Source organism: Thunnus albacares, chromosome 8 (assembly GCF_914725855.1).
Source record: "Thunnus albacares chromosome 8, fThuAlb1.1, whole genome shotgun sequence".
Classification (NCBI taxonomy): domain Eukaryota; kingdom Metazoa; phylum Chordata; class Actinopteri; order Scombriformes; family Scombridae; genus Thunnus; species Thunnus albacares.
Window position 1 is genome coordinate 50,254 of NC_058113.1, and position 69,747 is coordinate 120,000.

Sequence of the window (69,747 nt, forward strand, 5' to 3'; positions counted from 1 at the left end):
CAATCCAGTTACTGAAAAAAACCAAAAAATATCAGTGGTTACAGAGAGACCTGTCCGTTAAGGTAATGAACCTACACAGCATTATTGTTGGCTATGAACAAAAACAATTGTAATTAAAGCTGCAAGCAGCAATGAATGGGTCCTCGCACCTCACGCGTCGGAGGGAGCAGAAGCTGTGGTATCACTATTGAAGGTGTGTTGACACGGCTCTGAATTGTCAGGATTAACGGACACTGTGTGAATGGGCAAAATATTTCTGGTGTGCAATAAATTGTGCTAAATATGACTTATTAGAAAATGTGTATACTTTTGATGAACTGTGTGTCATTTAGGCCTCATATCCTCTTGCATGTCCGCAATACTACATAAGTGAAATATTAATGCAGCAATACTTTAACCAGAGGGCAACTGACATGGATATACATTTTCATGAATATTGGACATTGCACATAGGAGATAACTTTCACTTCCTGTGTCCACTATGTGGCACTAGAGAACATCCACTAAATATACGTCATTTTGCTGTATATCATGTGTAGACCACTCCATGTAAAATTCATGTAAATCGGATGATGTTTGTCACATAAGGCTGATTCTCTGTTGTCAGTAGGTGGCTCAATATTGACATGTAGGTGTGTTTACGCCTGGACTGTTATGAAACATGAGAAATTTGGGGCAAATCGGACAATGTAAAGCCAAGTTACAACATAATTATTTAATTATTTAATTTAATTCCCCGAACATGTTTTAGGCAAAATTGTCTGGCACACCACGCCAATGGCGTTCCATGAAAACTAAAAAACTTCACAATTTGGTGTTGCAAAGGTCTTTAGATGTAACCTACCAAATTTGAAATCGCTCTGGTTAAATCTGTAGGAAGAGTTCATTAAAATACAACGCCTGTCAGTAGCTTAATTTCGCGAAATAAATGCAAAGTAGATTCAAAATGGCTGACTTCCTGTTGGATTTAGAGTATGGCTCCAGGAGGCTTTTTTTAAAGTCTGGATGGTACATCTGACTACAGAATTTCATATATCCATGTCAAATTTAAAGGTGGGGGCTATGACTTTGAATTTTTCTAGGGAGCACTCATGAGCCATTTTTCCAAACCCAAACCCAAGACTCACATCAGATATCAAGTTACACCACTTCTGATGCATGTGCAAAGTTTCATGAGTTTTCGAGCACCCCTAGCACCTCAAAAATGCTAAAAGTAATTAGGGGGCTATATAGAGCCAACAAGCCATACCCAAACCTAGTTGCGATACTAATGGAAATACTCACTAGTTCAAACACAAGTGGAAAGTTTTGTAACTTTTAGTGTATCCTAGAGGCCTCAAATGTGTGTTCGTAAAATAAAAATTGACACATGAAATTCAAAATGGCTGACTTATTGTCCAGTGAGAAAAATTCAAAAAATATGTTTTATGTTGAGAATGATGAATGCAATGTACCCACTGAATTTTGTGAACATCCAAGCAACTTTATTACAACATATTCATGCATTTGGGGGTGCTATGGAGCCTGCTGGCCACACTTGAGCCCAGTCACTGCAGAACTTTGCAATTTTTGCCAGTTCTGACATGTGTGCCAATTTTTGTGAGTTTTCAAGCATCCTAAGCACCTAAAAAATGCAACATTGTACTAGAATAATAATAATAATTAATCAGCGGTGAATGGGCCCTCGCACCTTGTGCGTGCCAGAGGGAGCCGCAGCCATGGTATTGCTACTGGAAGTCTGTTGACATGGCTCTCAAGTGTCAGGATTATCAGACACTGTGTGCACGGGTAAAATATTATTTCCTGTGTGCAGTGCCTAGTGCTGGACATAACATATTGGAAATTGTGTATATATTTGATGAACTATGTGTCATTTAGGCTGCACTTCCTGTTGACAATAGACAATACTACATAAGTGAAAATTAATGTAGCAATACATTTACCAGAAAGCAACTGGCATAGATATACATTTTTATGAATATTAGACATTGCATGTAGGAGATACAGACAGGTGACAAATTTAAAAAACAGTCTATGGAACTTTACTGGAGGGATGAACACCATTTTTCCAAAAGATATTCCCTCATTTGATGGTGGTGGTGGAGAGTGTTGTCTAATGTGTAGGGCCAAAATCTCCCACAGGTTTTCAAGGTGACTGCAAAGGACAAAGCATGTGATTCACATCATTTTCATACTTATCAAAGCGTTCAGTGACCCCTGGTGCCTTATGGATAGGGGCATTGTCATCCTGGAAGAGACTACTCCTGCCAGGATAGAAATGTTTCATCATTGGATAAAGGTGATCACTCAGAACAACTTTGTATTGATTTGCAGCGACCCATCCCTCTAAGGGGATAAGTGGACCAACCCCATGCCAGCAAAATACCTCCCACAGTATAAGAGAGCTACCGGATCCCCTCACTGTAGGGGTCAAGCATTCAGACCTGTACCGTTTTCTCCTTTAATTTGTCACCCGTCTGTATGTCCACAGTTGGCAAGCTTCACCACCCACATTCATGCTGGAAACCTCATCGCTGATTGCTTTAAGCATTTCTCCCCCTACAACTCACTGGTCAGAGTAGTGGCCCTCCTGATCCTCATGGCCCGCTCTTACAAGACCACCAACCAGCCCAGTTGTTGCATTGATGTAGCAGGATCTGCACTCCAGATGAACTGAGTCAAGCAATGTAGGTCATCGTCAAGTCAGTTCATGTAGAAGCTTTCCCAGACAAAATCACTGCACTCGCCAACGGGACAACCATTTCTAAAAGCAGCTTTCTTTCCAAGCTCGATCTCATCCTGGATGAAAATGTCATGAAAATCGGAGGTCAACTCAAGAATGCATAGCTGGATAGTGGCAAGAAGAATCCCATCATCTTACCTAGACACCGTCATGTCTCCACACTGCTGGTTGGTCATCACCACAAACAGGTGAAACACCAAGGCCTTCACTTCACTGAGAGGGCCCTCAGAGAAGCAGGTGTATAGCTTATTGGTGGTAAGAGGCTCACCAGTTCCGTTCCACATACCTGTGTCACTTGCCAAAAGCTACGTGGCAAAATGGAGGGACAAAAGATGACTGACCTGCCTACTGAGCAACTAAGCATGGATCCTCCCTTCACACACATGGAATTAGATGTGTTTGGCCCATGGACGGTTACTGCCAGACATACAAGAGGAAGTCAAGCCTTCAGTAAGCGCTGGGCAGTCCTATTCACTTTTGTGAGCCAGAGAGCTGTGGACATAGAAATAATTAAATCAATGGATGTCTCAACCTGTATAAACATGCTAAAATGTTTTTTCGCCATCTGGAGACCCGCAAAACATCTCAGTTTGGATTGCCAAACAAACTTTATTGGAGCCTCGAAGGAGATGAAAAAAGTGAAACCAGACCCAAGTGTCCAGAAGTATCTGAGCAAACAATACTGCACTTGGGACCCTCCCTATTCCTTCATTCATATGAAGGGGTTCCTGGGAAAGGATGATCATGGTGGCTCGGGGGATCCTTGACTGTGTGCAGCTACAGGAGAAAACTCACCTTCCCATGAGGTACTGTGCATGCTTATGGCAGAGGTCTTGGCCATTATAAATGCCAGACCTCTTATCCCAGTCTCAACAGATCCTGACTCACCATTCATCCTCTCTCCTGTGATGCTGCTCATCCAGATGGTTGGTGTACTCCCTCCATCAGGTAACTTCATGGATGCAGACCTACTCCAGAGCCAGTGGAGACAAGTGCAGACCCTCACCGACAGGTTTTGGACACACTGGAGACGAGAGTACCTCCCAACCCTACAGAATCAGTTAAAGTGGAATGTGGTTTGCCATGACTTGAAAGTAGTTGACATTGTACTGAAGGACGATCAAGTAGCACGCAACATGTGGCCTATGGCATCGGTCACCTCAGTTTTCCCTAGTGCTGATGGAAAGGTGCACAAAGTGGAGCTCAAGACTACTAATCATGGTATTCCAAAGACATTCCTGAAATCCGTCTCAAGGGTTATGCTCCTGTTGCCAGGGGAGGAGGCCAAGGTGTGAAGAAATATTTGTAGTGAGGCAGTTAGTATTGGCCTCAAACGGGCCAGGCAGGGAGTATTCCGCCCTTCAGGCCCTTCTGGGGCTCTCTACAGCATTTTGTTTAACTGTACAGCCTTTTAGGACAACCTCCTTTGTAAACAGGAAGTAGGAAGAGAAAGCACATGTACAAGAGAAAGGATCAAAGGGGTGTTGCCATCCGTTAAAACAATTCCACTTAAAATACACCTGTGTTTCCTTGCTCTAAGCTCCTTCAGGAGCGTCCTTTCTCCTCACTCCTTGTCTCCTCCAGTCACATTTACGGGATTGGAAGATCCTCCATGATGGCAGAGGGAGATTGGTTTCGAGGTCAGGGAGGAGAGAGGAAGCGAGGAAGCATAGAATTAGTATATTGAAACGCACCCTTGGATTTCAGCCCAACCAAAGCAGGGGAAGTTCATCTGCTGCCATCCTGTTGTTGTGCCATAGAAAGCATTGCCTATAAGTTGGAATGTATCAATAAGTAGTTCAACAACATGTATTAATTAAACTTTTGTGAAAGTTGTACATAAAAGTAACTTTTGAAGTATTGTTTCTAGGTTAATGTTTGACTCAGACATGTTGGTTTTTTCAGTGATTAGCTATTGATATTAAGCATTTAGCCGTCATCCTCGCTAGAGCTGTGTTTATGTAGCTATTTTATTAGTATTCATTTGGTTTCGAGACTTTTATTGATTATCATTACATAAGATTTAGTACAAAGCTGACCGTGCTTGTTCACTTACTTACCTCTGCTCTGTACCGCAAACATTCCAGTAATTATGCTGTATTCTGTCCTTTCAATTTCACTCCCTTTTCACATCTTCATGCACCTGAGTCTGTAGTATATAAGTATTTGGAGCTTGAAGGCTACATCCTGACTCTCATGTCTTTTCTGAATGGAGTTTGGCTAGCTGTCTACTTTTGGTTGCTATATCTTAAGGACAGTATAATGATGACAATTATTATGTACCTCTTAAGTGTGTGAAATCTCTTTTTACTGCTCTCTAAAGAATAAGAGCGTTTATTATGTAGTGAATGGTGAATGAGTTAAATAAATCAGTTTATTTCAAACACAGCATCAATGTAAACATCAAACACCAGCCTCAATGAAGAGCTAAAACAAGTTGATACAGGATATACAGTGTATTATGTCACTGTCAGACAGTGGGAAAAGGTTATTTTACCAGGACCACATAGGACCACACCACTTCAACAGTTTGGACAAAAATGAATGCAGTCTTGATGTTCAAACTGAGACATTTACACAACTCAAGCAAGGTTGAAAAGTTTGTTAACATGATTATATTGTTAAGAAATTAATGGATACCAATGTATGCCTGGAAAAATACATAAAAAAATCTAAAACAAAATAGGTTTGCAAAATACTTAACTGTGAGTTAATGTGATTTGTAGTAAATAGGACATTTAATAACCTTAAAGCATTTGAAGGGAAACAAAAGGGGGAAGCATTTTTTTTCTTTGCTCAGCATATGGTGCAATGCGTCATTTTAAGTTGGGTAAATGCAGATGGCAAATAAGTTTACAAAGTGATCATTCATTGAAAATTCAAATTGTTCACGTTTAGACACTTTTTACAGTTACCTTAGATGCCACTGCACAAACATGTCTCTTGATTAAAAAATGTGAGAATACATGTGTTAAATCACCACATCTTTGAGCTGAAAGAATTTGAGTCATGAGTACATAATGACAGAGATATAACAAAACAGTTGTAGGCCGTATTCTTAACTTTTAAATGATTAACACCAACTTTTATAACACTTCACTTAACACAATGAGTTAACACGTAAATTTGTTTCTCAGTTGGAGAACTCTTCTACTGATAAAATCAGCCAGATCCAGAGCTGTGGAGACAATAGATGAAAAACTGGAGATTCTGTCTACATGAAATGTCAGTATCTGTAAGAAGCACAAATATATTGCACATTTTCAAGACAGCTAAATGACTAGTGTGACATACTAAAAAAATTGGGACTCCACCTCTTCAACACAAATGTTCATGTTTTTCAAATGAAATTTAAACCACTCACTTTTTGTCCCTGATGAAACACTGTAAGCTGTAGCTGATATCCACTCAATGATTCTCCATCAAAGGGCATTTAGCGAACACATATGCTACAGTAATAAAAGTGTTACAATAAATGTTAAAGAAGAAAGGCAGAAGTTCATTTGTATGTGTGGCTCCACTCACACAAGATAGAAGATGCAGTTCCTCCATCATGAACTGCAGATCCCAGCATCCCCACACCTCTATTTGCTTGGAAATATTACACAAGCAAACATTCCACCCAAATAATAAAATATATTGTGGAATGTTGATCACTTAACAGCAATCATTAGATTAACTTTCTGCCAGAGCACATGTCAATGAAGAAAATTGCTATCTTCAAAACAAATAACATTGTTCCAGACCACATTTTCAACTTTCTTCAGTTTGAAGATTGGTCTGGACTGATGCTACACAGATTTACCCTAACACTATAATCCCATTTTTTCAACACATACACACAAATAAATATCTATGCAAATGTGTGCATGGATTTGTATGTGTAGGTATATTCACATTGCAGTGATTAATCGACCAACACAAAAGTTATCAACTATTTTAATAATCAATTATCTGTTTAAGTCATTTTTCAAGCAAAATACTAAACATTCACTTGTTCCAGCATCCCATTTGCAATTGTAAGATTTTGATGCTTCTCTTTCTCTGAACATGTTTAGGTTTTGAACTATTGGTTGAATAAAATAAATATCAAACTAGATCACCATGAGCTGAGGGAAACCTTAACAGGCATTATTCACTATTTTCTGACACTTTGTAGACATGCTTGATTAATCAAAAGAATAATCAGCAGATTTATCAATCAGCAGATTTATCAAAAAATCTGTTGATTTATCAAAAATGCAAATAATCCCTAGTTGCAGCCCTTATGTGTGAATACTGTATATACAGACGGGTGACAAATTAAAGGAAAAACCGGTACAGGTCTAAATGCTCAACCCCTACAGTGAAGGTCCGGTGGCTCTATTATGCTGCTGAGGGCATTTTGCTGGCATGGTTTGGGTCCACTTGTCTTAGAGGGAAGGGTCACCACAAATCAATACAAAGTTGTCCGGAATGATCACCTTTATCCTATGATAAAACATTTCTATCCTTATGGGAGTGGTCTCTTCCAGGATGACAATGCCCACATCCATGGGCACGAGGCACGAGGGGTCACTGAATGGTTTGATGAGTATGAAAATGATGTGAATCATATGCTATGGCCTTCATAGTCACCAGATCTCAACTCAAAGCTATGGGAGATTTTGGACTGACGTGTTAGACAGCACTCTCCACCACCATCATCAAAACACCTAATGAGGGAATATCGTTTGGAAGAATTGTGTTCATCCCTCCAGTAGAGTTCAGATTTTGTTCTGGTGGCACGTGGTGGCCCAACACCTTACTAAGACACTTTATATTGGTTTTTTCTGTCATTTGTCACCCTTCTTGGCAATAAATCTTATACCGTTAGAAAGCCTGTTTATTTCCCTTTTAAATGGTGCAACATTTATAAGGAACATGCATTTGTGGGATGAGCAGCAGAGCTGAATATGTGGATTGCGCCCATGAAAAATTTGCCAAATCTTCTCTGCCAATGCCAAACAGCTTATTCTGCCATTGGCTCTTGTTTGGTGTTTGGTGGATTGGGTGATTGAAGTTTGAAGAAACAAGACATATTGGCAATTAAACTATTTATTTAACAAACAGGAGCCTCAGTAGCGTGTGGAAGAACCATACACAGCCACAACAGCCTGGCACCTCCTCCTCATGCTGGTCACCAGCCTGGTCACACACTGCTGTGGGATGGCATCCCATTCTTCAACCAGTATTTGTCGCACGTCAGCCAACGTGGTTGTGTTGGTCACTCTGGCACGAACAGCACGCCCAAGCTGATCTCACAAATGTTCAATGGGGTTGAGGTCAGGACTGCTGGCAAGCCATTCCATCCTCTCCACTCCCAAATTCTGGAGGTAGTCTCTGATAAACCCCGCTCTGTGGGGGCGAGCATTGTCATCTTGGAGGATAGAGTTCCGTCCCAGGCTGTGGAGATATGGGATTGCTACTGGTTGCAGAATCTCATCTCGATATCTCTCTCTCTTGAGATTGCCTCCAATGATGACAAGCCTTGTTTTTCCAGTGAGGGAGATGCCCCCCCCACACCATCACACTGCCTCCACCAAAAGATGTTACTCTATCGGTGCAGAAATCAGCATAGCGTTCTCCACATCTTCTCCACACTTTGACCCTATGATCTAACTGCTGTAGGCAGAATCTGGACTCATCGCTGAACATAACGTTCCTCCACATGTTCAGGTTCCAGTGCACATGTTGCCAACACCAGCACAAACGGGCCTGACGGTGAAGTCATGGCAGTCCTCCTGGCAGCCCTATGAGAACGGAGATTGGCTGCGTGCAGTCTGTTCCAGATTGTCTAGGCAGAAAGCCGTCAGCCATATCGTCCTGCAAACCTTGATAGCAAATCTGTAGAAGACAGCCTACGGTACCTAAGTGCTGATAGGGTGATGGTCTTCTTGGGGTGTCGTCTTCTTGGGACGCCCACTTCGCGGCCTGTCTCTGACATCCCCCGTTATATGGAACTTGGCCTTGACTTTGGAGATGGTATTAGGGCTCACTCCAAATAATGCCGCAACTTGGTTTTGCGGAACGCCAACTTGAAGTTGCCCTATCTCACCAGCCCTATCCAGATCAGTCAAACATGTCATGTCAATTCATGGGGCAGACACCTACTGACCACAAATTTTTCATGGGTGCAACCCACATACTCAGCTCTGCTGCTCATCCCACAAATGCATGTTCCTTACAAATGTGGCACCATTTAAAAGGGAAATAAACAGGCTTTCCAACAGTATAACATTTATTGCCAAGAAACATTGTTACAACAAAGAAATAATCTAGCAAACACAAATTTCCTTACTTTTTGTGCTGTTTATATATATCCTGATAGAATATACATATATATATATATAAACATGTGTATATGTGTGTACATATATATATATATACTGAACTAGTTCAGGGAGGGTCATTATGGGAGATTATCAAGTTTCAGGAAGTGACTTTTTTTCAGAGAGTTGATTTGTTGATTTTCTTGCATCTCCAATACCAAACACAGCAAGACAGAGCAATTAGGTAATTAAATGCATATACATAGAAACACATATACATAAAAAACAAAAAACATGTGTATATATGTGTGTGTGTGTGTGTGTGTGTGTGTGTGTGTGTGTGTATGTATATATATACATATATACAATTCATACAAATATGTTTGATTTTTGTGATTTTTCATCTCATCTACTAACAGCTCTTGACTTCTGTATAAGGCACCTTTCATGTTTTATGTCTACCCTTGTCACAGAACTCTTCACCAATAGTTTTTAAAAAAGTTTTTAATAAAATTGTTTTTAAAGAGAATCGTTCAGTAAACTGGAAGTCATATCTTCAATCCTGTATCAATAAGCCAGTTTGTGCAACTGATTTTCTATTTATAGCATAAGCACTGTGTGCTAATTTGATAACTAGCTCTGTAATTAATTGTCAATGATCAGTTCACAAAGTAAATACTTAAAAAGAAGAGATACAATAACTTTCAAAATGCCTATCAGGGGAACATTTCTGAAACCTAAAACCCTGCAAAGAGCAAACACCTTTGTTCTGCCTGAAAAGGAAGCATTTTCCAGCATTTGGGTGTTAACATTTAGAGTTTTAGAAGTACAACAAAGGAGTACATGGTCATAGCATAATAATTTTAGTAGTTTTATTCTTTGAGGAAGACCAACCTGATGCATCAGTGCTGTGAAACCATTAAGAAATATCTTGACTGCAGTCGTCTGCACTTCTTTTATAAACCATGGACTAACATTAATAAATAATGTCAGTAAATGGTTTATAAATTCCATGGCTGAGACACGTCATAATATGCAGAATGTGATTCATGCCTTTATTCATAACCTAGCTTAACATACCTTGGCCATAAATTATCATTTGGACCAATAAAGGATATCATATGGACAAGCATGGACAGAGTATAATAGAGAGTATAACTCATTTACAAATGCATTTATCAATTACTTACTTTAAGCTCAATTTTCAGTGTCACAAGAGTAAGTATTTTGAAAACCTAAAAACAGCAGTTTTACTGTTGTGAAATGTGCAACGTTAATGAATGCACTGACTCAGTATTTACTACAGCCATAACATTTTACTACTCTTCTATTCAACTTTCTTAAACTCAGCTTATGAGCAAGCCAGTAGCACCTGATGTAATTCTAAAGCCTTCTGACATTTCAATAATATCTTCAATATCTAGCGTGAGGTTTTATACAGTCTTTTACAGTCAATCATATGAACAGTGAAGGCCAAACCACATCCCCAGCATTTACTGAAGTGTTTCTTTATATCTCTGTCATTCATCCCCCTCACCAAACACATATGCTTCTATTTCTACTAATCTGTCAATCCACACTGACTACAAAATAAGCATGACTTGTGTCAATATGTGGCCCCCTCCTTTTTGTCACTCCAAATCCTTTTTTTTTTTCTTTTGCACTCCTGGTGAAGCATAGACAAAATCTTGTTAATGGTACATACACTATGGGCATAAAAGGCTTCAGTGGGAGGGGGAAATAAAATAAATTAATAAACAAAAAGAACACCAGTTTTGTTCATGTATACTTTGCACCAGTAGTTTGGGTGGTCCTTCTGATAATACACAGCCTTGTAACAACAGTTTGGCTAACCACTGTGCAGCTGGTTTTAGAGACAATTGGTTCAAACTGCACTAACAGAGGACAGGATGGGAAGTGTGTGTGGATGGGAGGGATGGATGTTTTCAATGTGCTTACACACCACTAACTTCTTAATTCTGGTGAGGAGAAATTACTTTTTTGTGTTAACAATCTAGACAACCTTGAACAGATTACTCTTGTTCAAATGAAATTACTATAGTTACGTAGGTAGGTTCATTTTTAGGTACAAAAATCCAGATACAGCAGGGAAGCATCTAAAATTAGTGACTTCAGTATATCCACTTAATAGTTTGTCCGCCATTATGCTGCTGTCTTCCAATTATTTCTTTTACTTTTTTAATTTTATTTATATAGAATTAAAATATCCTACAATAATTGTAGAGAACACACCGTACTCACTACATCATTACCCAAGGGCCAACCACCATCATCATGCATTGCCCATTATGAACAGTATCCAATGTTGTTCTAAATATTTTGCCAATTGTCTTCAACATGAATCTGTGCATGTTTTCAGACATGGCTCAGATCTTTGTTAATGCTTCAGAGGGATTCTAGGGCTCGTCCTGGTCTTAATGGCTGAGGTAGTAGACTTGGTCTGGGTAAGACGCTTTGTAGAGCCCTTGTAAGTACTTAAATAGCTACTGTCCTTAGTTGAGTCCTCAGCGGTAGCCTTGGAAGAGTCTTTTGCAGCACCTCTGGAATTATGAATAGAGTAGCTGCTGGCTAGTGAAGTACACTTGTAAATGTCCTTGCTCGTACCTTTTATAATACCCTTAGCAGTACGCTTGGCAGAATAACTGGCTGGTGGGTTACTGCGTACATATGTAGATGTCACTGAATTGACAGCAGCTTTAGTAACAGTGGTCCTAACAGTAGCAGCTCTGGCAACACTCCTAGAAACAGTTGTCCTGGTAATTGTCTTGGGGGTTGTGGATGAAGCTGGCTGATTTCTCTGGAATCTTTTATCTCTCACATGTCTACATATGGCCTTACATACAGGGCTAAGGTCATAGTTTGTGATGTCATTGGTATAGTTGACCCTGTCTTGATAGGGCTCCAGAGCAGTGACGCTCACCAAACTTAACTTTCCAACATTTACCTCGTCTATGTCTTCAGTAACACAACTGCACCTCGCTAGACTCCTCTCTCCACTATGACCACATCTGTCTTGTTTAAGTTCTCCATCATGGCTACCACTGGTTTTACTCATATGGTTCACATACTCCTCCCTAACATCTTCATCACATTTCACATCCTTCATTGGGGTCTCACCAACAGGGCGGTCACTTTCCAGTGGGACGTCACCATCATTGCTCTGCAGCATCCTGCACTTCTTCAATGAGTTTTTGTCCAAAGAACACAGATTCAGAGGGATAGGGCTGGTGTCTGGTGGGAGCCCTCTCCTCCTTCTGGACAACCTCAGAACCCCAGGGCTCTCATTTAACTGTCTGATAACTGAGCCATTAGTCAATGATATTTGAGATGGAATCCTGCTTGAATTTCTTCCTGAGTTCTGAAGACTACTGACGGTCTTGGGGTTGCTATGATAGTTCGAGATTGTTTGGTGGTTCAGAGAAAGGCGCTGATTGCGAGGCAGCTGGTGGTTGCTATGCCGCGCAAGGTGTTTGATGTTGGTTTCCTGGGGTCTGCTTTGGGAGTGGCCTTTTGGTTTACAGGTATCGCTAGGTCTTGTGCAGGGCCCTGGGGATTGTCTGCTGCCAACCCCTGTGCTTGGCTTTACAGGAGGGACTGGCATGACACAAGAGGTTCTATGTTCAGACAGTCCGGTCACCATGGCAACCTGGAACACAGAAAAAGATCATGATAGCTCGTCTTAAAGCCTGGGAATAATTATATTAGCAGAAAACTATGAGCACGATCCTGTAAATAGATAACCTATCTGTTCTCTAAAGGCTCAGTGAAATGGCAGTTAGAGAGCATCTTTAGCTCCTATAATGTGATTCATTTCAGAGTAAAAAAGGATTTGATTTGATCACTCAAAAGTGGGCATGACTTAGCCACTGCAGACTCCCCAGGTAGAAACATGAGGCCTCCAGGCTCCACCCTACTTATGAACCTTAACATATCCCTCACCTGCACTGTTAGGTCAGGAGGAGGAGGATGAGGGAGAATGAATAAATTGGACCTTAACCACACTCTTTTGTAAATGTGCACACTTTTTGCTACTGACATCCAACACGCACACAACACACACCTTCTACCCATAGTATCGCTCTTGACATACAGTACTGTGCAAAAGTTTTAGGATGCTTTCAAAAATAATACCATTGGTTTTTATTTATCAACTTCATACAAAGTTCAGTGAACAGAAAAAACATAAATCAAATCAATATTTGGTGTGAGCACAATTTGCCTTTATAACAGCAACAGTTCTCCTCGGTACAGCTGCACACAGTTTTTCAGCCTTTATGACAGCAGCAGTTCTCCTCTGTACAGCTGCACACAGTTTTTCAAGGTACCCGGCAGGTAGGTTGTTCCAAGCATCTTGGAGAAGTAGTCGCAGTTACTCTGTGAATTTAGGCTGTCTCTGTTGCTGTGTCTTCATGTAATCCTGGACTGTATTCCATGATGTTGAGATCAGGGCTCTGTGGGGGCCATACCATCTGTTGCAGGACTCCTTGTTCTTCTTGTAGCCTAAGATAGTTCTTTATGACTCTATTATGGCTGTATGTGTGGACGCCCCCGTAATGGTATTGCATTATGGATAAGAATCTAAACAGCTAAAGTGCCTGAAACTCTTGCACAGTATTGTATAAAAACTGAAAAATAGAAAAGAAATAACCATAAAAGAGTATAAAACTCACAATTAAACAAAAATGGCTGATAATATATAAAAAGGGATAATTAACCTCTTCAACCTTTCATCAAAAGCTGTTGCCATGGCGACGCATTATTCACCATGAAACAGGAAGCTGTTTTTGAGTAGCTAAGGATGCTTGAAAACTCATGAAACTTGGCACACCTGTCAGAAGGGTTGTATTTAGTTGTCTGATACAGCTCTTGGGCTTGGGTGTGGCAAAATGACTCGAGTGTGCCCCCTACAAAATTTCAAATTAAAAGAACCCACCCTTAAATTTGACATAGATGGACGAAATTTGGTGGGTACATGTAATGCGTCCAGTTGCACAAAGAAGCCTCTTGGAGCCATACACTAACTCCAACAGGAAGTCAGCGATTTTGAATTTGCTTAGCAATTTTAGTGCAGTTTTTGCAATTTACAGGTATTGTATTTTAACAAACTCTTCCTAGAGATTTAACTCGACTGACTTAAAATTTGGTCCGTGTCATCTTAAGACCTTTTGGATGAAAAGTTATCCAAATCTTGAGTTTTCTTTATACATCATTGCCGTGGCAACGTGGCAAACTTCAGTGCTTCACCATGAAGCAAGAAGTTGTTGTAACTTGAATGTACATTGTCCAACCTGCACTAAATGTTTCATGCTTGCTCATGGCTTTCAAATTAGTTGTGATGTCACAAACTATGTGCCCCTCTCGATAAAGACAGCAACCCCATAATCAGCTGAACTCTATGTGTATCAGTGTCAAATTAAATCTTAATAATACTGATGATATAACCTGGCATCTTGCAGATAGAGAAGTATGTAGAGAGGATGATCAGACCTTGTTAGTCCTCCTGACCTGTAGGGAGACCTGGCGAGGTCTCAGGAGGTGTCTCTTAGCTCCCTGTCTCCTGTCCTCCTCCATCCCCTCTCTCCTCCTCTGCTGTTCCTCCTCTCTCCTCTCTCTGTCCCTCCTCCTCTGTGCTCGAGCAGTTAGCGGGCCAAAGGAGCTGACCACTGCAGAGACAGAGCCTCCAGGCTTCCCTCTCAGAGACCTAGACCCTCGCTGCACTGTAGGACAGTAAGCAGATATGGAGACAGAAACACTATTTATTGAGGCAAAGAGAAAAAAACTTATGTTGTTGGATGAATTAACCTACCTTTCTATTAAAGTAGCCTTAAACATTAGAACTTTAAAAGAAAAAACACACATAAAGAGCAGACACACAGATAGGTCAGTAGGAGTACCTGTTGTTCTATTGAATGTGCTCATGCTCTTCCCCTCAGTTGCAGTCCTGTGATTGGTGGAAAGACAGGAAGTAAGATGTTGAGTGCCAGCTAACTCCTTCTCCCGTCCACTCGCTAAGAAGGCCATGTTGCTAGGCAACGCTGCTGAACCTGAGGTGAAAGAGGAACTACCCTTAGTGCTTTTGATATGTATGTGTGTCAAAATGTGTCAATTTCCAGACAAATAATTATTTCTAGATGAACATGAAATAACAGAAAATTAATACTTTTACTTTTCTATTCACTTTCAAACTAATTCATTTTTTTCTCCCAACAACTGTTTTCAGCTGATCAACCAATATGATTCATGTGAGACATGGTTTGAATGGGTGATCCTCATTGACTGAATCCAGGACAAATTTTCATTGATAATCTTACTCCTTGTGCATAGGTACTGTATGTAACTACACACACACACGCAAACTTGTTTTTAAGGCTTTATGGGGACTTAAACTGACAAACACCCATAAACTGGTTTTTCTATCTTTATGGGGACTTACTGATACACAACACACATACAAACATACACACACACACACACACACACACACACACACAGTGATATTTCTGATTTTCAAAATAAAAGCCACTGTATCTTAAAAGGAAGCTCAAGATGAGGCTTGTTTTTCAAAATAAAGACCCCAAATGCCACTGTGTGTTGACAGGAAAATGACCTGGACCTAGTTTTCCAAAATAAAAGCTCCATACAGTAACTGTATCAACTCTGAGTGAGGTTGTTTTTCAAAGTAAAAGTCCAATATGGTAACTTTATCATAACAGGAAAGTCAAGATTAACCAGACTTTTCAAAATAAAGGGCCCTTGTGTTCACTGTATGGTGATATTAATACAAAGAATTTCTTCTTTCACAGTTTTAAGACATATATTCTACTTCCAGCTTTCAGAGTATATCATTTGATTTCAGCTGTTACAGCTGTTACAGCAACATGTTTTAATCTCAGCTTCTTCAGCAAATGCACGTCAGTTCCCAGCTCCAGCTTTAAATTTCAGCTGTCAAATTTTCAAGACAATGCATTTCAATTGATATCAGTTGTTTTTTCAGTCGTTTTCAGAATTGCATCAGCAATTTCTTTCATCTTTCAACTTCCAATGTATTTCAGTTTTCATCATTCACAGCAGGTTGCAGTGGCGCACCAGTAAAAGCAGATGGCAGCAGCAGCTGGGAGATGCAGCAGTAGCAACTAACAGCTTCCAGCTCTCACACACATTTTCTTCAGAAAATGCAGACAATCTAGCTCTAAGTATGTAGGAGTAAATAGCTTGCAAAAAACATATGGAAGAATAAGAAATAGAGGAATAACTAGAAATACATTTCCTGCGGAAAATGCATGTGAATGCTGAAAGCTATAATAAATCACAAAGCATTGCTGAGAATACTACAGACTTCTTCAGCATCCCCATACATACAATGTTGCAAGGTTTGGTTACCATGGAATATTACATTTAAGAGATATGGGAGTTAATAAGTAGTATGGTGGTGTTTTATTAATGACCACAAGGTGGGGCTATTGGTGCCATGACTCAGTATGTCATACAGATCATCATGTAGAACCTGTGTACCAAATTTAATTTAATTATAGACAACAGAATTGCAGAAATGTAAATTTATGATGTTACTTTAGTGTCCCCTGTGGGCAGAATTGTATAAAATGCTACACACTTGTGCAGTGTTGTAATCCAATTCAGTATTGAAGAGTTATGGCCCATTAAGTGGATCAGGCCACCCCTCAAAAGTTTGGTAACCAATTACAGACAAATGATAAATGACATCAAAAAATTAACAGATTAGCTTTGTTTGAGGTCATCTAAATATGATAGGTACCAAACTTGGTTAAGATTGGATGAAATATTTGCCAACAGAAGCAAAAATGTATTTACAAAAAATTCAAAATGGTGGAAAATATTTTTTTGGCACAAATGGACATGGCCTATATCAGTCTTCTTGGCATCATCCAAGGAACAAACTGTGTAAATATTGTTTGGATAAGCCTCACAGTTCATGAGTTATTAGCCAAATCGTAAAACACATAATAACTGACCACATGGTGGCAATATTGGTACACTTGGTACACAAGTTCTCTATGAAAATCTGCACGACACAGTGAATCATGGCACCAATAGCCTCATCTTGTGGCCATTAGTGAAACGCCACCATACAACTTATTAACTGCCACATCTCTTAAATGTAATATTACACTGTAAAAAGTTTCAGCAAAGTTGTACAGATGTGGATGCTGAACAAGTATGTAGCATTTTCAGCAGTAATTTGCGATTTATTTCAGCTGTCAGCATGTACATGCATTTTCTGTAAGAAATGCATTTTCTAGTATATGATGGTATGGAGCTGAGTTCTTGCCACTGATCAATCAATCCTGTGACGAGCTCAGTTCAGACCACTACCTATCATTTAGCTTACCTCTCAAACAGAGAAAAGACAAGAAGTCTTCAGTCTTGGGTTGATGTCTCGTCAGACAGGTGACTACAGCCATGTTATGGGTGTGGTTACATTGTGCTGATGTCATCAACACTGGTGGTCCTGGAGTGCTGGGATGGGACTGAGCAAACTTTCTCTGTGCTTGCAGCCTTGGCCTGCACACATACACATATATAATGTTATACACACACACACATATATATATATACATATATACATATACATATATATATATATATATATATATATATATATATATATATACACACACACACACACACACACACACACACACACACATATATATATATATATGTATGTATATGTATATATGTATATATATATATGTATATACACATATGTATATAGATGGGTGACAAATTAGGAAAAACCAGTACAGGCCTGAATGCTTGACCCCTACAGTGAGGGGATCCGGTGGCTCTGTTATGCTGTGAGGGGCATTTTGCTGGCATGGTTTGGGTCCACTTGTCCCCTTAGAGGGAAGGGTCACTGCAAATCAATACAAAGTTGTTCTGTCATCACCTTTATCCTATGATGAAACATTCCTATCCTGATGGGAGTGGTCTCTTCCAGGATGACAGTGCCCCCACCTATAGGGCACAAGGGGTAACTGAATGGTTTGATGAGTATGACAATAATGTGAATCATATGCAACGGCCTTCGCAGTCACCAGATCTCAACCCAATTGGACACCTATGGGAGATTTTGGACCAACATGTTAAACAGTGCTTTCTCACCAACACACTAAATGAGGGAATATCTTTTGGATGAATGGTGTTCATCCCTCCAGTAGAGTTCAGAGACTTGTAGAATCAATGCCAAGGTGCACTGAAGCTGTTCTGGTTCCACGTGATGGCCTACCACCTTCCTAAGACACTTTATGTTGGTTTTTCCTTTCATTTGTCACCCATCTGTATATCACTAAAATCTATTCAGTCTTAAGGCTTTTATCATGCAGTATTTTATTTTTTTGCATCTAGCACTGGTTTGGTCATTTTCTTATTGGTTAATTTTCCTGTCTTAAACAAGCCCCCTCTTACATCTTGTCTACACCAGCCGCATAAGAAAACCAACATGTCAGAAGTGCACAAGCAGCAGCTGCAATCTTCTATCAGTATCTCACTGGATCTTTTGAATTTAACACTGTACTCAGACACAATTTGAAAGAAAATAGAAAAAAAATTGAAAAATGGGTTACACTTATGCACATGAAATGTGAGCTGTTACATGGCCACTGTAGACAGCTGTCATTCGAAAGCCTTGATAGTCTTTCACACCCAACCCAGAAAACTTTACAGTCAATTCTATTTTTTATAGTGTACCGTCCTCCTGGCCCGTACTCTGAATTTTTATCTGAATTCTCAGCTGTTGTTTTTTTTTTTTAATCAAACTTAATCCTTTACAGATAAAGTAATTATAGTAGGTGACTTTAATATTCATGTGGGTGTCAATAATGATAGCCATTGCACGGTGTTTATCTCATTATCTCTCTATATAAAGCAAGGAATCTCTGTCTGTCTTAATGTATGTATGTAAGTTTGTCCTTTGCATATCTTGAGAACCATACATCCAATCTAGCCTACTTCATACCTGGCAGGTGGATTGCTGGGGAAACGAGGAAGTGCAATGTTAATGTGTGAAGTTGTTTGGATGAGCGGTTCTCGAGAAATATATATTAAAAAACCCTAATAAATAACGTTGATTTGCTTCTTCTTCTGCTCATGGAGTCAACGAACAGAAATACAGACAGCGCCAACTGCCATTGCAAGCCACATTGTGGTCAGAGGTGGGAACATCCATGGTGTTGATGTACTTGAAAACGTTTAAGATACTTAAGCTCACTGTTGAACTGTGAAATGTTACTGTGGGCAAAATTTGGCATGTATGTGCAAGACTTAGTGCTGGATGTCTCAGGCATGTTCAGAAATATATAAAAATACCTAATAAACAACATTGTTTATACAACGTTGATTTGCTTCTTCTGCCCGTGGAGCAGAAATATGGACAGCACCACTCTTTCATTGCAACCCACATTGTGGTTGGTAGTTTTAATGACGTGAAAATGTTTAAGAGATTTAAGCTCTACCATTGAACTGTGTGCTGTGAATGAAACTTGGCATGTACGTTCAAAACTTAGTGCTGGATGTCTCAGGTACATCAGAAAAATATAAAAATACCTCATAAACAATGCTGCTTCTGCTTTTTCTTCTACACAAGGAGTCAACAAGTGGAAATACGGACAGCGCCACTCTGCCATTGCAACCCACACTGTGGTCAGAGATGGGATTACATCCGTAATGATAAGAACTACCATAGAGTTATGCTCTTTTCCCGTTCCTCACACAAGGGAACTTTATGTGTATGTTCAAGACATAGTGCAGAATGTCTCAGGCACATTTTAAATGGGCACTACAGTTCATCTGATCAACTTCAGCTCATCTCAAAATTTAAGTCTCCAGATAGCCTGCATCTCAGGTGTTTAGGGAGCATCTGTAAATTGTAGCATCTACTGATAGTATCAATGAGATGCATATAGGGGATGGGCACTATTCTCTCTATGTATTGAGAAATCATCCTGTACCTAACAGGCATGTTTTGAACGGACACTGCACTAGTTAGACTCAATTGGCTTCTCTCAGAGTGTAACTCACTCACTCACTGTCTTAACAACACCCTCAACCTTGTTCTGACATATGTCATTGAAACTGAACATTTAATAGTTTTTCTACAAAATCCTATCTTATCAGACCATTACTTAATAACTTTTGAATTCCTATTACTGGACTATATGCCACTGGACAAAAATGACTTCACAAGATGTCTATCTGATAGTGCTGTAGTTAAATTTAATGAAGCAATTCCATCAGCATTGAGTTCAATGCCATGTCTCAATACCACAGAGGACCCTTATGCTAACTTTAGTCCCTCCCAAATTGATCATCTTGTTGATAGTGCCGCAAGGTCATTGCAAATGACACTTGACTCCACCACCCCTTTAAAAAAGAAGATAATAAAACAAGAGGTTAGCTCCATGGTATAACTCCCAAACCTGCAAATTAAAGCAAACATTGCAAAAACTTGAGAGGACATGGCATTCCACCAAACTGGAAGAATCTTGCTGAGTCTAGTAAGATAGTCTTAAAACATATAGGAAGGCCCTCTGTAATGCCAGAGCTGCCTATTACTCATCATTAATAGAGGAGAATAAAAACAGCCCTAGGTTCCTTTTCAGCACTTCGGCCAGGCTGACAAAGAGTCATAACTCTATTAATCCATGTAGTCCTATAGCTCTCAGTAGTACTGACTTCATGAGCTTATTTAATGAAAAAAATATATTATTAGAGACAGAATTCGTCACCTCCTGCCCTTGGGTTAGGGTTAGGGTAACAGGCACCAATTTATCCCCAAACACAGGAACCTTACAAATAGCTGTAAAACCTGATATATATTTATACAGTTTTTCTCCAATCAACCTTCCTGAACTAACTTCAATGATTTCTTCACCTAAATCATCAACCTCTCTCTAAGACCCCATCCCAGCTAGGCTACTTAACTAAGTCTTTCCCTTAGTTAGCATTTCTGTCCTAGATATGATCAATCTGTCTTTATAACAGGCTACATACCTCAGTCCTTTAGAGTAGCTGTAATTAAACCTCTTCATAAAAAAGCCTACTCTTGATTCAGACATTTTAGCCAACTATAGACCTATATCTTACCTTCCCTTTCGTGCTAAGATACTCAAGAAAGCAGTCACCAATCAGATATGTGACTTTCTACATAACAATAGCTTATTTGAGGATTTTCAGTCAGGATTTAGAGTGCATCATAGCGCAGAGACAGCACTGGTGAAAGTTACAAATCATCTCCTAATTACATTGGACATAGGACTTCTCTGTACTTGTCTTGTTAAACCTTAGTGCTGCATGTGACACCATCTACCATCGCATCTTACTACAGCATCTTATGCTGCATTTTTGAGGGCCTATACATGCTCAAAAACTTATGAAACTTTGCACATTTGTCAGAAGTGGTGAAAAATGTAATAATTTATGGGTCTTTGGGATGGGCACAGCAAAATGGCTTAAGAACGCCCTCTACAAAATTTCAAATTTGAAGCCCCTCCTTAACTCATTGTCATAGCGCCACCTACTGGCAACAGGAAGTTACTGGTGCTATAGTGTTATGCCCTGTGCCTAGCAGGTTGAACAGATCCACTTCAAATTTGGTCAGAAAAGCCTTAAGACCTTGATGATTCTATATTATAAATATTGTGAGTTGTCATTGAACGCAGTTGCTGTGGCAACGCTGTGAATTTCGATGTTTCGCCATTGCAAAACAAACCATTGTAACTCGACTTCACATGGTCAGATCTTTCCCAAATTTCACGTTTGATAAGAATCCCAGTCTGAACACATGTGCAGACTCATATTGAATCATAGTAATAACGCCACCTACTGGCAACAGGAAGTTATATGCCCCATAGTTTTACTACTCCTAGCAGGTTAAACAGATCCACCCTAAATTTGGTCGGCTAAGTTGTAAGACCTTGATGATGCTAAATGGTGAAGCTTTTGAGTTTTCATCAAAAGCTGTTACCATGGCGACACATTATTGCCATGAAACAGGAAGCTGTTTTAGAAGGGCTAGGGATGCTTGAAAACTCACAAAACTTGGCACACACATCAGACAGGGTGTATTCAGTTGTCTGATATAGTTGTTGGACTGGGTGTGGTAAAATGACTCAAAGGCGCCCCCTAGAATATGTCAAAGTCAAAGCCCCCACCTTTAAACTTGATGTACATGAATGAAATTTGGTAGGCACCTGTATAATGTCCAGATGCACAAGAAAGCCTCTTGAAGCCATGCCCTAAGTCCAACAAGAAGTCCACCATTTTGAATTTACTTAACGATTTTTTGCTCTGTTTTTGCCATTTGTAGGCATTGTATTTTAACAAACTCCTCCTTAAGACCTTAACAATGAAATGTTATCGAAATCTTGAGTTTTCACTATACGCTGTTGCCGTGGTGAACCAGTAAACTTCGATGTTTGGTCATGAAGCGGGAAGTTGTTGTAATGAGAATGTGCATTGTCCAAACTGCACCAAATTTCTCATGCTTGTTAAGAGTCCAGCCCTGAACACATCTAAATGGCAGTATTGAGTCATAGTCATAGTGCCTCCTACTGACAACAGGAAGTCAGCCTTATATGACAAAAATCATCCGATTTACATGAAATTTACATGGTGTGGTCTACACATGATATACAACATGTTGTATAATTAGTAGGTGTTCTCTAGCACCACATAATGGACACATGAAGTGATATTTCTCCTTTGTGCAAAGACATGCTCATAGCACCAGGATGAACAGATCCATCTGAAATTTGGTCACAAAAACCTTAAGTCTTTGATGATTCCATATTGTAAAAATGGTGAGTTTTCACTGGACGCCTTTGCTGTGGTGGCACGGGGCATTTTGATGTTTCGCCATAAACAAACAAAGTGTTATAACTTGACTCTGCATGATAAGATCTTTTCCAAATTTCCCATGCTTGATAAGGGTCCCAGTCTGAAGGCAAGTACAGGCTCATATTAAGTCATAATCATAGCGCCACCGACTGGCAAAAGGAAGTCTTAAGCGCCACTCTTTTGCTAACTTCTCCTAGCAGGATAGCCGTTGCCCTGACAACACATTGTTTGCCACAAAATATGAAGCTATTTTTAAGGGGCTACAAATGCTCAAAAACTAACAAAAAATTGCACATAAAAGGTCTTAAAGTCTGTAATACTGTACTGGTGGCAGGCATGGGTGTGGCAGAATGGCTCAACAGTGCCCCCTACAATATTTCAACGAAGCAGCCCCCACGCCACGTTAAACCAAAGTTGGCCATTTGGAATTTAGGCGATTTTGCAGAATTTCTACAGAATTCATTATAACGACATCAAAATCAGTGTGCGTAATCTGGACTAGTTTGCGATCAAAAGTTATTAAAAGAGAGAGTTTTGATGTTTCGCCATGACAAAGGAAATTGCTATAACTTTAGCGGAAATGCTCCAATCTGCACCAAACTTCATGTTTGATAGAAGCCCCGGCCTGAACCCATCTACATGACAATATTCCGTCAGTGATACAAACTGGCTCAATAGCGCCGCCTACAATATTTCAATGAGGCAGCCCCCGCTGCACGTTAAACCTACCTGTATGAAAATCAGTACATGCATGTATCATGCCAGGACACACAAAAAAGTCTCTTGGACCCATAGCTTAAACCAAACAGGAAGTCAGCCATTTTGAATTTACTGTTCAGTTTTTGTGATTTCCATGCCTTGTATTTTAACAAAACTCCTCCTACAGAATTCATCATAACGACTTCAAAATCAGTGTGTGTCATCTAGACTAGTTTGTGATCAAAAGTTATTAAACTCAAGAGTTTTCACTGAACGCCCTTACCGTTGTGATGCGGCAATTTTGATGTTTTGCCATAAAACAGGAAGTCCTTATAAATCCACAGCACATTGTCCAATTTGCCCCATATTTCTCATGCTTGATAAGAAGTCAGCCTTATATGACAAACATCATCTGATTCACGTGAAATTTTCAAGATGTGGTCTACAGTTGATATACAGCAACATGATGTATAATTAATGGGTGTTCTCTTGCACCACATAGTGGACAAAGGAAATAATATTTAACTCCTTCGCGCAATGCTAGGTAAGACCCAGTCCTGAACACATCTGCATGCCTGCAATAAAAGCCCTTCGACTGTGGCGCGCCCCGATGTGTGCAAGGGTGCAAGGGCCCAATCATCGCTGCTTGTTATTATTATTATTATTGTTAGGGCCCAAGCACCGTAGTGCAAAGGCCTTCTTGTTCCTGAAGGAATTACTAGGGCCCAAGCACCAACAGTGCGAAGGCCCTCTTGTTCCTGAAGGGATTATTATTATTATTATTATTACTAATATTATTATTATCCCCAAAGAATCACATTTTTCAGGGGCTCGAAAACTCATGAAACTTTGCACATGCGTCAGAAGTGGTGAAAAATTTAATATTTTATAGATCTTGGGCATGGGCGTGACAAAATGTCTCAATAGCCCCCCTAGAAAATTTCAAATTCAAAGCCCCTCCTTCTGAAATGATGAATGAAATTTGGTAGGCACATGTATCATGTCTAGACACACAAAAAAGCCTCCTGGAGCCATACCCTAAGTCCAACAGGAAGTCAGCCAATTTGATTTTACTTTGCATTTTTTGCACAATTTTTGCCATTTCCAAACGTTGTATTTTGACGAACTCTTCCTAGAGATATAAACCAACTGACTTGAAATTTGGTGTGTGTCATCTAAAGACCTTTGCGATGATCAAAATGGTGAGTTTCATTGAACTCCGTTGCTGTGGCGACGCAGCGATCTTTGATGATTCGCCATGAAAAAGGAAGTTGTTGTAACTTGAATGTACATTGTCCAATCTGCCCCAAAGTTCTGGTGATTGTTATGAGTCCCGGTCTGAACACATGTCAAAATTGAGCCATAGACATAGCACCACCTACTGGCAACAGGAAGTCCTAAGCACCATTCTTTTACTAACTACTCCTATCAGCTTAACCAGATCCACCTAAAATTTGGTCAGCTAAGTTGTAAGACCTCCATGATGCCAAATACTGAAGCTTTTGATGCATTGTTCGCCATGAAACCGGACACTGTTTTTGAGGGGCTAGAGATGCTTAAACACTCACGAAACTTGGCATGTGTCAGAAGTAGGGAAAGATAATATCTGATATGGGTCTTGGGGTTGGGCGTGGCAAAATAGCTTGAGGGCGCCCCCTAGAATATTTCAAAGTCAAAACCCCCACCTTTACATTTGACATATGTGAACAAAATTTGGCAGGCACATGTACAATATCCAAATGCACAAAAAAGCCTCTTGGAGCCATACCCTAAGTCCAACAGGAAGTCAGCCATTTTGAATTAACTCTGCAATTTTTTGCTCTGTTTTTGCAATTTGTGGCATTGCTTTTTAACAAACTCCTCCTCAAGATTTGAACCGACCTACTTCAAACTTGGTTGGCTTCATCTTAAGACCTTAACGATGAAATGTTATCACAATCTTGAGTTTTCACTATACGCTGTTGCCGTGGCAAAGCAGCGATGATTGGCCATGAAGAGGGAAGTTGTTGTAATGAGAATGTGCATTCTCCAACCTGCACCAAATTTCTCATGCTTCATAAGAGCCCAGGCCTGAACGCATCTACATGTCAATATTGAGTCATGGTCATAGCACCACCTACTGACAACAGGAAGTCAGCCCTATATAACAATCATCATCCAAGAGAGAGAGAGAGCACCAATGAGAGAGAGAGTGAGAGAGAGAGAGCAGCAGTGGTTGAGCAAGCTAGAGAGTGAATGAAGAGAGGGAGCATTGGTAGCGAGAATGCCGGTGAATCAGATCAATAGAACGTTATTTTCTCATTGTTTCACAGCATTTATGTTCCGGAGGACAAATAAACACACATCCTTCCCTTGCTGTTGATACTTATACTTATTGTTATTGTTATGATTGTTGTTACCCCCCCCCCCCCACACACACACACACACAAAAGAGCCTCATGGAGCCATACCCTAAGTCCAACAGGAAGTCGGCCATTTTGAATTTACTATGTAATGAGTGTTTTAATGAGTGTTTAACTGTCCTCCCTCCATGAGTGTTTAGCTGCTACCAAAGAGTGGATGACCCAAAATTTTCTCCATCTAAACCCTGACAAAACTGAAGTTGGTCCTGAACTGGTCCTGAAGCTGTTGGTCCTGAAATCTTTGTCAATGCTGCTTCTCAGTTTATTGGCCCACTTCACCCGAATATTAAATCCACTGCTAAGAATCTCGGTATCATCTTCGACCAGTATATGACATTTGACCAATCCTGTTTTCTTCAGTTAAGAAATATTGCGAAAATAAGACCTATATTGCCCCCTACTGTTCTTGAATAATTAATCCACACATTCATTTTCTCCTGGTTACACTACTGTAACTCCCTTTACACCTGCCTCAGTCAGTCTTCTCTAAAATGTCAACAGTTAATCCAAAATACAGCAGCTAGACTTCTTACCAGAACTAACCGTAGGTCCCACATTACCCCTGTTCTTGCATCCCTCCATTGGCTTCCCGTACAATTCAGAATAAACTACAAGATCCTGCTGATTACATTATAAAGCACTCCATGACTCGCCACTAGCTACATTTCTGAGCTCCTTGTTCCCCATTCCGCCTCATGACCTCTCCGATCCTCAAATCTTCTATCTATCCCCCGCACAAACCGCAAATCAAAAGGTGACCACACATTTGCATTCCTAGCCCCAACTGGAATCATCTTCCACAATCTGTTAGATTGGCTGAATCCTTGGACTGTTTTAAACGACGCCTCAAAACCCATTTATATCGGCAAGCCTTTCTATAGACCTCCCTTCTTGTTCCCATGTCCTGCTTTATTTCATTCTGGTTGATTTCTCTCTGTGTCATGTTTGTTTATTTTGTTGATCTATCTGTTTCAATTTTGAATCTATCTGTGAAGCACTTTGTAACTGTGTGTTTTAAAAAGTGCTATATGAATAAAAGCATACTTATTTACTTACTAATTTTGGCACAGTTTTTGCCATTTCCAGACATATTTTAACAAACTCCTCCTAGAGCTTTAACCCACCCGACTTTAAATTTGGTCAGTGTCATCTGAAGACCTTTGTGATGAAAAGTTCATTGAACATCGTTGCCGTGGTGACGCGGCAAAAAATTTCATACTTTATGGGACTTGGGTATGGGCATGGCAAAATGGTTTGAAGGTGCCCGCTAGAAAATTCAAAGTCAAAGCCCCGACTTTTAAATTTGACGTATATATATGAAATTTGGTAGGCAGATGTAATATCTGCAGATTTTAAAACAAAAGCTTCTTGGAGCCATACCCTAAGTCCAACAGAAAGTCAGCCATTTTTAATCTACTTTGCATTTTCCCCACAAAGCGAAGCCATTGACAGGTGTTGTATTTTAACAAACTCCTCCTAGAGATCTAAACCAAGTGACTTCAAATTTGGTAGGTTACATCTAAACACCTTTCTGATGCAAAGTTGCTAAGCTTTTTAGTTTTCATGGAACACCCTTGGTGTGGCGTGCCGGACAATTTTGCCCAAAACATATTGGGGCATTTAACAGAGAGTTGTTTTACATTGTAGAATCTGCCCCAAATTTCTCATGCTTGATAAGAGTCCAGGCCTGAACACATCTACATGTCAATATTGAGTCATAGTAATAGTGCCACCTACTGACAACAGGAAGTCTGCCTTATATGACAAATGTCATCAGATTTACATGAAATTTACAACGTGTGGTCTACACATGATATACAGCAACATGACGTATAATAGTTTTCTCCTACATGCAATGTTCAATATTCATGAAAATGTATATCCATGTTAGGTGGATGTATTGCTGCATTACTATTTCACTTCTGTAGTATTGTCTACAGGCAACAGGAAGTGAAGCGTTAATAACACATAGCTCATCAAATGTATACACAATTTCCAATAGGTCATCTCCAAGGTGGCATCAGGAAGTGAAGCCTTAATGACACATAGTTCATCAAATGTATTCACATTTTCCAATATGTCATCTCCAGTGCCACATACTGCACACAGGAAATAATATTTTACCCATTCACAGTGTCTGATAATCCTGACAGTTCAGAGCCATGTCAACAGACCTCCATAATGATTCCATGGCTGAAGCTCCCTCGAATGCACAAGGTGCGAGGGCCCATTCATTGTTGTTTGCAGCTTTAATTGTGTGATTGCTGAAAGGAAGCACACATTGTTCTTCGCACTCTTTCTGCTTTTTATTATTCCACATTCCGTACATTTTTTGGCCCTTTTCAACTGCTTCATACACATACAAATTCACATAGGACTTATAGTTTTTGAGATCTAAACCTTAATTGATAGGAAGTCCCAGTCCTGCTCTCTTTGACTGCAATACAGTCTGCAGGATGTGTGTCTCCTCTCACTCCAGGTCCTTTAACTTACAAATTCTCTCTTCCTTTAAACACTTTTTACACATATCATTCATTTTCATAAGCTAGTCTTGCTTTCACTAATGATGTACAAAATGTACATGTCAATGTACCTAAAATGTACATTGATATGGTTGTTAAACATATCTTTTCCTGTCATATAAAGCATGTCTGAGTAGTTCAGTGGTTCAAGCTCACGTGACATTAGAGTTTCTTTTAGATCCAAAGACTGTGAGTTTGAACGCTGCTTAGGGCAGAACTCAGTAAAGTTGAAGGTGAAAAAATGCAGACGTCCACAGGTGATATCAGTCTGCTTATTTAGACTGCAAATGATTGCATTTCATGCAATTGAAAGACTAAACACCAAAATCTGGCCTGGCATTGTTGCGTGACATGTTAGCTCAGTGCATAGCATGTCTGACTTATTAACATGAGGGTGTAGGTTCAATTCCACCTCTGGCTGATTTTACTCTTGGTAGATTTTTCAATAGTGTTCAGCTTGCACTAAACCAATCTAAATCAGCTTCCAGCAATCACATGCAATTTCTACAGAGATTGCATTTTCTAGTCATCATTATTTTTCTACTGCATTTGCACAAATTGCTGTGAGCTGGAATGAGTGAAAACCATGAAACTTGGCACAATAACTGGAAATGATGTGCACATGCATCACAAGATATATGAGCCTAATCGGCCAGATGTTGGTGCTGAAATTAAGGTCCAAAAATTCAATTTTTGAAAGGCCACGCCCCTTGCACCATAAGTCTGATTGACTTAAAATTTGACACACAAGTCCAGATCAATGTACTGAATAAAAAAGCCTTTTGGACCATAAAAGTCCAGCATGAAAGAGTCTTTGCTAATTAGCATAATGTGAAAAACAGTAATATGACATCTACTTTTTGGATTTTTACTCAGTCAACACCAAATTTGGTATACAGTCTTGGGGGACTGAGATATACATTTCTATTATAAATGAACAAGATTGGTTAAAGAACATGGCAGCTTACAAACAAAATATCTTTGCAAAGGGCAGGGCTTGGCAAATATTGGCCATAACTCATTAACCATTTGTCTGATCATCATAAATCTTTGTACATATATGCATTCCGTGATTGGGAACAGGTCTACCAAAGCATTTTGAGCCCAACCCATAGGGGGCCCAACAAATGCCACAAACGTGTACCTGAAAACCCACTGGGCAGAATTTCACCAAAATTGGTGTGCATGCTCTGGGGGCAAGTATTAACCAAAATCTGAGGTGCCATATTGATTGGTGCAAGTGGGCACGGCCTATCACATATTTGCTAATAACTCAATATGCCTTTGAGCAATCCTGATTAAACTCACTGGACACGTCCTGCACTATGTCCTGAACATACACACCAAGTTTCGTTCAAATCTGATGAAAGGGGGGGGGCAGATGACGGAACGTTGAATGCGCAATTATTTAAATGCCGCCGGCTTTGTGATGATGAAACAAGTGTGTGATTGGTCTCACTCCTTCTATAAACAGAATTAAAGTAGCTGAAATGAGTTTGCTCACCTTTGTGAAGGCTGAAACCGACTCTTTCCTGCTTGCAGTGTTTTGGCCGATTGACCTGCTTCCTTCTGTTGAGCGCAAAAAAGGTCTGAACCCACAAGTTGCTGCCTGCAGCTATATTTGTTATTACTGTTGTTTTTGTGCCTCTGTGTCCCCCCAACCCCCCATTTACATTAAACCTGATCCTCTACATTACCAGTGCCAGACTTTAATTTTTTTCTTTACGTGTGGATCAACATTACATTGCTTATAATCACATTTTTTGTTTTACTGAGCAACTACCAACATAACTTAAGCTGTGGAGGCACCTGCCATCTGAAACCCGGATTAGGTGTTTTCATGCCACCGTATCCTGGTTTCTACTCCAGATAGTATTCAAGCTAGCATATTCAGGTTTCTCCAAATCAGGATATGATGCCCACATGCGCAAACACATAACCAGTATATTACAAAAACCTGATCACAACCAGTTTAATGATGTCCATGCAACACACACTCATTGTTAATAAGAAAGTACTGTAGGTGTGGAAGAAGTAAATAAGAGTAATAGTGTGCTTCCCTGAAAAGTAGTACACTACTAGCACACTAGAAAAATTGAGCCCATGTAAGCACCAGATTGTGATTACATTTATGTCATTGCCGGTATTTAATACAGATCAAGCTTCAGAGTGAGTAATGGAATCTTCTCACCAGTGTGCTGCAAGTGGGAGCACAGTGCTACTTTTTTCCAAATGTTTATGGGTGAGTCATGCACACAGGCATGAACATGCAAACACACATGCAAAAACACACACTAGAGCAGCTGACCTCTTGCTAGCAGGGTCATCCTTGTCACATAGGATGGTGGCATGGCGGTGCTGTTGAGGGCGTGTCTGTAAGGACCAGCTCCAGGTTGGACTGGCTGATAGGAAGGACTGACACTGGCTGATGCCATTAACCAGGGAGCCTTAAGAGAACAGTTATAATTTAAGTTAATTACATGAAGAAATTTCACTACTTTGAGAATTGATCTACACCTGCAATATCATATAAAACAAAGCCACAAAAAAACTATAACAAAAATAGTAAATGACATTCTAGAAATTGTTTGTATAACAAACAATGTTACTAAATGATGTTTGATATGGTTTCTGACAGGTGGGACTGTTTTACTCATTGAGCTCAATTCAACATAAAAACTTCATCCTACACAATTTAGCACTAGGGGTGTGCCATATATCATTCATGATAATGCCGGCATAGTTCTTGTGATAAAAATTTGTCATATCACAATATTTACATGTCATTACATGTGGATGTAGTTGTATAGATTCAACCTGAAACTGCTAAAATTATATTATTATAATTATATTGTTATCATATTTATCAAGGTCTGTAGACCATATTGTCAAAAACATTATCACAGAAATCTAATTTGTACACCACTTAGGACAAAAGTGTCTGCCAAATGAATAAATGTAAATATAAAGATACCTACCTATTGAGATATAAGGCCACATTGCCCACCCCTAGCGTGCACACACATTTTTCCTGTGCTGTGAGGGAATATTAACTACATTTCAGGTGCGCTTACTTTCAGTTGGACCTCTATAAATTGGTTTAAATAATCTGGATAAACATTTTGTTTCCAACCTGTCTGATCGTTTGACTGTGCATGTTTGTTGACGTGTCAGACTCTTTTTGTGATGTCACAGTGTTCCCAGATCTCTTAACTGAGTCAGTACAATGTCATTATTACTGATGGAAATAATGTATTTAGATGTGAAAATAAGACCAGGTAATACACTGGAATTACCCTTAAAAGAACTTCCACAGTAGCAGAAGTACAACTGAACTACTAACAGCACAGTCACAGCTGTGACAAATAAAGAAGATAATTGATAGTACTGACCACTAAGGCTTGTGGGAGTGTGTGACCTCAGAGTCCTGGCTGGGACAGGAGCCTTCAGCTGCATCTGTGTGTTTTCAGGTGGGCAGGTGTCTTTCAGTGAGTGTTTGTGCTGGGTACTGTGTGTGTGTTTTGCAGTATATGTGTATTTCGAGTTCAACAGCGACAGTGCATTTTGTATTTTTTGTGAGCGCAGTGTCCTGGTTGATACAGAATTTTTCTGGAATGTGTGTTTATTTTCTTGTAGGTGTGCATGCTGTACAATTTTCCCTGTATGCATTTTTGATTGTGTTTGCATGTTCTGTATTGAGCGTGTACATTTATTTTTTGGCATGTGTGAATCCTGAGACAAGTTTGTTTTTTGCACTTTATTGGTGTGTTCATGAGGGTGTAGGTGTTTTGAAATATGCATATTTTGTGGCATGTGTTTTTTTTTTTGTGTATGTGCATTAGGTAGTGTCTGTGTCTTTCGCAGAGCATGTGAAAGTGTATTTTTTGATGTGCGCTTGTGTTTGTTTGCACGTGTATGTATGTGTGAGTGTTTGTGTGTGGCACGGTGTGTGTCTCTGAATTCCCTGAGGGAGAGGAAAAGAACTTTGCGGACAAGACGTTCTTCACACCACGGCATCCCGTCACTGATGTCCTGCAGAGTCACAAACACATATACCATCAGTTTTGTTCATACTTCCATTTCTCCTCATATAACATACATGTTACATATATATATATATATATATATATATATATATATATATGTGTGTGTGTGTGTGTGTGTATATATATATATATATATATATATATATATATGTGTGTGTGTGTGTGTGTGTGTGTATATATATATATATATATATATATATATGTATATCCGATATTCATCATTTTTACGATTACTGGAACCGTTTTTTTTATCCAATTGCTGATATGTGCCACTTTGGCTCTGATGCAGTCCCCTCTCTCTGCAGTCACCACTCTGTGCTCTCAAGCAATGTCCTGCCAACAGCACCATCTCAATGGTTACACATCATGAGCATTGACTGTATATACAAATGAACGACACATCTCCACTTCCTACTGCTATGCAAAAGTGAAGCCAAAATATCTCCTTTCCAGGAGCTGCCATCTTGCTCGTGTGACGTCATTTGGAGCCAGAGTCTGTGCAGTACAGTTGGGTAGTGGGATGATGGCCCAGTTGAGTTTGGCTCATATCTCATCTGCTAACATGGAGGGGGCCGGATTTATGACCTAAAGATGATCAAGATGTTTTGGCTTCACTTTTGGAGAGCTGTCATGATGTCCATCTTTATATACAGTCAATGGTCACGAGTAATGGCCTATCAACACTGAAGGCTGTGCATGCTGCTGTGCCACAGACAGCACAGAGAAGCATCTGCAGACTGGAGCAGCTCCAGTGAGCAGGCGGAGCTGTGTTTCAAAGGCAGCAGATATTTCTGCAATAAACAGAAGTTGCAATAAACACCATAATCCTCTACGCTGAAGTCATAAAAACACCACAATCTTATGATCTATTTCTATGATGACAAGCATGCCCAGTTTCTCAGTTACACTGCTGACAATGCCAAATAATGCACTTTGTTGCAGTGATATAATGTAAGCTAGTGTTGAGTCTCGTAACATTAGAGCTGATTTTAATGCAATAGCGAACGTCAACAAGTTCATTTGTTGATTCATAATTAAACCACCTAACTAGCAAACAAACTGATATGCTATAACATGTTTTCTTGCACGTCACTTACTAGGGCCAGTCATACTCTCAGTCTCAACACACAACTATTAGTAATGTTACTTAAGTGTGTACTGACGCTGTCTCTGCCTCTGTTTCTTGTAACTGTTAGAGAGGTGCGGGATTGTTGTTAGAGACTTTATATGTAATGGAACTGCATCTAGGGCCTATGTTAATACATACGCGGACTGCTGAGTGTGGGACACCTTGGATGATTCATGGGTAAAATAGCCTTTCTTTAATGTCAAACTGAGAGACATGGAGAGTAACTCACCCCTGGATCCCAAACTGACCTCTTTGCCAAGTGGGTGGCAGGACATTACCCAAAACTTTAACACTGTGACAAAATGGAGATTGAACAGACCTCCTGAGAGACCATTTCTGACCAATAACTGAATTATGACCTGAACTAAAAGCATAAATGAAATCTGGGGTCATGTGAACCAGGAGAAAGGATCAACAACTCGGTAAACATGGACAGAAAACTCTTTTGGGCCTCTTGTCTTTCCCAGACCAGAGTCATAAACTAACTCACATTCCTGAGCACATTTGTTGAGTCTCCCTGCAAATCTGAGTAAACCTGAATTTCATATAAATTAAATGTCTGAACATTATGCAAGTTATGTAATGTTATTTGTCATGTAAATATACAAAGAATGGTATAACTTTCATAGTTGTGTGGTAATCTACTGAGGAGATATTAAACTTTGATTTTATTACCTTGTGACAATACTGCCTTTGAGTGGTTAAATTTTGAATGTCCTGATGTTAAGAGTTAATGTTCATATGGTAGCTATGCAATGGTATTTTAGAATCACCCACATATTTTGATTTATTAACCTCTTAGACATATTTTAATAGTTAAATTAGACAAGCAATGGTATTGAAAGAGTGAATTTTCTGAAGTAATAGGAATATAAAGATATGTTTGAGGTATTATTAAACAATAGTCATGGTGAATGCTTTTATATTATGGGGTTAAGGGTTATGTTGAATTTATATGAAGATGTTGCTGAAAGTTCTAGTCACATAGTTGTTCTTTTAACTATTTGGTTTCATTATAATATTAAAACTTTTACCTCAGTGTAGATGGTTTGAGATTTGCAGATGTTTTGAGAAAGTTGAATCAATTAAGGTTGGATGTCTAGACATCATTAAGTATTGATATGAAGGTTAATGTTTAACACATTAATAAAAGTGACTTATTATGTAAGTTATATATATATATATATATATATATATATATATACTGCTTAACTGTTGTCCTGCACCTAGCAGGGCTGTACTGGGAAAATCATCCAGGCCGGGAAATATAGAGCGACATATAGCACTTTTTAAGCCGGGGGTCTGGGGGTCCAGTACAAGGAAAATTTTAGTTACAAAGACTTGATTTCCTGCATTCTGGTGAATTTTAGTGCATGTGAACAAACTAATGAGCCAACAACTGATTAGTACAATGTAATGGTATGAACCTCAAATAAAAGCAAAGGTACATATCATTAAGGAGGGAAATGACACAAGGACTAACTTTTAACCAGTATTTATTAATAATAAACAAGTAAGTAAACAACTAATATACTAAAAAAAATAGAAAATGAGGTGTGGGCATCAATTCATCAGTGGTGGGTGCAGGGTGTTGAACCTTGTACGTGCAGGTTGCTCTGAAGTAGTGGGCCTTTGTACTACTGTGGCACCAATGCTACTCTCTCCACCTTCAAAAAGAAAAAAGCAATAGCACAGCACACCATATCTTTTAATGTACCAATATAATACAGTTAACAACTCTGTCCACCTATTCAAAGAACAGAGCAAGAGCACAATACCCTAGTACCCAGTTTACTGATATACACGACCCATCAAAGGTTAAAATAGCCCTTTAACCAACACAAACATTTTATAACATAGATCTTTAAGTTTCAACAAATTACAGTAGCCTGAATAATGTGACAGAAGATGTTGTGTTGTCTCAATAACTTTAAATTAAGAGGTCAAAGTATGACCTCACTGAAATTTTCACCAAAACTCATGAATTTTTAAATAATATTGACCACATTAACTAGACTAGATATGCCAATTATGCTTTAAATGTTTTTGAGGAAATTAGAAAGGGAACTACCACTTCTATTATCAGTTTCTTGGCAGCTTTAACATTGACAGGGGCAACATGTTCTCACTCCCAACTCGTCACATATCTAAGCTTGGTCAGGACCCCATGGCGTCACTTTTTAATGCACTGGGTACCCCTTTAGCGTCATTTTCCAACGCGCAGTATCACAATAGTCACTGTTAAAAAATACTTATATTTTATGGTGTGACAACGCGGTGGTAAGGTCTGGTTAGGTTTAGGCACAAAAACCACTTGGTTAGGGTTAGGGAAAGATCATGGTCTGGGTTAAAATAAAAAATAAAATAAAAACGGCAAGGTGGTCTTGAACCGTGAATTAAATATTCATCAACAATTCAGCACGATAACATTTAAAATACACCCAAAGCTTTGCTTTTTTAATTATAAATAGGAAAGCTTAACTGAACTCAGCTGAGCCAGTCTCCAAACTCATGAGCCAAGATAAATTCTTATTAAGATGTCTCGTTTCTTTCTTATTTTTTGACGAAGAATATGTGTATTTTAATCTTTTATTGAAACATGTTTGGTTTATTTGGCTTTATTTATAACATTAAATCTTGTGTTTCCATGTACAGCAGGGGTGTCAAAACTACGGCCCGCGGGCTAACTGCAGCCCACCATCCATTTTTAATTGGTCCATATCAAAGTCTAAAAATATAATGGACTATGGCCCACACATAATATTTGTGCTTAACTGTGTTGTACTTCTTACACTAGGTGGCGCAACTGTCTTGAACAAGGCAGCATCTCCACAAAGCAAGCAATCAACAAAAAAATGTGCTCAGGGTCACCAGAAATGGTGGAACCAAACAGACGCAAGACTGCAAAGCAAGTGCAGAAAATTTCAGACTCTGTGGAAAATTGGATATTTTTTCATAGAAACCAAGGGGAAGTGTGTTTGTTTGATTTGTAATGACAGTGTTGCCGTGATGAAAGAGTACAATGTACGAAGGCATTATGAAATGAAACATCAGACCTTCACGTCCTACACTGGTGCCGAGCAGGAAGAGAAGGTGAAGCAAATGACAGCTAGCCTGTGAATGCAGCAACAGTTTTTTTTCCCGTGCTGAGATCACACTGTTTGCGGCTCCGTTTTCAGTGGATGCAGAAGAAGTGGAGGAGAGTCTGTAATTAGAACTGATTGAAATGCAGTGTGATGATTCTGTGAAGAATCAACATCAGCTTCTCTACCTAACTTCTACCAGAGCTTGGAAAAGGCCAAGTTTCCTCTGATGAGACGCCACGCAAAATGAATGATGAGTCTGTTTGGCTCAACATACATCTGTGAGCAGACACTCTCACTGTTAACACTGAACAAAAGCAGATTGCAGACAGCCAACTCCATGATGTCCTTCGCATCTCAACCACCAAACTTACTCCTGACCTGCAAGCTGCCCTTCAGACCAAAGCACAATATCACTGCTCCCACTGAGCGCAACATTCTTTCCATTACAGGTGAGTTAAAAATATATACACAGTTTTCATGTGTTAATAAGCCCAATTACTTAATAAATTCAGTCAATTAAAGTTGATGATAATTTTTTAACAAACATTAGTTGATGTGTGTACAAGCCCAATAATTTATTTGTGTAATAAGCTTGAAATATCCACATCCCCTATTTCTCTTCTTGTCTCTCCTTTCATATAGGACAATGAAGGGGGATCAGCACCCTAAGAAACAATCTGAAGCTGTCACTGAGAGAATGAGCTACAAACCTTTTTGTAAAAAATAAAGTGCAAATCTACTAATGGAGAGCTGTGATGGAGGCTTTTTTTCTTCAAACATGTTCAATTATCAAACATAATTTACCTGCATTTAATTGATTTTGCCAACATTAGTACATTAGAAGTGAGGCAGTATACCTCACGTCTAGTGAGTGGCCCAGTCCTTTGTATATTTTTCTGTATGTGGCCCTCAAAAAAAAAAAAGTTTGGACACCCCTGACCTAGAATAAACTTAGGAGCATCAGAGCAGATTGAATCAAGTCTGTGTGTGACATCCGCGATCAGCTGTGCAGCTGCGGATGGCTGCACAGCTGATTGGCTCATGGACAAGTGTGAAAAAAAGTTGTTAAAACTCCCTGGGAAGACAGTAAGGGCGGAGTGAGACACGGCAGTGTTACAGTACCTCTGATTTATGTAAAGACACACTCCCCCTCCTTGGCTTTTTCCAGTAATCTCCAAAGACCTGTCCAGCCGAAGTGGGCTCCCAAACCCACTTATAACAAGGTCCTCATCTTGGTCCGAGTCCCTGAGCCACGTTTCAGTGAATGCTAACAGACAAGTTTCCTTAATTTCCTTCTTACATTTGGCCCACACCTCTAATTCGTCCACTTTATTCCCGATAGACTTTTCAGTCTCTGGCGCACACCTCCTCTCCTACCCTTCTCCGGCGGAGAGTCCGATAAGAGACTGTTTTCTCCGTTCTGTGCGGTGACCACAGTTCAGCCGCAATTCCCACCGGTACATCTCCTGTGGTGGAAATCCGCAAGGAAAGAAGGAGCTCATGGCTAAGAGTGACGCGGCTACCAGTCCAGCCACCTCTTGCCAGAAGAGTGCCAGCAATAACATTATCACCCAAAGAAGTCCATATAACTGTGCAAACAAGCTCTTAATCCACATACTGAGTCTCAGGCACAGGAACAAACACACAGAGACATTGGGAAACACACTTTAACAGTTAAAAATGTGAATAAAAATGATACTGGGTAGGCTGCATCAGGTTGCACGCTGTGGTGGAATAAGTATTCAGATCCTTAACTTAACTGAAAGTATTCATACCACAATGTAAAAATACTTCATTGCAAGTAAAACCATACATGCATTTAAAATCCTACTTAAGTAAAAGTACAGAATAATTACCAGCCAAATTTACTTAAAGTATTAAAGTTAAAGTTAACGTGGCATGGCTGCTGCTTCATTGAAATATTGTAGGGGGTGCTATCGAGCCATTCTGCCACACCCATGCCCGCGACCTATACAATATTGCAGACTTCCTGTTGCCAGTAGGTGGCGCTATGACTATGACTCAATATGAGCCTGTATTTGCCTTCAGACTGGGACCCTTATCAAGCATGGGAAATCTGGAAAAGATCAGAACATGTTGAGTCAAGTTATAAGGCTTTGAAATTTCATGGCGAGACATTGAAATTTGTCGCGTCGTCATGGCATGGAACACCTTTCGACAGAGAGTCACCAACTTCAGAATATACAATCTCCAAGGTCTTGAGGTTATTGTAAGTAAATTTGAGGTGGATCCAATCACTGTGCTACCCACAGGGTGTCAAAGTGTAAAACATGACTTCCTGTTGTCAGTAGGTGGTGCTATGACTCAGATCCATTATTGACACATGGATCTGTTCAGGGCAGGACTCTTTTCAAGCACAAAAGGTTTGGGTCTCATAGGATCATGTATGCCGGAGTTATGGACATTTCAATTTTCATGGCAAAGGATTGAAATTCAACGCCCAGCCACACCCCCCTGGGAATGTCAAAAACTCACCGTTTTAATAACGTTTCATCTCCAAGGTCTGTAGATGATACTGACTGAATTTGAAGTTTCTGAGGGAGATTGTTAAGGTATGCGGGCTGTAAATGGCAAAATCAGTGTCAAAATTGCAACTTTGATCCAAAATGGCAAACTTCCTGTTGGACTTAGGGTATGACTCCAAGAGACTTTTAGGTGCCTCTGGTCATAATACATTTGCATACCAAATTTCATTCTTCTACGACAATCCGTATCAATTTTCTTAATTTTATAGGGGGCACTACTGAGCCATTTAGCCACGCCCATGTCCATGTTGGACCTATAAAATATCAAATTTTTCACCACTTCTGATGTATATACAAAGTTTAACAACTTTTCTTGCACGTTTAGGCCCTCAAAAATGCGTTTTGGAAGAAAAATAATAATAATAGAGAATAATAATTGCCTCAATTACAAGAGGGCCTTTGCACCGTTCGGTGCACGGGCCCTAATAATGCCGTAAAGTACAAGTACCGTAAAATTGTACTTAAGTAAAGTACTTGAGTAAATGTACGTTATTTTCCTCCACTGCATTTAAATAATCTAAACCAACTAAAGCCCTTCCAAAGCTGTTTTTCTGTAATAAATGAAGCACAGTCATGCATTTATCATGTTATTACAAATCGTTTTTAATATACATTATCGAGCTCCTTAATTACTAATAATTGGTATCGGCCCTGAAAAAAAATATTGGTTGACCCCTAATAAAAATATTGATTACAGCCACTTTAAGGTAATATAATGTCCACACAGCTACAAGGACATCCTCCTCCCCCCTTGACTTACAAAAACAACTCCCTTAATGGGCCCCTGGATCTTCTAAACAATCAGTCTAGGCAGGGTTGTGTCAGTTCCTCCCTTAAGGCAGAGACACACAAGAACGAAAGGTGGGCTGATTATGCATATGATTTTGGTGTGGCGACTGAGCTGACGGAGTTGGACCGGATCAGTACTAATCTGGGTCAATCACTGTTGACAGTGGGCAGATAAAATCAGAGTGAGTGAAGTGATATAGTATGTATAGATTCTAGTCTGAAGTCATTAGATCCAGTTGCTGCCAGTCGTTCTCATAAAAAAAAAAAAAAAATGATGACATCACTTTTTTGTCAACATGAGGGAGATGTACGGTTAATAAATAAAAGACGGTGGGGGATTCGGGGATGGCGACCAAAAAGGTTTGTAGTGTGAGAGAGCACTGGAAAACTGAAAATGGAGGAAAAGCTGCTTGAGCTGTAAAAAGAATGATTGAATGCAGGGGCGTTTTCAGGTTTTGAAAAGATCTGGGGCTACAGCAAATGTGTCCAGGGATTGATACAACTTGATGTAGACCTGAGAGAGAAAACATTATTTTTTTACTCTATGGAGTAAAAAAGTTCACCTTCGTGAAGAACCAACCATCAAGTCCCAAAACATGATAATACCACTTCCTGTCTGTCAGTATAATGATAGACCTATCTGTCCAATCAGGCAACAAACTTATGGTACAATAAAAGGTATTTCTTTCAAGGATTTAAGGCTGGGTTCAGTTTACAGAAACACATCCATGTGTGCAGTACTGCGACTACAGCAAATATTGAGAAAAATTGTAGTTAAGCAGCAAACTGAAAACTACGATAAAAAACTTGACAGGACAGAGGAAAATCTGCAGAGGAGACAGAGTTTAGACTTTTAGCTACTTAAAATAAATGCCCCAACAGCTGTGGTGGAGTTCAGGATTCATACTGATTATATTCAGTGACATGTGAAGTAAAATTCAGACATTAATCGAACCTATTACAGACCTGTCTGAATCACATTAATAGTTGTATTTTGACTGACATTTCAATAGACTAGATAAGAAATACCACAGAGAAGTAAAAGAGGCAAAGCTCAAGTTGATTTGTGATTTTGGAGACCTCTGTGCACTTCTGTTACTTTCTCAGAGCTGAAATGTGGAGAAAACTTGGACACTAGAGACAGCAGCTCATTGTAACTTTCCTGCCTGACTGCATGTACGTTGTCATGTGCAGGGCTATATTATTCGCCATCCCACCGACGCAGATGTAGGATAAAGTCCCTGCATGTTCCAAAGGCAGACAGCACAAGCCTCAAACAACAGACCAGCTCTTTCTTCAACACCCAAGGAATGCTGGCCCATAAAGTAAGGAACACCCCATCTCCTGCATGGTCACCAAACCAGACCATTGACCCAAACCACCTTTGATCCTTCAAGCTAAAAGAGCCAGCAAGATAGGAAGACCAATTCACACCACAGTGTGAATTGATAGTACCATTTGGATAAACGACCCCCACCTAAGGGCCAGTCACACACAGAGACGAGCTGGCACCAGGTTTGATCCCACTGTGGATTTTGATTTTCAGGACTTGAGTGACCAACCCAAGAACTGATCACTGGGCAAACCAGCATAAGGCACAAGACATGCTGCACTATATGCCATGCCCATTCGCACACACACAAACACACACACACACACACACACACACACATACACACACACACACACACACACACACACACCCTCAAATGACATGGACCCCTGCCGTTTGCAGTCAGATCAAGAAGAATAAAGGGCTGTAAAACCCATGGACTTACAAATGTAGTTTTAGGTGTAGTTTTAGATCTTGTGTAAGGATAATTGTTGTTGTATCTTAGTATGTGTGTGTATATCATAGTATGTGTTGTTACATACTTTAGTTTGACTTTTATTACATTGCCTTTAAGCCAAGAAGTGTAACAATAACATAATATCATCATCCATGATAACCCTACCATGTTTAGTACCATTCTGCTTGTTTCATTGTCAGAATGCTAAAGCTACTATCCAGATTGCAAAATTAGGAATCATGCAATTGTTAAATTGTAAATGCTTTATTTAATGGATTAACCATATTCAGGACCTGTACCTGTCTGTCTTTGGACAGGGGGGGACTGACTTTGCTTCCCCAGAACTCTGCAACCCCTGGGATTGGTTAGGATGCACCTTCTGGTCAGACTGAAACTTAAAAACAGTGTCTTATCTGAGACTCTTGGCCCTTTTTGCTGTTTTTGAGCTGTTGGCTGCTGTTTTGCTGTTTTAAGCTGATATTTTTAAGCCTTTTTAGGCAGCTATTCTTAGGCTGCTCTTAAAGGCTGCTTGATGCTGGCTGCTGGTTCTTCTTGCTTTCTGCCATGCCGGTGGAAAGCTTGCAGTTTGCTAGTCTGAGGATGTGACTCAGAGCATCTTCTGAATCTGGAGTCATGAGTTGAGGGTCAAGCCTAGGAGAGCATGAGAGCATAAACAAGGAGCTCTGTCCCAATGGGAACTTTTCAAGTCCGGACCGGCCGACTCACTCATCACTACCCGATCCAGACTCCAGCTCCTCACCCCAGCACAACGGACTCCATTCTCAACAAGAAGCTACCCCAGGGAGCAAGCAACTACTCGTACAAAACCTCCATCAACTTGCTTAAACCCTGGTGCTTTCATGATTTGTAATTTCAACTGGCAATTCTGAACTAGGCTGTGGTACCGTTGATTTGACTTGCTGCTTCTCAGGTAACAGTCATCTCATCAGTTTATCAGGTTTCTCATACCAACTACACAATACATAACTCTGCATCAGGCATTTCGAACTTTCACTTGCCATAGCCTTGTGTACCAGTTTCCCTTTCCCTCTTATGTCTTGTTTGTAAAATGTTTAGCTGTAGTATTAGTAATAAATGTGCGTGTAACTAGAGTGAACTTGTTTGTGTTTTCTTGTGCTTGCATCTCAGTCACTTAACCTTAAAAGACCTATACCCTTGCAAAATCATAATTAAGATGAATAACAATCATAATTATAATTGACCTCTCTTGTGTGTCCAACAAGGAGGACTATTTCCCTATTATTACACATACTCTAATATGAGTAATGTCACTGGACGAATAATTTCATGTTGGAGTTGTGCACAATAATAATTCATAATACCCCCCATAACATCATAAAGATATTTGAGTGCACAAATTCCTACACAGATTTGATGCTCTGTTATATGAAAATACCAGGACCAAATATATTTGGGGCTAGGATGAAAATATTCGGAGGTGAAGCCTCAAATGATAGGTCCTAACAATGCCACTGAAATAATGTCTCTACAAATGAAACAGCTACACAGCTGACCAGAACTTGAGGTTGGCTTTGTTTAACTACATTCACTCACCTCCAGTTCCCTTTGTATGCTCTACAGTACATTACCCACACCTCTCTATCCATGATCTCCCCCAAACTCTGCCCCTTTTTCTTCTTTTTTCTCTTTCTTTCCTTATGCCTTTTTTGTGCCTTTTCAGCACAAACTGTACTGCATATAAACTATGGATGTATTAATACAAGTAGCTGGTTGCTTCCATGTTTGTTTTGATATAAAAACATGCAATAAGTGGTATCATTTTTGCAGGATTTGCGGGGTTGTCTCCCACCAGAACTCAGGTTGTTACAGAGCTGTGGTTCACATGATTGGTTCACATGGTGATTTTTGACCGGATGAAACAAGGCATTTTGAAAGGTTGACTGTATCACTAATTACTGAACTTAAATATGGGTATTAGTTTTGATTTAACCGGAAATGTTGATGTAACTGTAACAATGCATATTGCTAAGCCTAAACGTCCCTGGATAATTTGTGCTTGCAATGCTACAGATTTAGATGGTACACTGTCTTAACAAACAAATGACAAACATGGTTTGAAATACATAAAGGTGTAAATGGGACAAATGGTGTGTTCTCATCTACTTTGTCACACAAGTTCTTTTTTTTAATTCTTCATACAACTACTTCTGTCACCATTACTGTAAACAACTAAGTGCAACACCATGAATGTCTTTAAGGACAGACTGTCCATTTGTACATTTCACTGCATTGAGACTACAAAGGCACGCAAGGAGAGAGATCAGGGAAGCAGCAGAATACAGCCAGGAGGATGCTGTGACAGCAGGCTTTTCATCTCACCTTCAAGTGTGGACATTCAGAACGGATAGAAAACACCTTTGACTTTAGATGTGGTCAGTCTGGTTTATTTACAACATAGTGAGGCCTATGGAACAAGGTTGTGGCTTATGATATGAGCTAGCAGCAAGTATATTCATAAAGATTCAGAGGAACCCGGATCAGGGAATATCTTGCAGTGGAGGGCAACCAATACCTCTGCTGATATTATCGGCCAATTTGAACTTATTCAGTATCAGTGTACACTGGTGTATATGATGAGGAGTGATTTCAAATATATGTTTGAGGTAATTTGGAAACCAAGTCTCCATTACATAGTTTGTCCACCGGAGAGCACTGACAAGTGTATTTGTGGCCACACTAGCAACAGGGCTCTAGGTAATTTCGGTCTACCACTTTGGTCCAGACTGAAATGCCCCAACAACAAACATTCATGGTCCCCAGAGGATGAGTTGCAATGGATTTGATGATTTTCTGACTTTTCATCTATGGTCACCATTTGGTCAAAATTTCAATTTGTCCAAATATTTGGTTTGTGGCCAAATATTGATATATCATTAGTTCACAGTACAACTTCAGATTTGTTTGTTTTACGCACTCTTTAGCAAATGCTGGTGTGCTAAAATGCTAAACTAAGATGATGACCATGGTAAACATTACCTGCTAAACATCAGCATGTTAATATTGTCATTGTGCACATGTTAGTAAGCTGACATTAGCATTTGCTCAAATGCAATTGCTCACACAAAAATCAAGGGCCAGATGCATGAAATGCACAACTAAAACTGTGTGAACACACAATGACAGAAATAAGCACATGATTTTTTTTCATCAGATTTATACAGCTATGTGTGCACATGGTTCTGTTTTATAAATTTCAGTAACTGTGGAACTGGGCACACTAGCCTCATTTCCAAATGGATGTAGACACACCCTCAATCAGTCGTTTGCATATCAATAAGTTGGCCTGCTCCACACTCATTACATCCATCAGTGCACTGTCACAGTGTGCTGTCACAGGATGCCTCTTCTAAATACTGACTTGGAAGCAGTGAAGTACCACTTTTTCTTTTGATTTTGATAGTTAAAGAATCCTGATAACATCCACTGTGGTTCTATGTTGTGAAAAATAAAACTTGAAAAAAGTCAAAATGGTGCATGGTTTTTACAGCCAGTGTATAGATCACAGAGACGAAAGAAACTTCACTTACATATTTTTTCTTGATGATATTCCGTTTGGGTCTGTCTGTACTCATCTTGTGTGGCTGACACTAAGGGGCACATGAATCACGGAAGCCTCTTCTTTCTCTCGTCTTTGACTCTTTTTCTTTGTTTTCTCTACAGGTGTGGAAATGTAAAGGTCACACTCTGTCCTGGAATAGAGGAGTCAGGAAATATAATACAAAATATGAAGGCGCCTTTAAGTGTCTCTAAAAATGTTGTTTTGACCTGTGGTTTGGCTGTGGTAAAAAATAAAGACACGTACTATCTGGAAAAACACACAACAATCAGTACAAATACAGAGATAGAATTGTACTGTGTATAGTGTTGTATCGGTTTCTATATTGTATACTACATAAACTATCTCATAGTAGTATCCTGTAGTATCCTGCATTTTATTATTTAAGAATGACCAGCATCTTTCCTTGAATTTACTAAGTTAGTAACTTAGTAACCCGTTCTACCTGCTCTGCTGCAGCACAGCAGGTAGAACGGGTCACCCACTAATTGCTGGGTAAGCAATTTGATCTCAGGGTGCCTCCTGTCCATATGTCAAAGTGTCCTTGCAAGCCCCTTCAAGTTGCTCTCAATGGTCATGGTAGCTTGCTGCCATCTGTGTATGAGTGTGTGTGTGAATGAGTGAGTAAGAGGCAAAATTGTGAATCCCCTTGGTTAAAAGTTCTATATAAATGTAGTACATTTACACAGCAATACCTGAACCATATTTAAGCATTCACAGATTTTGTTGCCATTTCTAATTGAAATTATTGGCATTAAATATCCAAAATTACATCCAAAGAAGATACTGTTATTTACAAATAACAGTATTGCAAGAACAGCTGACAAAAGCATAAAACAGGAAGCTCAGTATGATGTAAAAACAGAGAAAAACTCAACACAAATAGAGCATGGAACCTCATTCTTGACTTGAAAACAGTTTGACAAAGAATTCTTAAACTCAAGCTTCACTTTTCCCAAGCTTTCTTTCCCCACAGTCTTCTCTAGCTGATGGAGTTCATGGAGATAGCTCAGTTGTCATCACTTGACCCAGGTATAGAACTAAGTGAGTCATCACTTAGACAACTGAGCCATCTCAATGGCAACTGAACAGGCTGTGAGATTGATAGATCTGGAAAAAGGTTAGTAAGTGGACCTTGACTTAATGGAGTTTTTGTTATTTTTTTAACTACAATGTTTTGTGAATTAGATCATACTTTATTTAGGCAAAGTTGTTGTATGTTACTGTTACAACAACATCAAACATTGATGCATTTTGTTGAATTAAAAATGGGTTTGACAGAAAAACATGTTCATACTCAGCAAACCCTTATCTTTATGAAAGTCTGTACAACTCTAATAAAAACTTAAGTTCATAAAATTTACAAAAACACCAGTGTTCTGATCATGTAGCTTTCACGTGTGTCTTTTGAAACTGTTTCCATTAAATGTAGTATAAATCTGCACTTTCCAGCATTTCATCAACCATAAGAGTTAGCCTAAATTTTTTTCTTGTAATGAGGCACGGACTCCCATTCTCCCATGCAGCAACAACCTATTACACATTTATAAGCTTCTCCGCCTTCACAGTGGGAACTACCCGGCACAAGAAGTCTTGCTCAAGGGCATCAAGATGGAAGCTGATGATCTAAAGGGAGGTCATCCGCAGCGATAGTTTAAAAAAGATGGGAGCATTTCATTTTCTATGTTATATAGCCTTGGTAGATTGCACTGCTTCAGAACCGTATGCTGGTCAATGTATGAGCCTACTAGACTAGATTATAAGTGAATCTCCGACAGTCAGGACGGTGTAACAATAAAGTCTGCAGTTAATTACAGCGGACATTTTCATTCCAATCATATGAAAACATTTCATGTAAAACAATAAATGTCTCATACCAGTTCCGTCAGAGCCAATCAGAAACATTTCAATCGATCTTTGTCTGTAGACTATACAGTGTCACGGTAACTGTGGATGGCAGCCTACATTCATGTCTGCACAATCCTGACCAGTCTATACATCAGTCAGGGCACCTGACAATACAGGCGGCTGTAGTCTACAATACAGTGGACAATTCTATTTTAGATTCCACATATTAGTTCTTAAACAAAGCAATTATGAAACAATAATTAATCACTCACCTCAAGCAAGATAACCGGCCAAATGTTATGTCAACCTGAGGGAATGGCACATAAATGCACTCACACATGCCTGTAAAAACAAGTCATATTAAAGATGCCACCGGCTTTAGTGCGCCGTTAACCGAGCCGTCTGTTGGTGTGCCGCTTGGAGCGCAGGGAGGCAGCGCCGCTGCAGTAATATGAGCCGCAGTTTCCGAATCAAGGTCGCTCCTGTTATATGTCAGTGCAAGTGTATTGTTAAATTCAACTACGCTGGTTCCGTAAGTCTTTTCCCTCGTTCAGTATTCCAATGTTTTCTTTGAACGATCTCCTCAATATTACTTAACATAGAAATATCGTGATTTGTCATGGCGGACAGCTAAGAATACTACAATACCCATAAGCCTAATCGGTCGTTTCAACGGCTAAAAAGTCAATCAGGGCAGTAATTAATTTAAAATGCTTCGTCGCTGTTAACAAAACACGGCGCCATGGTTGCTGAATTCACTGTAGTGACTCAGAAATTAAAAGTGAACTGATTCACTCTGTAGATCGTATAATCTGTTTTCTCAACAATGTAATCTTTAGCTTCCGCGAACGTGACGAAATTTTAAGCTCAGTGATTGGCCGTTTCTTACCGAAATGCACCTTGGGGGTCACAGTTATCTTCTACCCGAAATTGTTACGTACACTGTCCTGTAGATTTTTACCTCCGACTTTTTTTTTTCAAAGAACCTGAAAATTTCTAGCACCGTTCTTCATCTTTTTCTTGTTTGTCTTTTGATTTAACCAGGAGAGATTCATGTATATCCAAGTTGTAAAAGTGCTCAAACTGTGAATCATGTATTTTTCTCTCCTGCCTTTATTGACCACATTCACAATACAAGTATGGGAAATACACTGTCACAATTTTATAATGAATTAAAAAAAAAAACGACAACAACATAAGAACAAAATTAAAACAAAAGGCAGTTAACTAAGACAAGGCCATTACATTAGAAACATCGACTGATATATTTTGAGATCTTCTCTGTTTTTTGACTTTATCATTATTGGTGAGAAGTAGCTGCGCTGTAATATAATAAATAAATAAAATGCATTATTATTATTAAACTTTTTCTCCATTTGCATACATGAATAGGATATTTTCCCATGAGAATAATTGCATTCAACAATATACCTGCATTAAGATTATCTATTAAAAATGGTGTTGCATACATTTAAAGATGGTAGGTTGTCCATTTTTCACAATTAACAGCAGTGACTATCCTCACAAAACTGAAGGGATTGGTTACATGAATAGGTGTTCAAGAAAAATTACAAAGCAAAGCCTCTATTCTAAATCTCTAGTTCAGCTGCAGGATAAATACTTGTAATAACTGTAATGGGTTTCTTCATCTTTAGGCAAAGCCTCAATTCTAAATCTCTGGTTCAGCTGCAGGATGAGTATTTGTAATAACTTTGTAATGGGTTTCTTTATCTTTAGGTGTGTCATGGACCAAGCAAAAAGGTCCAAGGACAAAGGTATAAAAAAGAAAATTCTTATCATATAAACATTGAAAATTTGATAACAAATGGAAAAAGTTGCTAATAAATCCTCATATAACCTAGGAACTAGAAAAAGTAGCTACCAAAAATTAGGGCCCAAACTCAAAGTGATGTCAACTAAACAATAAAGCAATGAACGGAACAGACCTGACCTTACAAATGGCACACAATATACAATATACACACGTAGGCTATAGGCTAAGAGAGACACAGGGGGAAATTTAACAAACAGCAATCAAACAAATCTAAAGATACCTAAGAACAAACAACCTATCAAAATAGAGAAATAATTTAAAATAAGGAATTAGCTTTAAACAAATATAATTACAAAGCCAAAAAAAGATGGATTTTTAAGAATGTTCAGAATTATTTCTGCCCTTCTTGCATTTCACTGCCTCCTCTGCCTCCTGTGGGCTATGTTTAAGAGGCCATCTTCCCCAGCTTTCAGGTCTTTTGCCAGAGGAGCTCAGAAAGAAAAGTATTAAAAGGACAAGTGTGTAAGATTTAGAGGCATCTAGCGGTGAGTTTGCAGATTTCAACTAACTGAGTACCCCTCCCGTCACCTTCCCCTTCCAAGCGTGTAGGAGAACCTACAGTGACTGTCAAAGAGCCAGTGTTTGATTTGTCCATTCTGGGCTACTGTAGAAACATGGCAGTACAACATGGCGGACTGCGTGGAAGAGGACCCGCTCTTTATGCAGATATAAAGGGCTCATTCTAATGTAATGAAAACACAACAATTCTTAGTTTCATGGGATTATACACTAATTAAAACATACTTATGAATATTATATTCAATTTCTGCCAAATCCGTTGTGCCCTGGCTCTGTTTGGATCCAACTGGAGTACCCAGCCCCAGTTTGTTATTCAGGTTAAAGTGGGAAGAAACAGTGGGTCTGTCGGGCAGCTGAGTGAAGTGGAGCCTGCGGAGGAAACACCGGGACCGTCAGGATGTATCACTCTGTTTGAAAAAACTTTTTTCTTCTTCTTCTTTTTGGTTTATAACAGTGGTTGGCAACCAGCGTATTAGGTGCATTACCGCCACCCTCTGCTTCGGACTGTGGACCAAAGATTAAATCCTATACATTAATCCTGTCTGTCTAATAAAGGCAAAGAAAACTACTGCTCCACCCACTTGGCAGGTTCATTAAAGTTTTAATGCTGAGCTCCAGAACTCCAGTCTTCCTAAGTTCTTCCCTCATATATTGTCTTTCTTGATCATTAGTACAATCTATGATTGCATGTGTTATAGTTTCCTCAGCACGCACACACGCACATACACAGACATTGCCACTGATGCTCTAAGGTCAGGCTTGAGGTTAAACATAGTGAAATCTTGGAAAAAGTCTGAAAAATTTTGTCTTACACTATTGAATACAAGTTATGGCTATAGGTGGGAAAAACAACAGATGAATGGTTTGGTTTCAGTCTATGGATCTGAAACACAGTGTCAAATGCTTAACAGTCTTTTAATGTTTTTGTTGGTAACTATCTATAAATTCACTATTTTAAAGACCTGTAGTCAAACAATAGATGCCTTGAGCACCACCAGAATGGAAGATGGTAATGTTTTTTTTAATCCTCTGTTTGCACAGTTTGTGACATTTTGAATTTCCTGATATCTGTGACTTTTATTTGCACTCAGTACATTTTTCGTAATATCTTTAATCTTGTTTTTTTCTTAACAAAAACGAAACATCTTCTCTCTCTGTCATTTCTCCACAGTTTTGTTGGAAAACTAGGATGAGATAACAACTCTTATCGCAGATTTTTCTCCAATACAACCGGCACTTACTTTCATTTCACAAGTTTCACCTCTTAGACCACATTAAGCGATTAAAAATGCAACACAAACCAAAATCTCTTTGCTGACATATCTGGACCTATTAGTCACTGGTGGCAACAGGGGGCAGACTGAGGGGGGGTCATATTTTGTTGTTAGTTTTTACATCTAACAAAATCTGACTCCCCTCTTATATTAAAAATGCAAGATGTGACACACACCAAATTCACTTAAATAGCATATCTGGACCTCTACTATTTATGTGGTAGTCATTTATTTAATCATTTATTATCATGTATAACTAGTGGCAACAGAGGAGACATTAGGGGGAGTCTAATTTAGTTGGGTCAATTTTTACATGAGTAAAGCCAAGTTTATTTACCACCTAGGCGTACTGTTGGGTTTACGGTTTTGCTCGCTTCAATTACAAGAGGGCCCCCGCACCGTTTGGTGCTCAGGCCCTAATAATTCCTTGAATTACAGTAAGCATTCGCACTGTCAGTGCTCGGGCCCTAATTAAAACTGCAAGCAGCGATGAACGGGCCCTTGCACCTCCATGCACTTCGGGCTGTGGCACAGTCAAAGGATTTCTGTCACCGGCATGTAGATGTCCTCAGGCCTGGGCTGTTTTCAGACATTGCAAGAAGGAGATAAACATCACTTCGCTGCTTCGTTGAAATTTCGGTGCTAGGGGGGCCGACCCCGAAGTTACCACATCCTGGGGCTCCATGCACCCCTGGAGCACCACCTCCCTCAGGGCCCAGTACTGACTTGATGTCGACCTTTTGTCCTCAACACTGATGCCAGCAGTGTTGAGGACAAAAGGCAGGGTTGGGTCAGGCTGGGAAAGGACTGGGGCCACCACGAGGCTCTGCAGTGTGGTGAATGCTGCCTGACACTCTTCTGACCACACAAACCTCTCCCCTTTCTGCAGCAGGCGGAATAGGGGTGCAGCTATGCAGGAGAGGGGAGGACCTTGAACTGCCACAAGCCCCCGCTGGTGATGAATGCAGTTTTGGGTCTGGCCTCTGGGGCAAAGGGAACGTGCCAGTATCCGCTGCATAGGTCCAGAGAAGAGAACCAGGAAGACCCCACCACTGTGTCCAAGGCCTCATTGATGCACGGGAGGCGGTATGGGTCCTTTTTGGTCACCTTGTTGAGGGGTCTGAAGTCCACACAGACCCATCAGTCGTCCTTTGTCTTTTTGGGGACCATGACAACTGGGGAGGCCCAGGAGCTGGTGGAAGGCTCAATGAGTCCAGCCCATTGCATGTCCGGCAAGGCTTTGTCTGCTGCTGTCTGGCCTGGCCAGGCGGCCAGTTGAGGTCTTGCACTGCCAGACAAGGTGGCCAGGCTGTCCACATCCCCAGCAGATCCTCGAGTGTGGCCTGGCCCACTGCTCCTCCCGAAATGAGGCAGGGTGCACAAACTGTGTTAGTTTCTCTGCCCAGGCAGGTGCTGCTGTATCCAAATCGGTTCCACTTGCAGCCCTCACCTTTGGTGAATTGTCCAGCGCAGACCCCAGGGGACCAGCACACAGCATCTCTCTCTCCAATGCTAACTCAAAAACCTCCAGGAGAGATCTGAGATGAGCCAGCAGCATCTAGACACGCAGGTTGGCCAGTAACAGTGCCTAGAGGAAATGGTCCTGGGCTAATTCACTGTGGATGGCAGGGGGCATGTGAGTATAGGTATGGTGAACTAGCCCCTCAATGTCTCTCTCACCTGCTCTCTGTGCCTCAGCACCGTAATCATCTTGTTTTCAGCTCCCTCCCACTTGATTTTTGACAAATCTCTTGGCAGCATATTTCACACCGCAGAGCAGACACAATGCTCCTCTGTTAGCTTGTTGTGGACGAGATGGTGGATGGCACCGGAAACCTCATAGGCAACACTTTTCCTTCTGACACCAATGCAACGTCCCTCGATAAGCAGACGATGAGACACTAGCCGGTTTTCGCTGCAACTTTATTGTGCACAATAACACAGGCTTCTGTGGGCCGTAGCCAATGCCAAAATAACAAAAAAACACCTGCCACGAACTCTACACTAGCCTCTCACTTAGCCTCTCGTAAAATAGACTAACTGCCGAGCACCCAAAACAGGAAGAAGAAGAACAACCCCCCCTAACTCTCAGCCAATTACAAGTGTGCTATCTCCCACTGATCACTGTTACAGGTAGCTCACATGATGGACAGGCTTCACAGCATCTAAGCTGACAACAACATGTTCACTGACAGTCTGGAAATATCAGTACTGCAACTCAACAGACCTCATGTCTGAACTAAACTAACGTTTCTTACAGTAACGATCATAACAATTAAACACTAACATGAACACAGTCTGTTACACTATGATTGGTGATGGATCACTTGTTAACAAGTCATTTAAGTTACATAAGTCTACAAAATATGTGCTGAATTAAACAGTGGCTTTTAATGTTACTTTTTTAAAAAAATATATCATTCAGGTTGCTTGTCTTACACTTACAAACAAGGCCTATTTTAAATTGTGTATATTTATACAGAAGTTTGGTATGAGCGTTGTTAACTCAGAGGCTGTTCAGTTGGGCTGTGCTTTCAGTGCCTGCAGCAGACACGCCCCCAGTGTTTCAGAGCAAAGAATACTGCTTATTTTTCCACGATTTTGAAACCTAACTTTATATAGGCCTACTTGGTGATTTTTTTTTAATCATTCAAATTTGGCATTTTTTGGTGGTGTGACAAACTCAGAAGACATTTTTTCTTTTTTTTACACAGACTTTAATATGCATGACTACTAATGCATTTCCCAGAGAAAATGCATGTGATTTGCTGAATGCTGAAAGTGATTCTTAACTGAATTTACTGAAACTGCTGAAAACTGAAATGTATTGCCCTGCTGAAATGATGGTGAAATATAATAGTGGCATGTAATAGAGTTGGAAGCTGATGTACATTATCTGAAGAAGTTGGAAAAGCTGAAATCTTAACTGAATTAGCTGAAAAGCTGAAATGAATTGCTTTGCTTTGCTGAAAATCCTGCAGTCCAAACTGTAATAGTGGAAGAGTTGGAAGCTGAAGTCACTTACCTAAAGAAGTTGAAATTGCTGAAATCGTATTGAATTACCTGAGAAAGTTGAAAAGCATTGTATTACTGAAAAAAAATCTGGCATCTGAAACATGATCACCTACTCAATGAATTGGAAGCTGAAGTGCATTCCAAAATATATAACACTTTGTAACCTAAAGAGCTGAAAACTTAAATGAGGAGGAGAGAAAGGAGGAGGAGGAAGATGAGGATGAGGAAGAGGATGAGGAGAGAGGAGGAGGAGGAGGAAGAAGAGAGAAGAGGAGGAGGAAGAGGAGTTGCACTGCTTAAAGGTGGCATTGTATGAAAGAGTGCAACTTTGTCTACATTTTTAATGTATAAGTTGTGTATGGAAGTGAGATTTATGAGACTTATAAAAGGGCTAAAGTGAGAAAGTTTTGTCTAAAGCAGAACAGTCGAAGATTAGAGTGAAAATAAGGCTGAAGTAGTTGAACCTTAAATTGGACTGGGTTTGAGGGTGTCCCCAATTCATTTTAAATGTAAAAAAAAAAAAAAAAAAAGCTGAAAAAGCTTATTGCTTAACAAGAAATAATGTCCTTCAAGAGCTGAGCATTTTGATATTTGAATGATTTTTGAATGCTAAAAGAAATTGCTGAAGCAATGCTGAAAATTGCTGAAACAATGTTGGAAATGCAGTATCACAACTTGGAAGCTTAAAGCTGGCATAGAGAGCAGTATGAAGAGAAGGAGAGAGATGAGGAGACAAAGAGAGGTGAGGAAGAGGAGGAGACAGGTGATGAGGACTAACAGAGAGATGATGAAGAGGAGGAGAGAGGTGATGAAGACAAACCGAGAGGTGATGAAGAGAAAAAAGCCTCTTGGACCATAAAAGTCCATAATGGACTTTTTGCTAATTTGCATAAACTGAAAAACAATAATATGAATAGAACTTTGGTTTGTGACTTAATCAACACCAATTTTAGTATATACAGCCTTGGGAGACTGAGATAAACATTTCTACTATAAATGAGTTAGATCAATTGAAAAACATGGCTGCTATCAACCAAGATATATTTGCAAAGGGCGGGACTTAGAGAATATTGGCAATAACTCATTAACCATTTGTCCTATCATCATAAATATTGGTACGTAACTTCAGTCATTGATTGGGAATAGGTCTACCAAAGCATTTTGAGCTCAACCCATATGGGACGCCACAAATGCCACAAAGGTGTATCTGAAAACCATGTAAACAGAATTTCAACAAAATTGGTGTGCATGCTCTGGGGGTAAGTATTAACCAAAATCTGAAGTGCCATGTTGAGTGGTGAAAGTGGGCGGGGCTTATCACATATTTGCTTATAACTCAAGATGCCTTTGAGTAATCATGATTTAACTCACTGGAGACATCTTCAACTATGTGAACATACACACCGACTTATGTTCAAATCCAATGAAGGAGGGACAAATGGTGGAACTTTGAGTGTGCAACTATTGAAATACTGCAGGCTTTGTGATGATGAGACAAGTGTGTGATTGGTTTTACGTCTTGTGTTTTGAGCAAATATGCCATGCACCAATCAGTATGGCACTTCAGATTTTGGTTAATACTGACCCCCTGAGCATGCACACCAATTTTGGTGAAATTATATCTACACGGTTTTCAGATACACTTTTGTGGCATTTGTGGCGCCCCATATGGGTCAGGCTCAAAATTCTTAGGTAGACCTATTCCCAAAGACAGACTTAAATTATGTACCAAGATTTATGATGATTAGACAAATGGTTAATGAGTTATGGCCATTCTTTTCTACACCCTGCCCTTTGCAAATATATTTTGGTTGATGGCCCGTCTTTCAGTACAATATAAAATAACATTCTCATAATATTCTCTCCCAGCTGTTCTGGTCAACTTGCTGGGCCAGCCCAATCAGCAGGACAGCAGGTGTGATAATGAAACTGACACGCAAAATTAGACCAGACTCTCTACTGGTTGCAAGCTGAACGCCATCACCTGCTCTTGTGGCTCCTGTTTTTCAAATCATGTCAGTGTTGGCGTGGCTACTTTGGACATTGTTTCGCGGAATAGCTCTGGGAGGTCCAGTTCAGCGCATGACATGGTCTGAAGGGGTAAATCCAGTAGTTAAAACAGATGTAACTGGAGCTCCACGCCCCTCATTCGTCCACCTGCCCGTGTTCCAGCACGCACCAGGGCCACTTGTAGCACGAGAGCTGTTTCGGCCTGTTCCTCACAAAAGACCACTTCCCACCGGACTGACTGCACTGCTGTTACCCTCAAAAAGGCGACACCAGAGTATCCAGGGGACAGGTACACGCGCTGTGGAGGTCTGGTGCGGTATCGATAAAATCTCTGTGCGCGTGGACCGCTTCCAGCTGCGCGCCTGGACCGTTCCATCCCTCTTCCGACTTGGCTCATGCCAGGCCAGCAGAATTAGCACCCGCTTCCTGTATTTCCATTACAGACTGACAGAGTGCGACGGAGAAGCTAAGGTAGAGGCACAAGTGAATATCAATTGCAAAAACATAACAAACATATTTCCTCACATACCTGTAGCCTAGCGGTATCTAGCCATGCTAGAAGATCTCAGCAATTACTTTGGTGGTGAGTGACTCAAGCTGCAAACAGAGCTGCAACAGCACAACTATAAGCAACAAACAAAAAGCATGTGCGCACTCCGGTTGGCGTCCCTCCTCTTTCCTGGTTCAGTGTGAACCAATATGAAACATCTTAAAGTGCTTCACTAACAGCAGATTGACACAGGGTGGAAGTGAGTGACGACACTGCTTGTGCAAAGAGAGTGGTAAGTGACTGAAATACTGAGTCAATGCTGTGGAAATATAGATTTTGGTGAATTTGGTGACAATAGGACATGGAGGAATTGTTGAAATGCTAAATAAAATATGACCAAATTTATTTATAAAACGAATAAAGCCTTTGATAATAGCTTGTCTCTCATAAAGACCTGCATAACTCTTCAATGGCGATAGACTCCAGACATTAACTGTTAATTTATTGTATATATTTGGTAAAGGTACCTTGAGGACTTTCTGACCACACATACCACTAAGAGCATGTTTTCATCAATGGGTTTTTTGTATCTCCTACAGACACACAATAAGACACATGCACACAGACTACACACCAACTGTGTTATTTTGTTAAATGGTAAATGAACTGTACTTGTATAGCGCCTTTCTAGTCTTCCGACCACTCAAAGTGCTTTTACACTGCAAACATGTCACATTCACACACATTCATATGCTGAATGGGCACAGGGGCTACCATGCAAGGTCCCAACCTGCCCATCAGAGGGAACGAACCATTCACACACATTCATACTGATGGCTAAGCCATCAGGAGCAATTTGGGGTTCAGTATCTTGCCCAAGGACACTTCGACATGCAGACTGGAGGAGCCAGGAATCGAATTGCTGATCTTCCGATTAGTGGACGACCCGCTCTACCTCCTGAGCCACAGCCACCCCAAAAAATGTAAACATTTCTTTACAAGAAAACTCCACAGGCTGCCTCTAACAGCTGGTTATACTGCTGAAGAACATCAAGCCTCGCTGATGCAGAAACATCAGTTTATGAAATAAAATCTAGCTTCATATTATTCTTAAGTTATCCTACTCTCCTCAATTCGTTAGCATACAGCACACTTGTTTGCTTTCATATATAGAACCTTTTCTGCAGTATTTTTATCAGCTTGTTCAAACTTTTATGGCTCAATCATGTCAGTAAAGAAAACAGACATAATGATGGTGCAATCAAATTGAGATTCCAATAGCTTTAAATTTAAATGGATTGGAAAATGAATTAATATTGAATCTCCCTAACCCCTGTCTTTCAGGTTGTTGGTGGTCAGCTAGTGTATACCTACACTCTGTGTTATACTCCACCTCCGCAAGGCTACATCATCAGAGTTCTACCACTTAACTTTCCCATCCACTGCCATTACAACAGGTAATGTTAACACCTCCCATCAATTGTCATTAAAAAGGTTGTCTGTCTCTACCCATCAATTGTCTTTCAGGGATTTTAGTAGCCTTTAGCTAAGTATGCCTCCTTATGTAATTGCTCCAGCCTTTGACCCCGAAATCATCTGATGTCTGCCATCATTGACACTGTCCTTTTTAAATACATCTCAGGCAACTGCCACAGGGGTTTAAAGCAAGAATACATGCAGAAGTCTTTTAATGGACTCCTTATCTGATTGGTTTAGTTTACGCTCATTAAAACGTTTCTTGGAGACTAATAACTAGTAACTAAAAATCAATAAATATAACATCACTGTTTGAATGTCATGATTTTTAAAAATAGTGGAATGCCACATATACCAGTAATAACTGACTAAATGTGAGTGTCATTTTTTCGATGGAAAACTAGACAGATTTTTTTCAAACCTTTTTTTTTTAATTTTTAGGGTAGCATACATGTTATTTGACTACAACTCCCTGTTTACAGTTTAGTAGAATAATGGAAATAACAAACAGATTGAGTCAATTAATAAAAAAGAGAACTGACACTTAACAAGGTACAGGCTCAATTGAAGAAATCGCAGCAAGGAAGAATACAACTTTATTGTATTGTAAAAGCGAAAAATTCTGGAGTTTAATTCATAGAAAAGAATCACAGTTTAACTTGCAGTGTTGGGCAGGAAAATTGCATTCCTCAGATTAATCAGACCTACATGCTATCTAATTTTGTTATGCAAATTCAAGGCACCACTCTGGTACAGTCATTGTTTTTCCCCTGCACAGGGTCACTCGTGATGCGTCATGCATCATAACACCGAGACGCCCTTCCAGCTGGCTTGAGCGCACTAAAATATTAGTGACCTGCATTATTTTAATAAGTTGATATCATCTGTGTATCCCCAGTCTTTATAAAGTGGCTCATTTTCTGTTTTCAGGTGTTTTAGGTGTTATCACCTAGATTTATTTAAAGGATAAGGCTGGTGATTTTCTATATTTTTTTTATTGTCAACAAATCCCTAAGACAGACTGAAAACCAACAATTAATTGATCTACAAAAAAAGTATTGTGTGTATGTTATTCCTCTGTGCCCTAGAGCTTCATAGTTGTCCAAAAACTATTAAAAACACATCAGTGAGCCACAGTGTTGTACTGGATGACATGTTCTGTCATTACGAAGAATATGGACCTTGTAGTTTATTTAGAATCAGCTCCACAGACAAATAACAGTGATCAAGTTTGCAGTGTGGAGAGTAGTTCTGTGTAAGGCAGAGGTCATATGAAAACCCCTCCTTTCCTGTTTCAGGTTTCATTACTCTTATCAAGTTGGCTTCAGACCTCAGGTTCAGCACACAACCTTTATGAAGAGCATCAGGAGTAAACTCAGCTTCAGCCTGACCGTCTGTAATGGTAACACACCTACAGTATCTTTAAACAGGCTTCAGTGTGGCTATCATTTGTGCAAGATGACATGTTAACTGTGAATATCTGAACTGAATTAAAAAGATGGCAGTGTTGTACAGAATGTTTCTAAAGTTGATTTTAATGGCTGCTCACCACTTTTTAATACAGGGATCTGCTTAAAATTGGTTTCACTTCTTGTTTCACCCAAATCTGATATTTGAAATTTAATTTAAGTTTTTTCAAACTCTGACAATGACAAATAGCTTTACGACAACAAAACAGTTGACATAACGCAATAAAACGAGTCTACACTGAGTCTACAGTTGTTAATCAATATACAGGGCCTGCCAGCAGATATATGCATGTTTCACTTCCAGTCTCAAGATCAACATTTACTATCAAATCTTTTCCTTTAACTTCAAATTAAACACATTTCCAAACAAGCCTGTGGCCATTTGCCAACTTATCTTTTTTTGACTAAATATCTGTGGCCTAATTCTGGAAAATCTGTAGGCCTTTTACACAAGAGACAATCTGTAAATATGAGTGCATAAATTCAACATGCTGCCCAGCAAAATCCTAGCATTTTGTTAGGGTTCACCGTTTGCTTTGTTTGACTTGAATGTGTGTCTGTGTCTGTTAAAAGCCCAGTGGGAGCCCCTCCCTCCAGACCACTGGTTCTTTTTAGGGGAGCCAGTGTATTTTGTGGCCCGGACAGGAGCTCTGTTGGCTGGAGAGAGGCTTTACGTGGACTCATGCTACGCCACAAGCTCTAAGGATGCAAACAGCATGCCCAAAGTGGATATTATTACTAACTATGGGTGTGTCTCTAATAAGAACAAAATCACACAAATTTCTTCCAGTGATTGGTTTGTGTCTTGATTGATGATTGTGCTCTGATTTTTGATTGCAGCTGCATGAAAGACAGCCAGAGGGAGGGCAGCAGCTCCTGGTTCCTATCAGGAGGGAGCAATGTGCTAAAGTTCGCGGTGGATGCCTTTCTTTTTAGGGCAGTCTCACAAGTAAGAAACACAACTTTCAATTTGATATCCTACCAAAACCACTTAAGTGTACTCCACAGATTTTCAGCATTGCAGTTCAATAACATTGTCAGACTCATCAGACAGTTTTAAAAAATCAAGGCAGCAGAACCACAGATACTGTCTTTTTTATTCCGCAGATCTTTTTCTTTGTCACAATTTAGTGCCAACATTATCCACAATGCAACTCACCCCCCCACAGTTTGGTTGGAAATTCAGGTGTGTTATGCTAGTAGTGGCAGAGATGAGGAGCAGGCTACAGAGGTCTAGTAACCCCACTTCTTTCTAACTCCACACTGCCAGATTTTTTTAATTTTCCAACTTCTTGTCTTCACCTTGCATAAAGCAGTAACATGGTGTTCTATCATAGGCAGAGCAGACATTACATTGTGCCTGATATTGTCCTGCTACCCAACACAAGGGCCACAGACTCTGAACAACCCATGTGCTGAAGTCTCCTTTTTATCTCCTCATCTACCTTACAAACAACTTGTCCTGCACCTTAGCTTGTTGAGCGAGCCACCGAACAAACATTCACCAGGTAAAAAGTACCGCTAACGTCAGTTAGCAGGCTAGACAGCTAATTAAACACATTAAACAGGATGTTAACATACCTGCAAATGTCGATTTGGACATGTTAGATCCTGGTTTGGTTATTGCTCCTCATTACCACTGCTGACAACACACTATCTGCACGACTTGTGGCTACAGCAGTTTGTTTCTCTTCTTTCATTCCCAATAGAGACTGAGCGCAACGCGTCATACTTTTAAAACCACACCCACGAGCTACCACTTTTGTTTTCTTAAACGCTCAGTTTTTCAGTTCGGCAGCTTATAAAAACTTAGTTCTGGGTTCTTTACCCTGTTGGTAGTGCATCCCACCACACAGCAACTTTTAGGCATTTTTCTGTTGTTTGCTAGCAGATGTAAGTAACTAGGAGGCACCTTCACTAAAAAAAAAAGTCAGTGGACAGCAATGAATTGTTTTCCCCTCCAGGGTGGGTGGGACGTGATTGTGCTTTGTCTTTATGGTGCAACACCGGCACTCAGCCTGCAGGTCTCTGTCAATCAAACAGACACCAGGATGCCCTTCCAGCTGGCTGCAATAAAAAGGAGCATTTCTGATTGACGACTATGTTTGAGTTTGCACTACATTCCTCATGATGCTTTGGGGTGCAACACAGATAAATATGGGAAGTAGTTGATATGTTTCTGGTGAGTTAGTGGTTCAGCTGGTAAAGCTGCCATGTTGCTATAATGCTACTGAAGATGATTAAAGCAGAGTAAAAGACATACATGTCAGTGTGCAGTCTCTTCTCATGACACAATTTTCTAAAAGACCTTCTTTTTTTTTTCTTTTTAATGAAAAGCACATCAGCATTGTTTTTGACTGCAATGACTAAATATATAGTTTTTTTTAAGTCTTGGTTAACAAACAAGTTGAGATACTCTAACAGTGTATTATGGCTTTTCACCTGATGTGTCTGAGAATAGATCCTGTACCTCCACTGTTCAATGTCAGTCAGCCTTGCCACTTCCTACACCTCAAAGTCCTGCAACTACAACACAGCAGCTGGAAGGTAAGGAACCAATGTTTGATTGAAAGAACCTTCTTTACAAGTATAACATGGTTGACACTTGAATGTAGATGTAACTAGATGAATGAAATATTTAATTTTACTTCTCTGATCTTTTTTGCCATTTTGAATGAGCAAATATGGTAAATTTGCACAACCATGAGTGGCAATAAAATTCTGTTCAGAAAAGAATTCACTAGAGGCTCCCTGGCTAAGTCAACGACTGAGCTGCAAGGCTTGTGGCCTTTGTTGCATATCATATCCCATCTCTCAAACCTCATTTTCCAATCTCGTCTCTTCAGTCTGCATACAATTAACATGACTCTACACTTTCATATTGCATGCAGTGCATATGCCAAAGTCCACTTTCATGTAGCGGTGATCCGCCAAACCTTCCCATTAACTTCTGTGGAGAGCAGATGCGTCCTCAGTCTCACATCAAAACATGTAATAGCTACATTGGTGTGTGTCCATGTCATGACTGCCAGGTTTCTTTCATTGCAGCAAAATAAACAAAATGGCTGACATTGCTTTTATTCTCAGTGGAAAATGCAATATTTTAAGATAGTTTCAGCATTAAAATGTGTTTTGATACTATTTCTAGCAGAAAAAAGTGCATTGTATTTTTTCATAATCTTCATTCAGTGAATGTATATGATGTTTAGTTTGTTAGTTATTATGATTTTTGCAGGCTTTCTATCATTACTATGGTGGTTGCTATGGACGCTGCTGTCACTGAAACCACATAGGTGGATGTTGTATAGCTATCTGAGCTGTTATGTTATTTCAGTCAGGAGAGACATGGTGAATGAGTAAAGATAATTAATTATAACAGAAGATAATCATAGTAAGTCTTGTCAAGAGAGTTTTTGGCGCTTAGACTCTACAGGGAGATTTTGTAATCAGGGGCATCAGCCCTTAGAAACAGCATGATAAATCCCCCCCATGGAGTCTAGACACTGGTGGTAGTGGTGGCTGATGACCCTACTGAGACTGATAAGGCTGATGAGGTTGATGAAGTGATGAATCTGCGAAGACTAGGAAGTGATGGGGAGGAGGTGGGGTGTGCATAATGGCAGCATGAAAGCAGTGCAGGCAGAGAAACACAAATATATTTAAAAAGACAGCCATAAGAGGACAGGCTAACAATGGAGGTGTGTTGCTCTGCTGTTGGATAGATGTGAACAGCTGATACCTGTTAACATTAAGAGTGAGCATGCCTGAGAGATGTGATGACAGGATAAATGAGAAATATAACTAAAGGATTATGCATGCAAAGGTAGTCTTCCTGACTGAATTTTCACTAGAGCTTAATTTGTGTTATTTTATGTAACTGTTTGATGTTCAGTAAAAAAAAATGTAGATTTTAGAGTGCCCCAGGAATGAACTGAATTTGAAATCCAGAATTTGAAGCTTTGCAATTGGCTGAACGGAGGACCCACTGCCCATATGTATTTTCTTCACTGTCACCATGTTTGAGGTTTTCTTATAATGATATCTTTAATATTTCTCAATACAAAACATGAAAGTGTCCTTAGTAACTCAACAGTACGATAGGTTAATGTTAAGGCCATAAGTTTTACTATTTCTGCTTTGACTCTGAGATTTATTTATTTTTTGGCCAGTTTTTGATTGAGGTAGACACACACACACACACACACACACACACTCTTGGATGACATAACTTAAACACAGTTTGAAGCGCTGTGTGCTGTGTAACTCCCGCCAAGATTGAACACCAACCCAAAACCCCATTTCTAGAATACTAGCTAAAATATCTGAAGTAAACCAACTTCTTTACTTTTTCTTAACATAGATCATCTAGATGCAGTGTAATAACTAGTTCAGCTGTACTAGCTATTGGACAGATTTTCTAGAAATATCTTTTTACGACCCCATTTGCAACCCTACTTTACAAACATGGTGCTGATTTGTATCAAGCATGGCATGGCTCTAGGGAATTGTAGTTTTTAAAAAATATTAGTGTTTTTCCCAGAATTGGAAGTTGTAAATGCTGAGTTCACTGAGTACACTGGGGAGTTTCAGGGGATGGTAAACACATTTGTGTAATGAGATTTTAAATATCTAATTGTTAAATGGGTGAAAATTAATTTTAACCATATTTCACCCATATTTGACACTTGACTGGCACGTGATAGCTGAGGGTAAGAGCTCTCTAACAGTTGCATATCAAATGTAGACCACACAGTTCACGTAAATCAAGGTAACTTTGTAATATAATGTGGGCAATGCCACACAAGGGGGTCATTAATATAGCAATACATTTAATGGAGGTGGCCCGAAATGCATATGCATTTTCATAAATATCTGATGTTGCACGGATGAGTTAAATATTATTTCCTGTGTCCACTGTGTGGTGCTAGAGAACACCCACTAATTATATGTCATGTTGTATATTGTGTATAGATCATGCCATGTAACTTGGATGATGTTTGTCATAAGGTTCATTTCATGTTGTCAGTAGGTGGCTCTATGACTCTGACTCAATATTGACATGTAGACGTGTTCTGGCTCTGACTCCAATCAAGCATGTAAAATATGGGGCAGATTGGACAGTGTCAGTGGAGTTGGAGCAACTTCTTATTTCATGGAAAAATATGCTAATTTACCTTCACATCAAGGGCGTTGCATGAAAACAGAAAATTTTGATAACTTTTCATCAAAAAAGTCTTCAGATGATAACAACCAAATTTGAAGTTGGTTGGTAAATTCAAAAAAGATGGCTGAAAAAATGGCTGACTTCCTGTTGGACTTTGGGTATTGCTCCAAGAGGCTTTTCTGTAGGTCTGGAGATAATACATCTGCCTACCAAATTTCATGCATCTACGTCGAATGTAAAGGCACTTCTGATGCCTGTGCAAAGTCCTGAGTTTTCGATCACCCCTAGCACCTCAAAAATGCGTTTGAATGCATCAAATAATAATAATAATTAAAGCTAAGCAGTGATGATTGGGCCCTCGCACTTTCACGCATGTTTGGGCGTGCTGCAGTCAAAGGGCTTTTATTGCAGGCATGCAGATGTTTTCAGGACCAAGCTCTTGTCAGACTTTTCACAAAATATATAAAGTTAAATATCACTCTCTGTGCTCTGTGGTGCTAGACAACACCAACTAATTAAACATCATGTTGCTGTATATCAAGTGTAGACCTTGTAAATGTCATGTGAATCGGATGATGTTTGTCACATAAGGCTGAATTTACTGTTGTAATCCATTCAAAAACAATAGGTTCCATGCACTTTCCTTGCCCAACTGTCCCTGGCATTTTCGTGCTCTGCACTTTTGTGCTCGGGTAGTAATAATAATAATAGTTCCTTCAGATACAATAGCACCTTCGCACCATTCAGTGCTCAGGCCCTAATAATAAACTGGTAGAAACACAAAAGTGCTCTACCCCTTCAGGGTTGAACCCTAATTATGCAACAGTTGAGGTTGAATGCAATGTACAATCTAAAATCCAGTGACATGTGCAGTGATTAAATGAGGGATGTGAAATGTAAAGTCCAGTTTGATAACCCTATTTTCATCCCACTTACATGGCCATGGTACAAGATTTGATGTGTACACACATACAATGTTGGAGTGCTTTATTGGATGACATGGCTCAATATTAATTGAGAAAGACTTTTTTTTTTTTTTTTTACGAAAGATGATTTCATATTAAATATCCTCAGCTATTCTTGGAAATATATAATTAAATGAGCAACTTCACAATTTACAATCATAGGCTACAAAATGCCTTTTCTTTACAGAGATTTTGGTGTTTGCATTTGGTTGTGGCAAACCAGCAACAACTTGAAATGGAATGAAGCCCACTGACAACCTAAAACAGTAATAAAACACTCGAAGTTTGCCCACAACACAATGCCCTTCCATAAGCATACCGCTATCAAAAGCTGGAAGAAAAACAACTTTCTTTCTCAGAATTGAGGAAGAAATAATTAAAATGATGGCCTTAACATTAACCAATCATATTGTAAGGACACTTTTGTGTTGAGAAATATTTAAGATATCATTTAAAAAAAACAGGTTGACAGTGAGGAAAATTCTTCCAGGCAGCGAGTCCTCCGGTCAGCCAATTGCAAAGCTTCAAATTCTGGATTTCAAATTCAATTCATCCCTGGAGTACTTCAAAACCTATGTTGTTTTTTTTTTCATTGGAAGAATATCATCAAACAGTTACATAAAATAACACATAACATAACAGCTCAGACACACAATGCAAAGACAAATGATTCAAACAATTCGCAACTATGTGGTTTCAGCAATAGCAGGGTCCATAGCAACCACCACAGCAATGATAGAAAGCCTGCAAAAATCTTTGTAATAATTAACAAACTAAACATCATGTACATTCACTGAATGAAGATTATGAAAATAAAATGCAAATTTCTCACCAGAAATTTTATCAAAACACATTTTAATGCCGCAACTATTTTTTAAAACATTGCATTTTCCACTTAGAATAAAAGGAATGTTAGCCATTTTTTTGTTTTTTTGCTGTGATGAAAGAAACTTAAGTCACGTGACCTGGACGCAGCCCAGCACGTGATTTACACATTTTGATGTGGGGACACATCTGCTCTCCACAAAAATTAATGGAAGGATTGGTGTATCACCTGCACACTAAATTGGGCTTTGGCGTATGCACTGCACACAATTTGAAAATGTAAAGTCGTGCTATTTGAATGCAGATTGAAGAGAACGAGTTGCATCCTCTGTCACCTCTCTACCAGCAATTCTAATAAAGGCATAAAAAGTTCCAAAAATACTTAAATATTAATAATAATGCACTAATACTAGTGAGAATGTAGAGTCATTTTTGCACTAGTCAAAAGATTTTTCTTTTGTTGTGTTGTACTCTTAACCTCAACCTGATACTGTATTGTTGTCTGTGCCTTGAATGTAAGTAAAGCATTTGTACTAATACACACAACTGCTTTCCTTTTTCATGTGAGTGTAGGTGGGAGGAGCTGGAAGCACCACCCTCAGTATGTTCCTGCTGTGATTCCATCTGCACTGACATACAGGACTGTAAGTTCTGAGAACACTGAACGAATTACTCTAAGTCATCACACCTTGGGTCCATTCCAGAAAGCCGGTTTAACAAACACTGAGCCCAACCCTGAAGTCTGAGTTGATTAAAACTGAGTTTTCAGAACAGCTGCTCAGAGTCAGTTTAATCAACTCTATGTTCACTCTGAGTTGATGCATTGTGAATGGGGGGAAAAAAGCCATCAACTACATATGCTACAATACATAACAGTACACTAAATGGAAAGCCTACATTACTGACAAACTGTATAAATGCTTATATGACATTTACCCACCTGAAAGAATAAATGAAAAACACAGTAGTGAGTCGGCTGATCCTCAGTGGCTTTACTGGTTCACGTGTTAACTACCACCTGAAGATTCAGTGCAAGCCCCAAGCTTATACCTGCAGGTGATCTTGTGCCACTTATATTCAAAATAGAAATGTTTGAAATTGAATGGGGGCAATTACATATAAATGTCCTAAGTGCCACACATGCCTATGCAGACTGTGCACATATTTTTTTAAAAAACACAGCAGCAGTGAAAGAGGCTGAGTTAGAGTGGGGGAAAATGTCAATAAGTTAACACAATCAATTTTTATTCACCGTAGTCCATTGATTAATCATTTACCTGACCTGAATTTCCTTAATAACTGATAAAGTGGTGGAGTCTTGGTCAATTCAAACCATAATCCGGCTCACTCAGAAATTGTTCACAATATCCAACATGATATGAAAATTGATAATGTTCCATCAGTGCGACCTCACATCAGGAAAATATTATTCTATTGAACAGTGTCTGAAGTGTCTAAAGTGTTGTACTAATATATATATATTTTAATTTAAGCATAATTGCAACATTATAGACAATAATTGTGACAGTGCAGAGTGCAATGACTGTTCTGACAACCTGATAGGTGTATCAATGTGTGCACGCACACACACACACACACAGGGGGAACAAAAAAAGGCAAAAAAGAATGACAATGTATAGATTAAATTTTATATTTTCTTCCGTGACAGACAGTTTTGTTTTTCTCCTCAGCTGTCAAGAACACAGTCAGCAGTCCTGGCTGGCTCATTCAACAAAAGGATGAAGACAAACCAAGGATGAGGGCAATATCTTTTCAAGCAGAAGAGGGAACAGAATGGGTGGATCTGGAAGAGAAGAGGGAAAAAAGTATGGACAAGAGCCTTAAAAAATTAAAGTCATTTCCACAAGAGACAGAAATTGGTCATGATGAGGAAAAAGAAGTGGCCATTCCTAAGAAGACGTCAGTGCTCCCTGCTGAGAAGAAAGAATGGAGGATCAGTACTGCAGTCAGCCAGCAGGGAAAGAGAGATATGGAGGGGGACACAGAAGAGGTGGTTATGGAGAAGGCAGACAGCCAGCTGACAGAATTAACAGATGGAATCATTATGTCTGACCAGACCAGACCAGAGGAGTATGAGATGGTTCAGGACAGGGAGGAGGTCTCTAGTACCAAAAGTGGATCTTTCAGTGATAACATTAGTACTATCACTTCAGTAGATGCTTCTGTTACCACCACCATCACTATGATAAATTCCAGTTTTGGTATTGATTATGATAATACAAGTGATCATGGTAATGCTGAAAATGTTTCCACAGCTGTAATCCCTATCATTAAACTTTGTTCTAACAGTAATGAAATGAGTTGCAGTGCCACTAACAGTACAATCAAGCCTGAAAGGGGTAACAGTAGTGCTGGACATGGTACCATGTATACTGCTATTAGTGCAGAGAACTTGACCCCCTATAAAGTAAGATCTACATCAGATACTAGTAGATTTGGTCCGGTTAGGGATTTAAATGTCCATGACAGTCCATTTGATGGTAGACTGAAGACATTAGCTAGGACACATTCTGCCACCACTAACTATGGAATTGCCTCCTCTGGTTTTCTTGATGTCAGAAAGTCAGGAAAAAGCAGGCTTGGGTTAGATAATTTGGACACTCTTCTGTGGTCAGAACAGGTCAAGACCGCTAATAAAACAGTGGATACAATGTCTGAGAGAATACCAAGACAAGCAGGTTATTCTGTTAACAGTAAAGGACCAGATGGTGGTAGTGAAATTCACCACAGTCTACATATCAGAGGGTTAGAATCAGACCAGTCTGTTCATCCACCTGGGTTCAGGGACCCAATCTGTGTAGATGGGCTACTTCGTGGGTCTGACTGTGATTCTAGAATTGAAGAAGGTGAAGTTCTCCATCAAAGTCAGTTTACCGAAGCAGTGGAGACAAATAAAGAAGTACAAGGATTTTCTGGTACCAGATCAGACAGCGTCACTTCTGGTTCTGCTAGCTCAGAGCAAATACATCAAGACATCCCCAGTCATTCTGCTGTGGTGACAGTTATTACTACACTGCAAGGCTCGGAGAGCAACCACATGACTGAGAGGGAGTGGGCTGAAATGGTGCAAGGATGGGGCCTGCAGAGTTTGGGGTTTGTGGTGGAGCAGCCAACTGAGGTGGAAGAGGAGTTGAGACAGAAGGAGATGGATGACTGCTTTGTGGATAAGATGAACAGACTTGCTCTCTTAGGGGCTTGATAGATCAGGTGTTGACGTTTCCGCTTGTGGGAATGAATGAATTAACCACGGCACAAAGTAGTAATATGACAGATGTTTGATATTGGAGGAATAAATATAAAT

General features: G+C 39.7%; 2 protein-coding genes across 7 annotated transcripts in view; one reads left to right on the forward strand and one right to left on the reverse strand.

The window, feature by feature from the left end:
• Nucleotides 1–9,891: 9,891 nt before the first annotated feature.
• On the reverse strand, nt 9,892–48,230 carry LOC122987686. Of its 5 annotated transcripts, XM_044359695.1 has the most exons (9): nt 47,657–48,229; nt 45,508–45,669; nt 31,945–32,584; nt 30,861–30,999; nt 30,057–30,121; nt 17,423–17,595; nt 14,949–15,098; nt 14,542–14,771; nt 9,892–12,700 (listed from the first exon to the last, which is right to left on the reverse strand). In XM_044359695.1, the coding sequence occupies exons 6-9, from the start codon at nt 17,526–17,528 to the stop codon at nt 11,432–11,434; spliced, it is 1,755 nt and encodes a 584-aa protein (XP_044215630.1). In that variant the 5' UTR covers nt 17,529–17,595; nt 30,057–30,121; nt 30,861–30,999; nt 31,945–32,584; nt 45,508–45,669; nt 47,657–48,229; the 3' UTR covers nt 9,892–11,431. The 5 variants fall into 5 exon arrangements, with proteins under 5 accessions (XP_044215630.1, XP_044215628.1, XP_044215627.1 ...); XM_044359693.1 differs by lacking the exon at nt 30,057–30,121 and having other exon boundaries at nt 45,508–45,634; nt 47,657–48,230; XM_044359692.1 differs by lacking the exon at nt 30,057–30,121 and having other exon boundaries at nt 47,657–48,230.
• Nucleotides 48,231–55,955: 7,725 nt separating this feature from the next.
• LOC122988097 (zona pellucida sperm-binding protein 3-like) overlaps nt 55,956–69,747 on the forward strand; it is a 14,162-nt gene continuing 370 nt past the window's right edge. The window contains exons 1-8 of one of the 2 annotated variants that reach the window (XM_044360255.1): nt 55,956–56,507; nt 57,871–57,983; nt 59,301–59,404; nt 60,045–60,219; nt 60,312–60,420; nt 61,933–62,018; nt 66,999–67,069; nt 68,117–69,747. The exon at nt 68,117–69,747 is cut by the window's right edge and continues 370 nt beyond it. In XM_044360255.1, the coding sequence (XP_044216190.1) occupies nt 56,040–56,507; nt 57,871–57,983; nt 59,301–59,404; nt 60,045–60,219; nt 60,312–60,420; nt 61,933–62,018; nt 66,999–67,069; nt 68,117–69,645 (2,655 nt within the window). In that variant the 5' untranslated portion in view covers nt 55,956–56,039 and the 3' untranslated portion in view covers nt 69,646–69,747. Of the gene's footprint in view, nt 56,508–57,870; nt 57,984–59,300; nt 59,405–60,044; nt 60,220–60,311; nt 60,421–61,927; nt 62,019–66,998; nt 67,070–68,116 lie in introns of both variants that reach the window. The other variant, XM_044360256.1, reaches the window with a different exon arrangement.

What these genes read in the sequence shown, in the direction of transcription:
- LOC122987686 (XM_044359693.1), bottom strand. Translation starts at nt 45,552, where the DNA reads ATGAGTACAGACAGACCCAAACGGAATATCATCAAGAAAAAATAT. An exon ending in GATGACCCTGCTAGCAAGAG is followed by an intron (nt 17,596 to 30,860) that starts GTCAGCTGCTCT and finishes GTATGTGTGCAG; the next exon opens with GCCAAGGCTGCAAGCACAGA. An exon ending in CACATTCAATAGAACAACAG is followed by an intron (nt 14,772 to 14,948) that starts GTACTCCTACTG and finishes ACTGTCCTACAG; the next exon opens with TGCAGCGAGGGTCTAGGTCT.